General features: G+C 44.3%; 2 protein-coding genes across 2 annotated transcripts; one reads left to right on the top strand and one right to left on the bottom strand.

Moving 5' to 3' along the window:
- Positions 1 to 20,043: 20,043 nt before the first annotated feature.
- Positions 20,044 to 41,348, top strand: LOC311127663 (LHFPL tetraspan subfamily member 2a protein). Its single transcript, XM_084159523.1, has 3 exons — positions 20,044 to 20,122; positions 28,628 to 29,720; positions 41,002 to 41,348. The coding sequence occupies exons 2-3, from the start codon at positions 29,300 to 29,302 to the stop codon at positions 41,256 to 41,258; spliced, it is 678 nt and encodes a 225-aa protein (XP_084015649.1). The 5' UTR covers positions 20,044 to 20,122; positions 28,628 to 29,299; the 3' UTR covers positions 41,259 to 41,348.
- An 18,117-nt stretch (positions 41,349 to 59,465) lies between these two features.
- On the bottom strand, positions 59,466 to 68,595 carry LOC311127825 (uncharacterized protein). Its single transcript, XM_084159705.1, has 7 exons — positions 68,388 to 68,595; positions 67,310 to 67,660; positions 62,518 to 62,592; positions 61,619 to 62,233; positions 61,397 to 61,465; positions 60,938 to 61,012; positions 59,466 to 60,848 (listed from the first exon to the last, which is right to left on the bottom strand). Exons 2-7 carry the CDS (start codon positions 67,554 to 67,556, stop codon positions 59,563 to 59,565), a joined length of 2,367 nt encoding a protein of 788 aa, XP_084015831.1. The 5' UTR covers positions 67,557 to 67,660; positions 68,388 to 68,595; the 3' UTR covers positions 59,466 to 59,562.
- Positions 68,596 to 72,089: the final 3,494 nt, after the last annotated feature.

Raw genomic sequence — 72,089 nt, 5'->3', positions numbered from 1 at the left:
AGCTCTCCCTCGTCCTCCATTTGGCAAATCTGACCATAATTATATCCTCCTGATTCCTGCTTACAAGCAAAAACTAAAGCAGGAAGCACCAGTGACTCGGTCAATAAAAAAGTGGTCAGATGAAGCAGATGCTAAGCTACAGGACTGTGTTGCTAGCACAGACTGGAATATGTTCTGGGATACTTCCGATGGCATTGAGGAGTACACCACATCAGTCACTGGCTTCATCAATAAGTGCATCGATGACGTAGTCCCCACAGTGACTGTACGTACATACCCAACCAGAAGCCATGGATTACAGGCAACATCCGCACTGAGCTAAAGGGTAGAGCTGCCGCTTTCAAGGAGTGGGACTCTTACCCAGAAGCTTATATGAAATCCCGCTATGCCCTCCGACGAACCATCAAACAGGCAAAGCGTCAATACAGGACTAAGATCGAATCGTACTACACCGGCTCTGACGCTCGTCGGATGTGGCAGGGCTTGCTATTACAGACTACAAAGGGAAGCACAGCCGTGAGCTGCCCAGTGACACGAGCCTACCAGACGAGCTAAATTACTTCTATGCTCGCTTCGAGGCAAGTAACACTGAAACATGCATGAGAGCATAAGCTATTCCGGAGGACTGTGTGATCACACTGTCCGTAGCCGATGTGAGTAAGACCTTTAAACAGGTCAACATTCACAAGGCTGCAGGGCCAGACGGATTACCAGGACGTGTACTCCGAGCATGCGCTGACCAACTGGCAGGTGTCTTCACTGACATTTTCAAACTCTCCCTGTCTGAGTATGTAATACCAACATGTTTCAAGCAGACCACCATAGTCCCTGTGCCCAAGAACACTAAGGTAACCTGCCTAAATGACTACCGACCCGTAGCACTCACGTCTGTAGCCATGAAGTGCTTTGAAAGGCTGGTCATGGCTCACATCAACACCATTATATTATTCCAGAAACCCTAGACCCACTTCAATATGCATATCGCCCCAACAGATCCACAGATGATGCAATCTCTATTGCACTCCACACTGCCCTTTCACACCTGGACAAAAGGAACACCTATGTGAGAATGCTATTCATTGACTACATCTCAGCGTTCAACACCACAGTGCCCTCAAAGCTCATCACTAAGCTAAGGACCCTGGGACTAAACACCTCCCTCTGCAACTGAATCCTGGACTTCCTGACGGGCCACCCCCAGGTGGTAAGAGTAGGTAACAACACATCCGCCACACTGATCCAAAACACGGGGGCCCCTCAGGGGTGCGTGCTCAGTCCCCTCCTGTACTCCCTGTTCACTCATGACTTTATGGCCAACACCATCATTAAGTTTGCCGATGACACAACAGTGGTAGACCTGATCACCGACAACAACGAGACAGCCTATAGGGAGGAGGTCAGAGACCTGGCCGTGTTGTGCCAGGACAACAACCTCTCCCTCAACGTGATCAAGACAAAGGAGATGATTGTGGACTACAGGAAAAAGAAGAGGACCGAGCACGCCCCCATTCTCATCGACGGGGCTGTAGTGGAGCAGGTTGAGAGCTTCAAGTTCCTTGGTGTCCACGTCACCAACAAACTAACATGGTCCAAGCACACCAAGACAGTCGTGAAGAGGGCACAACAAAACCTATTCCCCCTAAGGAGACTGAAAAGATTTGGCATGGGTCCTCAGATCCTCAAAAGGTTCTACAGCTGCACCATCGAGAGCATCCTGACTGGTTGCATCACTGCCTGGTATGGCAACTGCTCGGCCTCCGACCGCAAGGCATTACAGAGGGTAGTGCGTACGGCCCAGTACATCACTGGGGCCAAGCTTCCTGCCATCGAGAACCTCTATACCTGGCGGTGTCAGAGGAAGGCCCTAAAAATTGTCAAAGACTCCAGCCACACTAGTCATAGACTGTTCTCTCTGCTACAGCACGGGAAGCGGTACCGGAGCGCCAAGTCTAGGTCCAAGAGGCTTCGAAACAGCTTCTACCCCCAAGCCATATGACTCCTGAACATCTAATCAAATGGCTCATTCTTATTGTTATTATTACTATTATTATTATTATTATTATTATTATTATGATCATCAATATAATAATAGGTAATGTCATTATCATTAGTAGGCTTAGTATAGCAGCCTTGTATAACCACCATCGAGCTGTAGGCCTAAGAGCGCATCCTGTTTAGTCTTAATACCGTACAGTAGCGGTGTGTGGGTAAAATCGTTGGAGAAGCCAAGCCCCCCCCCCCCCCAAAAAAGCCATACTACAACCTATGTGTTGTGATAATTGTGTTGTTTGCTCTATAACTTGTTCATTCATATGCCTTGTGACCGTGATATATAGGCCTAAAGGCAGAGACAATAAGAATAAGAAATGGAAGAAGTGGAAGAAGTTTGGAACCACCAAGACTCTTCCTAGAGCTGGCTGCTATATGATATGTTCATTATTTGAACTGGCTATCCAGCTAACATAACATTAGCTAGCTAGCTAACAAGCTATAAACGAACCAAACCGTTGTTTAGAAAGTTGCTTTTAGTTACCAGGTTTGCTAGATTGGCATATATTACATTCATTTTTAAACAGGTGGGTCTATTGGTGTTAAAATACAACAGTTATGCTATTTTGGACCACCAGGCTCCTGATGTCATGCAGCCTGTAGTTTTTGTGTTTATTATTTTTCATAACGACAACGACAAGTTTGATGTTCATGATGTCACTGCGACAACTGTCGATAGACGTAGTATAAACCAGCCTTTAGTCTTGAAATCTTTAGTTGTTTAGTACATGGCCTCACATGTTAATCCTTAAAGAGATGGTTGGGGCTAAGGCTTAAGAGGGTGTGAACGATACTGAATGGATGTAGACAAAGAAGAGCTCTCCAATAGGTGTACCAAAACATTCAAGGTCAATTTTCTCAAAAGTGGGGTTACAAGTTAATCAACAACTGTAAGTTGCTCTGGATAAGAGCGTCTGTTAAATGACTAAAATGTAAATGTTTCTCAACTGTAGTGTATGATATACCATTTTCTAGCTCTGAGTCTCTACCTTTGTCCAATGTAAAACATTTATCAAATTTTGCTACATAAGACCGAATCGAGCAGGTCCGTCACATTTTTATGTCTCTGTGTCCAGTATGAAAGAAGTTAGAGGTAGTTTCGCAAGCCAATGCTAACTAGCGTTAGCGCAATGACTGCTATCAGATACCCAAAGACTTCCAGTCATTGCGATAAGTAAATAAACATTCTTCACAGTTTACTTTGCAACACAAATACAAATAATATTATTTAATAACAAATGTGTTTTCTCACGCATTGGATAGTGGTCACTTTCTACAGTTCTGAAACACATCAGTGCGCTGTTGAATTGGCACCTTTTCCTAGACCATGTTGCTATGAGCATAATAGCAAAGTTAACCAGCATATCGGTGTTGAGAACAATGTGGCGGAGGCAGACGGACAACCATCTCTGCAGCACTCCACAAATAAGGCCTTTATGGCCAGACGGAAGCCACTCTTCAGTAAAAGGCACATGACAGCCCACTTGGAGTTTGCCAAAAGGCACCTAAAGGACACAGACCATGAGAAACAAGATTATCTGGTCTGATGAAACCAAGATTGAACTCTTTTGCCTGAATGCCAAGCGTCACGTCTGGAGGAAACCTGGCACCATCTCTACGGTGAAGCATGGTGGTGGCAGCATCATGCTGTGGGAATGTTTTTCAGCGGCAGGGACTGGGAGACTAGTCAGGATTAAGGGAAAGATGAACGGAGCAAAGTACAGAGAGATCCTTGATGAAAACCTGCTCCAGAGCGCTCAGGGCCTCAGACTGGGGCGAAAGTTCACCTTCCAACAGGACAACAACCCTAAGCACACAGCCAAGACAACGCAGGAGTAGCTTCGGGACAAGTCTCTGAATGTCCTTGAGTGGCCCAGCCAGAGCCCGTTCTTGAACCCGATCGAACATCTCTGGAGAGACAGCAACGCTCCCCATCCAACCTGACAGAGCTTGAGAGGATCTGCAGAGGGGAATGGGAGAAACTCCCCAAATACAGGTGTGCCTTAGCTTGTAGTGTCATACCCAAGAAGACTCAAGGCTGTAATCGCTGCCAAAGGTGCTTCAACAAAGTACTGAGTAAAGGGTCTGAATACTTATGTAAATGTGATATTTCAGTTTTCTTTTAGTATATATTTGCACAATTTTCTAATAACTTATTTTTGCTTTGGAATTATGGGTATTGTGTGTAGATTGATGAGGAAAATCCATTTTAGAATAAGGCTGTAACGTAACAAAATGAGGAAAATGTCAAGGGGTCTGAATACTTTCCGAATGCACTGTAATATGCAAGCAGCGCTTGCTCCATACCTTCTTTGTCTTTATCTCCAGTATTTTCCACAACTTGTCAAATTTATTCCACATATCTGACTTCCCCTTTACCTCCTGTGCAAACAGTAAACATTCCCCCGTTTCGAGTTTATTTGTCACGTCCTCTGCATCCATTTTGCTGTCACATGTGTTACTGTGTTCAGAGTTTGTTATATCCAATTTATTGATGTGATTATGATATGCTATAGGTCATGCCCTATTGGTCACGTGCATGCAATGCATACATGTGTCACGTAAAGAGAGCAGGGGTTGAGGGAATAGGGAATGTTTTCCCTAAACGAATTAGAGATTTCAGTAACATAACTTTTCCGTCAGAAATGGCTGTAATTATGTTGCAGCTTCAGCAACACGGACAGCGCGATACACACTGTTAATGTTCTGTGGTGGTCGCTGCAGCAGGGAGGAGAGAGAGACAACGGATGCTAGCCAAACAGTCCCTCGCTGTCATTTTTTTAACATAGTGCAGCAAGTCTGTGCCAGGCGCGGCACAATCAAATCAATTGCGGTCAGACTCCTTCTAGTCATTTGTGTGTCTTAATTATTTCATCAAACAGTTCGCTTAAAGCGTCAGACAAGCTCAGTGGATATACTTGATTTGATTAAAACACATAGGATGTGTCTATATATGAAAAATACACGTTTTAACATTTTGACCAATCGATTGGTCGAAAGAACAGACGACTCTTGGTCGAGATCTTTTTTAGTCGGGGACAGCCCTAATGCACACACACACATACACACACACACAATGGAAAACTGGAACGCCTTTAGAGCGGACGTGTGAAGTGTGTGTGTGTACACCCTGCCAAACCCACCCTGAGTTGCTGAACGTCATAACTGTATCAGCCCAGCTGACTGGACATAAAACATTACAATATGATGATAATAACATGATGTCTCCCACTCTTCTTGGCATACAGGACTGACAATGGTAAGTGGGTGTTCTAGAAGCCCAGGGCCCAACAGGTGTCATGTGATCCACCTGACATCTGGTGTTCTACGTGTTCTGAGAAGCCCTGAGTGCTCTCTGACGACAATCTATTGATAACCTTGATAACCCAGAGGGAAAGGAGATCTGATTGGCTGAGAGCTGTTATCACCAGAGCAGCTGGATCACAAAAAATAACTATAGACTATACTGTGATCAAGATGTGGTTGTCCCACTGGCTATCCTAAATTGAATGCACCAATTTGTAAGTCGCTCTGGATAAGAGCGTCTGCTAAATGACTTAAATGTAAATGTAAAAAACATTTATTTATGGGTCGTTCCATTTCCTCAGGAAGCTGAGATCATAATATACTGTAGCCAATGAGATGTTTATTGCAGGGTATTGATTATAGAACTGGCCATTAAGTAAAGTGATATTCCATTCTATAGCTGATGGCAAAATACAGAAGTGTTCTCTTAAATCAGACGTTAGGCGGAGGTTATTGAACCAGCCCTTAACAGTTGATTGATTGGTAGTGTGTTCTAAAACATACAGTTGAAGTCGGAAGTTTACATAGACCTTAGCCAAATACATTTAAACTCTGTTTTTCACAATTCCTGACATTTAATCCTAGTAAAAATTCCCTGTCTTAGGTCAGTTAGGATCACCACTTTATTTTAAGAATGTGAAATGTAGTGGAGAGAATGATTTATTTCAGCTTTTATTCCTTTCATCACATTCCCAGTGGGTCAGAAGTTTACATACACTCAATTAGTATTTGGTAGCGTTGCGTTTAAATTGTTTAACTTGGGTCAAACGTTTCGGGTAGCCTTCCACAAGCTTCCCACAATAAGTTGGGTGAATTTTGGCCCATTCGGAGTCAGGTTTGTATGCCTCCTTGCTCACACACGCTTTTTCAGTTCTGCCCACAAATGTTCTATAGGATTGAGGTCAGGGCTTTGTGATGGTCACTCCAACACCTTGACTTTGTTGTCCTTAAGCCATTTTGCCACAACTTTGGAAGTATGCTTGCGGTCATTGTCCATTTGGAAGACCCATTTGCGACCAAGCTTTAACTTCCTGACTGATGTCTTGAGATGTTGCTTCAATATATCCACATAATTTTCCTTCCTCATGATGCCATCTATTTTGTGAAGTGCACAAGTCCCTCCTGCAGCAAAGCACCCCACACAGCATGATGCTGCCACCCCCGTGCTTCACGGTTGGGATGGTGTTCTTCGGCTTGCAAGCTGCCACCTTTTTCCTCCAAACATAACGATGGTCATTATGGCCAAATGGTTCTATTTTTGTTTCATCAGACCAGAGGACATTTCTCCAAAAAGTACGATCTTTGTCCCCATGGGCAGTTGCAAACCGTAGTCTGGCTTTTTTATGGTGGTTTCAGGTTATGTCGATATAGGACAAATTTTACTGTGGATATAGATACTTTTGTACCTGTTTCCTCCAGCATCTTCACAAGGTCCTTTGCTGTTGTTCTAGGATTGATTTGCACTTTTCGCACCAAAGTACGTTCATCTCTAGGAGACAGAACGCGTCTCCTTCCTGAGTAGTATGACGGCTGCGCGGTCCCATGGTGTTTATACTTGCGTACTATTGTTTGTACAGATGAACGTGGTACCTTCAGGCGTTTGGAAATTGCTCCCAAGGATGAACCAGACTTGTGGAGGTCTACAATTTTTTTTCTGAGGTCTTGGCTGATTTCTTATGATTTTCCCATGATGTCAAGCAAAGAGGCACTGAGTTTGAAGGTAGGCCTTGAAATAAATCCACAGGTACACCTCCAATTGACTCAAATGATGTCAATTAGCCTATCAGAAGCTTCTAAAGCCATGACATCATTTTCTGGAATTTCCCAAGCTGTTTAAAGGCACAGTCAACTTAGTGTATGTAAACTTCTGACCCACTGGAATTGTGATACAGTGAATTATAAGTGAAATAATCTGTCTGTAAACAATTGTTGGAAAAATTACTTGTGTCATGCACAAAGTAGATGTCCTAACCGATTTGCCAAAACTATAGTTCGTTAACAAGAATTGTGTGGAGTGGGAGAAAAATGAGTTTTAATGACTCCAACCTAAGTGTATGTAAACTTCCAACTTCAGCTGTATGTCTTCACATTCAGAGAGTGGAGGAAGCTGTTAATACAGCTAGCTATTCATCCCCCTGTTTCACCACCAACTTGAAAAAGCTAACGGAAACACTGTGTTAGTGAAGATATACATCTCCCTGGATTTTTAAATAATGTTTTACTCTATGCATCTGGAACTAAGGTGTGTGAACAACCTAAAAGTGCAGAGCAACCCTTGAAACAACCCCAAGGATTCTTCCTTCTAATCTAGTCCTTCTCCCCCCAACAGTAGAGTTAATGCTGTAAATCGTTTAGGCCTAAATCCATGTGACTGTGTTCCTCCTGAGAACACACACACAGTCCACAAACTTCCTGTGCATAACCTTACACTAATGTTTCTAGCATAACCTATATTACGCAATCTTGCTGCTGATTAGGGTAAATAAGGGATTCAGAGTGCAGATGGAGATTTTATTAGACAGTACGTGCTGTTGAACAGTTTCCCTATCTCTCCAGGTGACATGGCTCCCTCTTAAAACTTCTGCTCAGACTCCTCAGGTTGCGTGGAAAATACCATAAGATTTAGTCCGGGAGCCAAAACTGACAGAGCTCCTGACTGGTTAACCAGTGGTCTCTCTAGAGATTATGTGGTTTTATGATTTAAGCAGGTTGTTCACTGGTGTTTGTGTGTGTGTGTGCATGCATGTATGTGTTTGTGTGTTACTCTCTATAATACATCATCTCTGTTGCCTCTACAGGTCCTGAAGAGAAGACTTGTGTAACCAGGCTTGAAGGGGACCGTTTGTCTCTGACTCTTCCTCAAGAATCCACACAAAAGGTTAGTACATTCAGTATACACAGCATGGTCAAAAATATACAGAACAGTAGATCTGAAAGAATTCCAAAATAGATTTATTGACCTCACTGAGAACTTCATTCTGAAACTTAACTTGCATAACCTGCCACGTGCTGCTTTTCCATTGTATTTATAAAAATCAGATTAGGATAAATAATAATACCTGTTGCATAATAATACCTGACTGTGTAGCTAACCTTGTCCTTTCAAACAAAGATATAGTTTCCTGTCTTTGTTGGTATTGTATTGGGTTCCTGGCACCTGTCTTGACCTGGTGCAATGACAGTCTTGTCCCTAAGGTCCTGTTGTCCTACTGTAAGCAGGTGTCAGCTGATATGACCCACTGGATTTTGAACCCAAGTTGTCTGAGTGCCACAAGACTGTGATAGTCCTCTGAGCTAAACCTGAGGCATTAGTTTGGGGGTCTTCAGGTCTCAGGTAAGGTTACTCACCACGTAAGCGCTACATATGATAGGGGATCATAACCCCAGTACTCAGGCCAAAATCTGTGCCAAAACTAGTGTAGTGCAGGGTAAACCGTTTATGCCCCTTTTTTATTTTGCGCAAGCATTTACACACCTATGCCGAAAAATGCATTGAAAGTATAGGAAATGTTACTTTATTCACTGTGAATGGCGATCAGCGTTTACCCACCTATTTTATTACCACTACATCACTGGCCAAAACATATTGTAGCCTCATGCACTCCAGTCCTTGGGGACTTGTAGTATACAGTACTACTGTGCTTTTCTGTGCTTTAGTGGATGATACTGTAGCGATAGCTGGTTGAACTACTATAGCCCCCATAGACCCAAACATAATGACACCTCCAAACCCCAGCAACATCCTCCTAACCCCTCATCCTCTCACCAAGTTCATGAAGGACCAGTCCAGTCTATTTATTATGTGGAACTGGCAGGATTGGGGGGGGGGGACAATGTTTTTCCAATATGGAGGGAAAACCATGGTGTAAGTGATACTGCTCTGACCTGCCTGACTGGCTGGACCACTGAGAAGGTCATCTGAAAAGGGGAAACCTCTGAAACAATAAACACAATAATCACCGTTGACTGTCACTGGCCTGGACAGAGAGGAGAGAGGAGAGGAGAGGAGAGGAGAGGAGAGGAGAGGAGAGGAGAGGAGAGGAGAGGAGAGGAGAGGAGAGGAGAGGAGAGGAGAGGAGAGGAGAGGAGAGGAGAGGAGAGGAGAGGAGAGGAGAGGAGAGGAGAGGAGAGGAGAGGAGAGGAGAGGAGAGGAGAGGAGAGGGAGGTTTCAGAGGGTGTCAGGGGTTCACTTCCTGTTATCTGGAGCCTGATTTGGTGCTGACATCCTGTCTCTCTGTGTACAGGATCAGAGATACAGCCTGTAGGTTTCTATAGGGGAGGAATGTTATCACTCAGGTTCAAAAGGTTGTTATCTTTTTAGTCTTAGTTATTATCTGGGAGATTTTTAGCGATGACATCGATGTGGGTTCTTCAGTGGTTCACCTCAGGAGCACCACAGAAACAGTTTTTATGTATTTGGTGTGTGTGTCTGAGTGTGTGTGTGTGTTTATGTATCTTGGCATATAATCTTCCACAGAGGTAGTTGTTTATATGAGTACCTGTCACTGGTGGATCACTCATGTGTAGTATTAGAGGAGTAGGTAGAGGACTTCCCGAGTGGCGCAGCGGTCTAAGGCACTGCATCGCAGTGTGGAAGGAAGTTCGGGGTTCAATCCCAGGCTGTGTCACAACTGGCCGGGAGTCACATAGGGCGGTGCACAATTGGCCCAGGGTCGTCCGGGTTAGGGGAGGGTTTAGCCAGGGGGACTTTACTTGGCTCATCGTGCTCTAGCGACTCCTTGTGGCAGGCCGGGCGCCTGAAGGATGACTTCGGTCGTCGGTTGAACTGTGTTTCCTCCGACACATTGGTGCGGCTGGCTTCCGGATTAAGCGGGCGGTTGTTAAGGAGCGTGGTTTGGCGGGCCATGTTTCGGAGGACGCATGACTCGACCTTCGCCTCTCCCGAACCCGTTGGGGAGTTGCAGCGATGAGACAAGATCATAATTGGATATGATGGAATTGGGGAGAAAAAGGGGGGTAAAACACAACAACAACAACAAAAAATACTAAAAGAGGAGTAGGTAGAAGTTGATCCTCATGTGTACAGTAGGTAGACGTTGATCCTCATGTATACAGTAGGTAGAAGTTGATCCTCATGTGTACAGTAGGTAGAAGTTGATCCTCATGTATACAGTAGGTAGAAGTTGATCCTCATGTGTACAGTAGGTAGAAGTTGATCCTCATGTATACAGTAGGTAGAAGTTGATCCTCATGTGTACAGTAGGTAGAAGTTGATCCTCATGTATACAGTAGGTAGAAGTTGAGCCTCATGTATACAGTAGGTAGAAGTTGATCCTCATGTGTACAGTAGGTAGAAGTTGATCCTCGTGTAGTATTAGAGGTCACAATGGAGAGGACTATGTTCTGGTGTAGTGTGACATGGACGGGACAGGTGTGTGTGTGTGTGTGTGTGTGTGTGTGTGTGTGTGTGTGTGTGTGTGTGTCAGACACTAGAATGAGAGCAGTAGAGGTATTCACCCTAGGGTGTGACTGTAACACTGTTCTCTTTGTCTCCAGGTGACAACCCTGTCACATCTAACTTACCCCCGAAACCAGCCAGACAATACCTACACACGGCTACATCTCTCACTTTCTCACCTTCTCTTTCTCTTTCTCTCTTCAGTTTCCCCTTTTCTTTCTAGCTCCCTCCTCATCTTTCTACATCTTTAGCTGTGAGCGGGAAGGGTTGCTGGGATCAGAGGTGATATCCCTTGATACTCTAATTATTATAGGAAAGCTGAGATTCTTAGCCAGTGTACTCCCCCATACCTCTGGAGTGCTTACTGTTGATTGGAACAGAGTATCAGGTTTTCCTGGGAGTGCACACACACACACACGCACAGTCTCAGGTCCGCCCTGAGGGCCGTTGGTCTAAAGCATTCAGCCAGGTTTCCAGCTAGCAGGAAGTCTATAGTGTTCTGTACTGGGGAGCTCAGTGGGAGGGTTGGTTACCCTCAGTTTGTTTGGATTAAACTGCTGTCACCCCCTGGTCAGGACACAACCCCTCCAGAACAATACTAATCTACCCTGACTCCCTGTAGGGAAAACAAGCATTCACAGAGGGTTTGGACTTTCCTTTCCCTCTTCCATTCCGCAGTCATGTGAAGGGCTAAGGTGGGGCTGAAATGGTTAAGTATAATGGGACCAGTGTTAAGGCCTACAGGTCAGTGGGAAATGGGGTTTTAAGAATAGTTTTCTGATCTCTGCTGGTCATTGTGAGAGCTGCTGTATACTGCTGAGGATGTTATCTGGGTTTGTTTGGTTGCTTTTTTCCACTTCTTTAGTGTGTGTGTGTTCGTGCAAGTGTCTGTGTGTGTCTCCTATAATCCTCTCCAATGAGAATCAGAATCACCTTTATTCACCAAGTACATTTTCACATACTCAGAGTTGTACTTGGTGATATGGTGCTGCTAGTGATAGACAACATTTAGATACAGAATACAGACAGCGGAGTTTAAACAACGTTTCCATATATTATATACAACTAGGTAGAGTGAGCATAGAGCTATAAGAGAATGAGCAGATATACAAATGTACAGTGGGTATACGGTTGATATACAGTGGGTATACAGTTGATATACAGTGGGTATACGGTTGATATACAGTGGGTATACGGTTGATATACAGTGGGTATACGGTTGATATACAGTGGATGTACACATTTACAGTATCAGTATGAATATATCTAAATGCAGAAAGATGAACAGAGTGCAATGCGGTATAGTGCAGTTATTTTGTGTACAGTTCAGAGATGGCTTGATGCGGTGTGCAGCATAGAGTGCATAGTCCTTTAGTCTCTATGGGCCAGATGGCTGGTTGGTGAGGGCCACAGCCCAGGGAGGTTTTGGTCATGAGTGACCTGAACCGCCTGCCAGAGCTGAATATCTGGAGGTGGGGGTGACCGGGTGGGAGGGGTCGGCGATGATCTTTCCAGCACTCTTCCTTGCCCTGGAGTTGTGCAGGACCTCGTTGGAGGGCAGGTGGCAGCCGATGACCCTCTCTGCAGACCGGACAGTGCGTTGCACTTTACCCTTGCAGCAGGCAGACGCAGACCCAAACCAGACTGTGATGGAGGAGGTGAGGATGGACTCAACGATTGATGCGTAAACCCGGATCAGGATTGACTGGGACATTTTGAGTTTTTTCACCTGCCGCAAGTAGGACATCCACTGGTGTGCCTTCTTGGTGACCACTGGGATGTTGTCCACCAACTTGAGGTTGTGGGTTGTTAGAGGTGCAGTCATTGGTGTAGAGTGAGTAGAGTAGAGGTGAGAACATGCATCCTTGCAGCGCTCCGGTGTCTGAGGGATAAAGAGTCCGAAAGGTGTTTTCCCAGCTTCACGTGTTGCGTCCTGTTGGTCAGGAAGTCAGTGATCCACTGACAGATGGAGCTGGGCATGTTCAGCTGGTAGAGTTTGTCTTGTAGCAGTTCTGGGATGATGATATTGAATGCAGAGCTAAAGTCCACAAACAATATCCTTGCATATGTCTTTGGGTTATCGAGGTGAGGATGTAGTGTAAGCCCATGTTTACAGCGTCGCCCCCCTCAAACGATCCAGTATCCCTGCACATTGTAAATATGGTACTGGAACTGACCCTGTATATAGTGTACTTTATTGTGTTCATATTTCTAGATCTCGTTTGTTTTTGTTCTACCTTGTTATTTTTTGTATTACATTGTTATTGATTACTGCATTGTTGGGGTTAGAGCTTGCAAGAAAGGCATTTCACTGCACTTATGCATGTGACATTAAAACTTGAAACTTGCTGGTTGGCCACACTCTTTGACAACGCCAGACTCCAATATGTCAGATGGTCTTTGTTTTCCGACAGACTCTTAACCTCCGAGGCGCTGGGCTCGACAGGCTGGCAGTGTTACTGTCAATATAAGAAGACACACACACACTCCCGGACCACCCTCCAAGTCTCTTTCCTGTACTAGGCTTGAGGTTTGAGGCCCAACACCCTTACCCTCACAAAATTCAAACATATATACACGAGGGAGGAAAGAGGGGGAGGAAGAGAAAAGGAAAGGTGTTGAGACCGCTGTGACGGGTGGATCCCACCGCTGCCCCTCAGCTGAGAAAACACCTGGGAGAGTTGAGCTCCCCCTCTCTTTCTCTCCCTCTATCTCCTGTTCTTTCCTCCTCTCTTTCCTCTGTTTCCCACGGTCTGAAGCAGCTCAGAGACTCCCTCACCTTCAACACAGCACTGTATTTATGACTCCTCAGCCCTTAGTACATTAACAGATACACCCATGATACTGTATCTGCTCCTAACAGTGCTAGACATTCACTACACTCAGCCCAGGACACCAACTATCTTAGGTGCTAATGGAGTTGCCGACTGCTGAAGTTGAAGTTGTGCTTTTGCCTGTTTAGTTTGTCTTGTCAGTCCAGTAGTTTTAAATTCCAACAGGAATGAGAGGCCTATTAGGCTTGCTGAAGACAGGGAACCTAAAAGGTGCTGAATAGGTGGACGGATGGATAGATGGATGGTTTATTGTTCAACGGAAGTTTGTTTTATCCTTCTGATGGCTTTTCAAGGCTGTCGTTATGTAAAGCAAGTATGTCTACTAGTGAAGGAATCATTCAGGTAGGCCTAAAGGCTTTATGACAGACATGGCTCTGCAGGATAACATTCAGTTATCTAACTTCTCCATAAGCTCCTCTCGTAGTCCCTTCTTCATGACTGAAAGACCTTTCCAGATATTTACTGTTCTAGCTCTGGCCTTTTCCTATCAGTGTTTCACTATGGGGGATTTGGACTAAAATCCTCATCCTTGAAATCATGAAATAAGAGGACATGACCGATCCCTGCAGACTGGGCTGTAGGTTGTATTATACATTAAACTCAGTGGACACACACCTATCCCCAGAGCAGGGTTTTGTTAGCTGGTAATAGCTGGCTTTTGGCCGTTAAAAAAATAGAAGAGAAAAAAAATCCCATTGCGAAATAATGCTTTTGACTGGTCATGCTTATCGGTCTATGGTTAATTCGCATAATTTAGTGGAATTACAGCACAGCATACAGATACAGAGCCTTTGAGCAGAAAATCTGTCAGACATCACTTTTATAAGCCCAATCATTGCGCAACAATTCTATTAAAAATTGTATTAAAAATGTTTTTTGGGCCACGATTAAAAAGAGCTACTATTTTTATTTCTCAACTGGTAATTGAAGCATGCTTCCCATTCACCATTCAAATGCATAGGCAACGGAAGGAAGGCTTCATCAACGTGTCACACATCCCTTTGCAATGAGCTGGAGGCAGTATGCATTGTGAAAATATAGCTACTTAATTGTTTGAAACCTGAAAGTTTTACTAAATATTATGAGGCATGTTTTACCTTGCTTCAAAGTAGCCTAGGCAAAAGCCTACAATTTTATAAAGACTTCCATATGCCATTGAAACCAGTAGCCTATTTCTCTCATGTTCTATTGGTTTTCAACTTTCTTTCATTTTCCGCAAGCCAAATGCACATTCGCGCGTAGCCTACTGCCTTGTGTGCATTGCTGCGCAAATAATGTCAAGAAATAATAGTTTTGCAACATTTTAAGCTAAACGTTCTGATCTGTTGCATCAGATACATTGCTTTAAAATATACACTACCGTTAAAAAGTTTGGGGTCTTATAGAAATGTCCTTGTTTTTGAAAGAAAAGCAATTTTTTAGTCCATTTAAAATAACATCAAATTGATCAGAAATACAGTGTAGACATTGTTATTGGCTATTGTATACATAGGCGTACAGAGGCCCATTATCAGCAACCATCAGTCCTGTGTTCCAATGGCACGTTGTGTTTGCTAATACAAGTTTATCATTTTAAAAGGCTAATTGATCAATAGAAAACCCTTTTGAAATTATGTTAGCACAGCTGAAAATTGTTGTGCTGATTAATGAAGCAATAAAACTGGCCTTCTTGAGACTAGTTGAGTATCTGGAGCATCAGCAATTATGGGTTCGATTACAGGCTCAAATTGGCCAGAAACAAATAACTTTCTTCTGAAACTCATCAGGCTATTCTTGTTCTGAGAAATGAAGGCTATTCCATGCGAGAAATTGCCAAGAACTGAAGATCTCGTACAACGCTGTGTACTACTCCCTTCACAGAACAGAGCAAACTGGCTCTAACCAGAATAGAAAGAGGAGTGGGAGTCCCCGGTGCACAACTGAGCAAGAGGACCAATACATTAGAGTGTCTAGTTTGAGAAACAGACACCTCACAGGTCCTCAACTGGCAGCTTCATTAAATAGGGGCATATTTGTACAGGGTAAAAGGGATCTTGAAGAAGGAAGGCTATCACTCCATTTTGCAACGCCATGCCATACAATGTGGACCACGCTTGATTGGTGCCAATTTCCTCCTACAACAGGACAATGACCCAAAGCACAGCTCCAAACTATGCAATAACTATTTAAGGAAGAAGCAGTCAGCTGGTATTCTGTCTATAATGGAGTGGCCAGCACAGTCACCGGATCTCAACCCTATTGAGCTGTTGTGGGAGCAGCTTGACCGTAAGAAGTGCCCATCAAGCCAATCCAACTTGTGGGAGGTGCTTCAGGAAGCATGGGGTGAGATCTCTTCAGATTACCTCAACAAATTGACAACTAGAATGCCAAAGGTCTGCAAGGCTGTAATTGCTGCAAATGGAGGATTCTTTGACGAAAGCACAGTTTGAAGGACACATTTATTATTTCTATTAAAAATCAATATTTCTAACCTTGTCAATGACTACATTCCCTATGCATTTTGCTATATTTCCTATTCAAACTCATTTCATGTATGTTTTCATGGAAAACAAGGAAATTACTAATTGACCCCAAACTTTTGAACGGTAGTGTATATATTATGTAGCCTAGGCTTACTGGTTGTATGAATTTGGGATCTATCTTACCACAGCTGTCCCAGAGTCTGTTTGGTTTATTTCTTTCATCGACAAGCTGACCAATAGAATAGGTAAACCTATCTACTATGGGGTAGAGTAGATTGACATAGGCTCATAGGCTGCGCATCCATAAGTGTAGGGGAAGCTTTCCCTAAGTAAATTGAACTAAATTGCTAAAGTTATATAGCCTAATTAGCCTGCTCCTGTCTATACAGAAATAAATACAATCATTCAAAATAGACTACTAAAGCATGATTTGGCCACAGAGGATCATTAGCTTGTGGATTGTTTTAAATCACATTGCCTGCAGTCGGCAAATACCAAATAGATTATTGTTGAGTTGCGTCTGTCAGTGAAAAGTAGAGAGGCCCAGCCAGGCATATCGCAATATTTCAAAATGAAATTGCGGGAAAACATTGTTTGGAAAGCAAATCGCTTTGACAATGAAAAAACTTGAATCTGTCTTTTAGTTATCAAAATCCTCAACTTAATTGAGCGAACAACAGTAGGGCTATAGCTTATATGTATTAAAGAAGATTCTGCTGTCTACAGTCATATAAAGTGTAGTAGAATTGCATGAAATGTGTTTTTCCTATGCAAAGAAAGAAGAAACCTATCTGAAATAGCCTATTGTCCAGGCCTCTATCCATGCATTGAACAGTCTTTTTTGCGAACAGGGATTGAGTTATATTGTTAGCCTAAATTATGACTATCCAATCTACTCATCACATTACGAATAGTAGACTATCTTACATAAGTCTGCAAATGTGATAATGCATGGAATGCTTTATTATAAAGATGCATTTTTATGGTGAAAATGTGCTTCCCCAAACTTGAAACTAACGCACAGCATATGCAAACGCTAGTGATATTGCTTGTTGGCTGAGGAAAAGTAAATATGGACAGTTATTCTAACATCTTTAAAGTGCGCGGTAAGGACACACGTCATTGCATCCTTGACTTGCATGTTCTGTTAAGATGAATTACCATAATCTAAATGGGATTTCTGTCATTCTGAGCACCCTGGGTGGACACCCTAATCAGGTTATACACCAAATGCATATGGGTCCAGTAAATGTCTCAAATGTCCTGTAAATTGAAATGCTGCTGGTCAAATGTCCGGCGCCACATTTTCATAACGGAAACCTTGCCCAGAGCATCTTTAACATCTGTGTGTGTGTGTGTGTGTGTGTGTGTGTGTGTGTGTGTGTGTGTGTGTGTGTACGTGCATGCACATCTTTACCATATTACTCATCCATCTGTGTGTAGACTCAGATATGCAGGCGTGGCCTTGGAATGGCCAGATGGCTATTTGTCTCTCCCCAGAGTATGGTCCAAGTGTGTGTGTGTGTGTGTGCGTGCATGTGTGTGTGTGTGTGTAATCGTCAAGGTCTGATTGCATGTAGAGGATGCCAGTGGATCCATGTATCATTGTACAGTATATTCGGCTACTTTGGGCCCCAATAGTCCTCAACTGCTAACATACAGGACTGTATGCTATCCTGTATAGGCTGCTTCTATAAGTGTTGGAGATATCACCACTGGTCCAGGCCTCAGTGTTGTGGCCCCCCAGGAGTACCAGTGTAATAGAATAGTCTCAGAGTAGAGTGGATTGTCATTAGTATTACTTTTCCTGACTGGAAACTCCATAGACTCCATATCAGAGTCTTTCCATCTTCTTTCCATCTGTCCATCTTTCCATATTCTGTCCATCAGTTTCCACTGGGATTTTATGTGGGGTGGACTCTGGATAACCTCACTACGCTGGCTGGAGACTGAGGTGATGTAGAACACTCACGCATACACACACACACACACACACACACACACACACACACACACACACACACACATAGGCACTACACTGATCTAAAACACACGTGGACGTGTATAAACTGCATGGAGTCATATGTGAAGCACGTCCGGAGATCTGGCTTGTCGGGGGTCCAAGGAGAGGGTTGGGAAATCCTGGTCTACATTGACTGCTTCCTTTATTTGTCTCACTATATTGCTATATAGGCATTCACGGTAGCTGTTTTTCATCTGAACCTTGATTCCAGGGAGCAAAGTAAGCAAACTGCATTGATCTGGTCAGCCTGTTGTCTAGCAACCTGTTTTCTCTTATTTCTTTATCTTTCCTAAGAGCTCATCCCTTCTTTCCTAGTCTGCTTAGATCTATGTGATACTATTGATTGGTCTGTATCAGGGAAGACAAACGACCCGCCCTCTGTGGCCTAGTGTGTGTGTGTGTGTGTGTGTGTGTGTGTGTGTGTGTGTGTGTGTGTGTGTGTGTGTGTGTGTGTGTGTGTGTGTGTGTGTGTGTGTGTGTGTGTGAAGCCATGTTTAGGGTAAGGGTATTTCTGTTCTGTCTCCTCTGATCTTTCCAGTCTTTGATGTGAAGGCCTGCTCAGTGTCTCAGACCCACAATCTGCCAAGAGGAATCACCCTTAGAGCACCAAGTGGCTCTGTCATACACACTCCATCTGTAAAATGATACACTGTGTCAGACGTGTGTGTGCGTGTGTGTGTGTGTGTGTGTGTCTGTCTGTGTCAGGCTCATCTCACCCCAACCAAATCACACCAGGCTTTCCACACAAGTCACACGGACAGAAAACTATCCTGAAAGCTATAGGGTTGACGTAGCTGCAGCAACATTTGATGGACATTTTAACGTCAGCAAGCTAATAAAAATGAGCAGAGGAGAAAGTTGAAAAGGCTTTTAGAATGAGCTCTTTTCTGCTGAGAACAGCAATAAAACCAGATCAGCATCAGTGTGCTACTTTAGACTGAGACAATGCTGCATGGCCTTTAAAACAGACCATTCACCTTTCTTTAGCACACACACACGCACACACACACCCACACACACATAGTAGATAGAGGTCTGTAGTATTTATAGAGGCAAGGTAAAAGAGGAGTCTATATTGGGCTGGAGATGAAAGCAGATGGATTATAGTAGCAGACATTGTGAACTGTTCTGTGGCTCTGCTATCTCAAGTAGATCAATGCATGGTTTCTCTAACACCCTTCTACGCTCCACTCTGAAATAAGCTCTTATCCATCAGTATTTTCATGTGTTGGGTCAAAAACAATCTCCAGAAGCTTTAGGTGGATCAGAAGAACCGCTGACCTAACCCCAACCTTAGGAAAGACGCCCCTATTAAACTGGCCAATAGGAAAGGCTTTGGTCGTGTGTGTGGGTTCTCAGCTGTCTTCCTGTTTAGCAAATGTACTTCCTGTGTTCATATGGAACTAATTTCTTCCACTGTGACAGAGAACAGAGCAGCTTTCACTTTGATGTCCACCCATTGGAACATCAGGCTGGCTGAAAGGGGGCTCCGATCACTAACACACAAAACATTGTCAGTCCATCCATCCTTCAGTCCGGCCACCCGTCTGCCCGTGAGTCAGTCAGTCCGGGCTGTCATTCAGTCTGTCTCTCTGCCCGTCCGTCCACCAGAGTTATGTTACTGGAGGCCATAAGGTGATGTAACCTGGAAGTGTCCAGGACCGTATATTGCTTATTAGCGGCAGCAGCTTGGCTAGCAGTCTGCGCATGTGTACGAGAGAGATAGTAGGCAGGACACACACACACACCACAGCGTGTGGCCCTGTGCAGCTGGCTGCAGCGTTTGTGGTTTTAACCCAGATTCTGGGCTGAGCTATGGTCACCATGTGGACCCTCTCAGGGGTGTGACCTCGGCATCTGTCTGACCAATCAGTGCAGGCTGTGAGTCCAGGGGGAGGGGTTAGGGGAAGAGCTACAGACTGGGGTCTCAGTGAGAGTTAGTTAGCGGTTGGGTGTGTGTGGAGACCAGTGGTAGAACCACCAAGACATACAGCAGAGCTGCGCTGCAGGAGGAGAATATGGCAAACAGGTTGGATCATTTTGTTTTTCTCTTCTTCTCTATGGTTTTGCGTTAGTTGTGCTACTCTTTCATGACAGAATATAAGAATATGACCTGTTGTAAGGTTTACATTGATTAATTTAGCCAGTGAGAGTGCTCAACGCTCACCACTCTACCTCATAGTGTTTAGAAGACAGTTTCAAGTGTTATTTTTCCTGATTGGAAATGTTTCCCAGGCCTAACAAAGGGGGTGACTAACGCTAGAGGATGTAAATATTATGTTCCTATTATTAATCATAATGTAACTCCAGTGCTGAGCAGGTTACACAGTAGCACTGGGAAAGGATGGCACTCTCAATGTGGAAATGTTGAGCACTACAATAATTTGTCACACAGCACTGACACTACTACTATTGTTAAGAGTCATTTTATACTTAATACTGGACGACAAGGCTGTGTGTGTGTTTACTGTTTGTGTGTGTACTGTGTGTGCATGTGTGTGTCCTCTGATCTTGTGTTTACTCCAGAGGTGAAGAGGGTCTCTTCCTCATCCTGACTCATGCTGATGACTCAGTCAAACACTAAGTTGTTTTCCAGTTGTCCTGTAGAAGTAGGCCATGGGAATGTTGTTTTGTTATATTGTAATGCTTTATGTGTTTGAAGAGGCAACATGTGAAGAGTTTCATTCCAAAACGCTATGTATCCATTTTCAGAAATGAGCTTTTATTGTTTAAAGAAATTATGAAAGAGATTGGTGTGTTTTTTCACTATCTAATCATGACATGAGGTTGTTCAAAGACAGACATGTTTTTGTTTAAAATCTATCACTTGATGGTTTCATTTCAGAGGAATAAGTAGTACTGCTAGGTTTTACACAGTGAAATGTAACAAAAAAAATTTTTGGGGTGACATCAATATTAAAATATTTAAAAATAATAACAATTCAATACAGTAATATGAGATCAGTATGTAAAACATTTAATTTTTACATTTTAGTCATTTAGCAGATGCTTTTATCCAGAGCGACTTACAGTAAGTGCATTCATCTTAAAATACAGTGAGGGAAAAAAGTATTTGATCCCCTGCTGATTTTGTACGTTTGCCCACTGACAAAGAAATGATCAGTCTATAATTTGAATGGTAGGTTTATTTGAACAGTGAGAGACAGAATAACAACAACAAAATCCAGAAAAACACATGTCAAAAATTTTATAAATTGATTTGCATTTTAATGAGGGAAATAAGTATTTGACCCCCTCTCAATCAGAAAGATTTCTGGCTCCCAGGTGTCTTTTATACAGGTAACGAGCTGAGATTAGGAGCACACTCTTAAAGGGAGTGCTCCTAATCTCAGCTTGTTACCTGTATAAAAGACACCTGTCCACAGAAGCAATCAATCAATCAGATTCCAAACTCTCCACCATGGCCAAGACCAAAGAGCTCTCCAAGGATGTCAGGGACAAGATTGTAGACCTACACAAGGCTGGAATGGGCTACAAGACCATCGCCAAGCAGCTTGGTGAGAAGGTGACAACAGTTGGTGCGATTATTCACAAATGGAAGAAACAAAAAAGAACTGTCAATCTCCCTCGGCCTGGGGCTCCATGCAAGATCTCACCTCGTGGAATTGCAATGATCATGAGAACGGTGAGAAATAAGCCCAGAACTACACGGGAGGATCTTGTCAATGATCTCAAGGCAGCTGGGACCATAGTCACCAAAAAAACAATTGGGAACACACTACGCCGTGAAGGACTGAAATCCTGCAGCGCCCGCATGTATATGTGCTCAAGAAAGCACATATACATGCCCGTCTGAAGGTTGCCAATGAACATCTGAATGATTCAGAGGAGAACTGGGTGAAAGTGTTATGGTCAGATGAGACCAAAATTGAGCTCTTTGACATCAACTCAACTCGCCGTGTTTGGAGGAGGAGGAATGCTGCCTATGACCCCAAGAACACCATCCCCATCGTCAAACATGGAGGTGGAAACATTATGCTTTGGGGGTGTTTTTCTGCTAAGGGGACAGGACAACTTCACCGCATCAAAGGGACGATGGACGGGGCTATGTACTGTCAAATCTTGGGTGAGAACCTCCTTCCCTCAGCCAGGGCATTGAAAATGGGTCGTGGATGGGTATTCCAGCATGACAATGACCCAAAACACACGGCCAAGGCAACAAAGGAGTGGCTCAAGAAGAAGCACATTAAGGTCCTGGAGTGGCCTAGCCAGTCTCCAGACCTTAATCCCATAGAAAATCTGTGGAAGGAGCTGAAGGTTTGAGTTGCCAAACGTCAGCCTCGAAACCTTAATGACTTGGAGAAGATCTGCAAAGAGGAGTGGGACAAAATCCCTCCTGAGATGTGTGCAAACCTGGTGGCCAACTACAAGAAACGTCTGACCTCTGTGATTGCCAACAAGGGTTTTGCCACCAAGTACCAAGTCATGTTTTGCAGAGGGGTCAAATACTTATTTCCCTCATTAAATTGCAAATCAATTTATAAAATTTTTGACATGCGTTCTTCTGGATTTTTTTGTTGTTATTCTGTCTCTCACTGTTCAAATAAACCTACCATTAAAATTATAGACGGATCATTTCTTTGTCAGTGGGCAAACGTACAAAATCAGCAGGGGATCAAATACTTTTTTCCCTCACTGTAGCTAGGTAAGACAACCACATATTACAGTCAAATATACAGGATATGAACATTCCATTCCAGCTAAACAATGGATGTATAGCATTTGACAAACAAACACATTTTCATTCACATCTAAAATCTATGAATAAAAAATCTGAGACTTGTAATATTTTACACACACAAGAAGGTACCCATAAGCAATCATTTCTGATGATATAGCGTTTTGGAAATAAACTCTGCATATGTTTCTTAAGTTGGTTTGCAATAAATACAATAGCAGCTGAAAGGGGTTTTCAGGACAGGTTTCAAGAGTGACTTTGAAAGTAAGTTAGGGGAAACCTCTACCAACGTCTAGAAACTTCCATACTGTTGTTCCCCTGCCTGTCCTGAGTGGATGGACAAATGACTTCATTTGGTTCTTCCTAATGAAAACCTGATGTGTAGATCTAACTGCACAGTATAGGCATTCCTCCATAGCCTCAGTGTATATGGGTGTTTGACCTACAGTTACCCCCAGTGAGGGGGAGAGAGAGGAGAGAGGAAGAGAGAGATTGAGAGACCAACATGCACCACCCACCACTAACCACCTCGTCACCGACGTTTACCGTATCCGTGGTATTTCCATAGATACACAGATAGTTTCCTGTCAATGGTAGTGTGCTAAGGGACCTGCTATTGAGACTGCATATCACTGTGTGACTCAGACATATGTGTCCTTTGTAGTGCAGATGAAATGTAGCAAAGTGTTTGTGAACTAATGGGGGTGGTAATTGGTATACACACACGCACACAGACACACCTTAGGGTTTTTAAGTCTAGGGTCACAGGTTCACTCTTATTAGGTGTGTGTGTGTGTGTGTGTGTGTGTAATATGATCCCTAAATACTCCTATCCTACCTCTGCCTTCTGTGAGCGGGTAATAGACATCATAAATCCAGTCATAGCCTAACATGTTTATGGTCTGGTCTGCCGTGCTTCACAAAGTGCTGGGAAAGTTCTGCTCATGGTAACTAACCACTTGAAGCTCTGCCTGTTTAGTTGTCTGTCTGGTCTATCTCTAGGGGGAATATTGAAGTAGGCCATGTCCTAATATTACCTCAGAATAAAGTATACACAATCTTATCACACACTAGCAAATATGTTGACTGTAAGCAAATATTACAGTTTTATCTTAGTTACAGATACTCCCCTTCTCTCTCTCTCTCTCTCTCTCTCTCTCTCTCTCTCTCTCTCTCTCTCTCTCTCTCTCTCTCTCTCTCTCTCTCTCACTCTCTCACTCTCTCTTTCTTTCTCTCCCCGCCAAACACACACACACTTTGCAAACCCCTGCCAGTTGGGGTCAAAGGCCAAGTGGCCTAAGCTTCAAAGTGGTCAGTTGACCCGGCTCTCTGTACCTTCCTCCAGCTGCTTTAGGTTGTTTCAGCTTTCTATGTGTTTTCAAACAACACCTGTGTGTGTGTGTGTGTGTGTGTGTGTGTGTGTGTGTGTGTGTGTGTGTGTGTGTTGAATTGGAGTCTGTGAAACATCACTGGTGTCAGAAGAACATCTACAGGGATCTACATCATGGGTGGGTGTCCCAGTCCCGGAGTTGGAGTTACTTGAATGGTTGTTCTGCATCAAGACAGTGACTGATCCATAAGCTTGGCAGTTCTTCAACGGTCCAGTTGACATCTTTGGGACTGTGTGTGTGTGTTTAGTTAATAAAGACATTTGTGATTCATAAAAGTAATTCTGATCCTATCCTACTCCACAGGGACGGCTGTCTGCACCTGTTTTTATGACCTCACTAGACTTGGACACACACCACACGATAGACACACCACACGACACACAAACACACATTCACATACACTCGCTAGCCGCCCACAGATCTGGGTCATTCTGTCTCTCTGGTGGAAGGAAAGAGAGGGGAAAGAAATTAGGGAGGAAAGCCAGGGGTTGTTGATATTTCAACAGGATAACAGAGGTCAAAGTGTCAGTAATGCTGTCACTGTATCATCTCCCTATACACACACATCATTAATTAAACACACACACACACGCTGACCCTCCCTAGAAGGAGTGTGACCTCATAGCAGAGTCGACTTTAACTATTATCCCTCTCCATGGTGACCGGGGGGCCATGTGACAGGAATGACCCCCAGGAGGTTCAGATCGTGGGCGGCACACGTCACTATTGGCCCCCTGCTCTGCTCCAGGCTGCTCCAGGCGCCCCTCACTCCTCGCCCTGCTCCCCAGACTGGAAGACTGGCCCCATGCCCTTCTAGCCTAGACTGTCCCACACCACCCCTCCCTCCCTACCAGACTCCACACACTGTCCAGGCTTAGGGATTCCCATGAGCTGGAGAGGGAGGGAGAGAGGGAGGGAGGGTGGTGGTTCTGAGAATAAATGGAAAAAAGGTCTGTGTAAGTGACCATCTCTCCAGTCACAATGATCTACAATACCAAACACAGTATTACTATTCACTGCTGTGCTCATGAGTCTGAACTCATGACTGGAGATGTTAGATGGAAAACGCAGCACTAGTTAAAGTGAGCCTGCTGAGAAGATGGAACCTATGTTTCAGCACACTCAGGACTGTGTTTCAGCACACTCAGGACTGTGTTTCAGCACACTCAGGACTGTGTTTCAGCACACTCAGGACTGTGTTTCAGCACACTCAGGACTGTGTTTCAGCACACTCAGGACTATTTCAGCACACTGAGGACTGTGTTTCAGCACACTCAGGACTGTGTTTCAGCACACTGAGATAATACAGGATCCAGATAGAGAATTTTAATACAAAAGGTTTTCACGTCCCTCTAGGTATGTGTGATAAGTGTGTGTGTGTGTGTCTGTGTGTGTGACACTTTAAAAGTTCCATACACATAAACTCATCATGAACTCAGCTCTGCTCTAGGTCCATGTTGATTATTCCCAACATTCCCATCTTCACTCCTGGGAAAGGTCCGGAATGTCACCTGTGAGAATCCACTCAGCTGACACGTTAGTTAACACAGCCATATAGAGAGATAGGGGGGGGTGGAGAGAGAGAGAGAGAGAGTAAGAGAGAGATAGAGAGAGGGATAGAGAGAGAGAAGGAGATGGAGAGAGAGCGAGAGAGAGAGAGAGAGAGAGAGAGAGAGAAAGAGAGAGTAAGAGAGGGATGGAGAGAGGGATAGAGAGAGAGAGAGATGGAGAGAGAGAGAGAGAGAGAGAGAGAGAGAGATGGCTAGAGAGAGCGAGAAAAGGAGATGAGAGAGAGAGTAAGAGAGAGATGGAGAGAGGGATAGAGAGAGGGACAGAGGGAGATGGAGAGAGGGATAGAGAGAGAGAAGCAGATGGAAAAGAGAGAGAGAGAGAGAGAGAGAGAGAGAGAGAGAGAGAGAGAGAGAGAGAGAGAGAGAGAGAGAGAGTAAGAGAGAGATGGAGAGAGTGATAGAGAGAGAGAGAGAGAGAGAGAGAGAGAGAGAGAGAGAGAGAGAGAGAGAGAGAGAGAGAGAGAGAGAGAGAGAGAGAGAGAGAGATAAAAGGAGATGGAGAGAGAGAGAAAGAGAGATGAGAGAGGGCTAGAGAGAAAGAGAGAGAGATGGAGAGAGGGATAGAGAGAAAGAGAGAGAGAGAGAGAGAGAGAGAGAGAGAGAGAGAGAGAGAGAGAGAGAGAGAGAGAGAGAGAGAGAGAGAACGAAAGAGTAAGAGAGAGATGGAGAGAGGGAGGGAATGGTAGAAACATGTATTTCCTGTAGACCCAGATACTTCATTCAGATCTAGAGGCCCACTGAGAGAGGCGACCTCAGCCTGACCTGAGAATGAAGTCATCAACAAGTGACTGCCTAGTTGATGATCTCATCAACCGTCGCCTGGTTATGCTGTTTAATACAGCTTGTGGTTTAAAACCTAATAACTTTTACATGGCAGTAATTTATTGCTGCATTAATGTTCTGTATCAAGAGCTCCTAGCCTTGCTATGTTTTATTACATTAATGCCGTGGTTCACATGGACTGTTAAGCTGCCTTATGGTAGCTTATGGTAGAGCGTCTTTGTGCCAAGTTGTCAATTAAATTAAATGTGTTTTCAGGTAAACTGAGGGTTAGATAAAGAAGACAAATGTTTGTGAAAAGGTCTTTTGAAGTAAAGCCCATGGGTTTGGGTATATTATTTCCTCCTGTAGCTAAAATATTTTATGAATGATGTTCTTGCCATGGGTTATCTCTCCGAGCCCTGTCGTTTTACAGTATTTATTGTTTATTAGTTTAGAAGGCCATGTTGCTTTCTGTATTGTCTAGAGATAGTGTGTGGGTTGGCCGAGTTGTGAGATGATGCCATGGGTTGTTATCCCACAGCCTTCTAGTGATAGTGATGATAGTGAATGGTGTGATGTTAGATGGAGACATTCAGACCGTCAGTAGGTTATCTATTCAACTCTCCAGCAAGCAACAGAGTCAGTGAGATGACAGTGTTGTTGTGAGATGGATAGGGTTACCCCTCCCCCAGTACTGATGGTGTTTATGACATGTTCATGTCACTGGGGTTATCTATCTTTAGGAGGTATGTAACAGTAGTGTTTGTGGAATAGCTGTGATGTGATGGTGACACTGGGGTTCTGTGAGTTCTGTAGTGGTGGTGTTTATTAAATGGCCATGTCAGCAGGGTTATCTCAGCCAGGCTGACCCTAGGTCAGTTATGTGTTAGCTCCATGGTGGTTGGACAGCCAGGCTGCTATCAGCCCTACATCAGTGGCGTGGGCATTTTCATCTGAGATTGTTTGTTTTTCCCTCTGTCTGTGTCCGTTTGTCAAAGGATCCCTCATTCCCTCTTTCCACATCTCTCTCCTCTCTTCGCTTCATCTCCCCTTCTCCCCTCCACATCCCACCCAGCTCCCCCTGGGACAGACACTACACAGAGACCAGTGTTGGACCCAGAGGACCTCCTCACACACAGACGCACGCACGCACACTCACACACAGTACACACACACAGTACACACACACACACACCGATGGGAAGAGGAAGGAGGAGGAGCTGACCCTGTCAGTTAGGGAGCTCTGCAGGGGAAACCAAAACAGAGAGTAGAGCAGAGTAGCCAGGCTCCTCCAGGCTCTCAGACATAAACACACTCAGAGAGGAGGCCTTCAAACCAACACTGACACACATCTACACATCTGACTGACCAGGCCTGCCCTCTCTCTCTCTCCCTCCTCCTCTGTCCTCCTCTCTTCCTCTCCCATCCCTCTCTTCCTCTCCAGGCCTGGCTTTATGTAAACATTACAAGAGGTTGTTGGTTCGTTTTAGACAACCCCTCTCTCTGTCTGCAGCCATGTTGTCATAAGGCTCTCCCTGTCTATACGTTTCATCCACCATTACTCCCATTCACCATGGCTGTGCTATGCCACTTACTTTTAGTGTATGGTTGGTTGTTTTAAACTGCTGTGTTGGTCAATGACCCAGTTTCTTTGCTGATTAAAGTGAAATGGTGCCTGAGTTGGGAGGTGGAAAACACTGCTTCTGAAACATTTGATTCCAACACTGCTAATCCGTCTTTCGGATGGGACGTTAAACGGGGGTCCTGACTCTCTGTGGTCACTAAAGATCCCATGGCACTTATCGTAAGAGTAGGGGTGTTAACCCCAGTGTCCTGGCTAAATTCCCAATCTGGCCCACATACCATCATGGCCACCTAATCATCCCCAGCTTCCAATTGGCTCATTCATCCCCCCTCCTCCCCCTCTGTAACTATTCCCTAGGTCATTACTGTAAATGAGAATGTGTTCTCAGTCAACTTACCTGGTAAAATAAGTGCATCATGTAACTGAGTGTTCTACCATGGTCTGCCCTTTCAACTGCCATAAATAACACACTCACTTTCTTTTCCCTTCTCCGCCCTCCCTCCTCTCTTTCTCTCTCTCTCTCAAGGTGTGTAGTTGGTGAGAAGCCAGCTGGCTGGCCTTGGAGACACTCCTTCACTACGATGTAGAGTCCAGAAGAGAGAGAACGAGAGAGAGAGAGAAAGACTAAAGAGAGAGAGAGAGAGAGAGAGAGGGTGTGTGAAAAACAGACACTCCGGCTGGAAGATTCTACACTCTACGCACAAGACAGAAAGAGAGAGAGAAACAGAAAGCGAGTGAGTAAGACATTGCGGGAAGGACGGAAAGAAAGAGAGGGAGACAAACCAGAAAGAAGGAAGAGGAACAACACCAGGGGGAGATAAGAAAGAGAGAGAGAGAGAGAGAGAGAGAGAGAGAGAGAGAGAGAGAGAGAGAGAGAGAGAGAGAGAGAGAGAGAGAGCGAGAGAGAGAGAGAGAGAGAGAGAGAGACTTTCAATCATTGACCTCAGGCCCTGCCTCCAAACCAACCTCTCCCTCCCTCCTTCTCCTCCCTCCTTTCCCTGCACTGGAACTGTTTACCCTCTTTCACACCTCTGTTACAACAGGACCCCATCATTCACTCTCTCCCTTCACCCTTTCCCCTCTTCCTGAAGACCCTGTGGACTTGAACCTTCACTTTGACCCCACCTGTGTAACCACTGGACGGGAAAAGGAACATTACCAGGAACACTTCAGAACCACTCCAAACATCATCATCACCATGTGCCACGTGATCGTGACCTGTCGCTCCATGCTGTGGACTCTACTCAGCATCGTGGCCGCCTTCGGCGAGCTCATCGCCTTCATGAGCACCGATTGGCTGGTGGGCTTCCCCCGGACTCCGGACGCCGTCTTCGGCCCTCATGGTGCCACGGCGGCTGGCGAGGCCTACCGGCCCACCCTGGGCATCTACGGCCGCTGCATCAAGCTGCCCCACCTGCGGCGCGGCGTGCTGTGTGGGCCGTACGCCGTGCACTTTGGGGAGATCGCCAGCGGGTTCTGGCAGGCAGCATCCATCTTCCTGGCGGCGGGGATCCTGCTACTGTGTGCCGTGGCCTTCATCTCTGTCTTTACCATGTGCTTCCAGAGCATCATGAAGAAGAGCATCTTCAACGTGTGTGGACTGCTGCAGGCCATCGCAGGTGAGACTGAAAGAGGTTGCTGCTTGCAGTATTGCATTGCCTGTTGATTGGTTGTAGTTTTGTCTGGGCTGTTCAGTAGTTAGACACAGTTAACTGACTGTTAAACACCTGGAATAGAGAGGGGCTTGTGGAGGGGTGTGTTCCGTTTGAACAGCCAACATTCAAACCCATCCATCTAACCTTTGGTGCTGCTGTCCACCTCTTCAGAGTTTAAACCTTTACTAACTAGAGCAATCAGACCCCACTGACCACACACAAACACATGCACGTGTACACACACACATACATACATACACACAGGCCCCCGAGAGTGCATTAACTCTTTCTCCCAGCGTCCTCTCTGTGTGTTCGAGGTGATCATTAACCCTATAGGTCAAGGGTCAGGGAACCATGGCAGCCTTCAGCAACAAGGGCCCAAATATTTGTCCTCTTGAGTCAGCTGGGGATGATGTCATGTGACCTGTGTGGTGTGTGCGCGTGAATGTGTATCTGTGTATGACTCTCAAGCCGCTTTGACCTGCTGTGGTGAATTATGGAGGGAGGAGGCGGTCATTGGAGAGAGTGAGGTTATTCCGCCTGAATCTCTCTCTCAGAGCTCTCATCCCTCTCTCCTCTCCTCCCCTGTACTCGTTCCATAGACTCTGTCAGGAGTAGGTCAGAAACTAGTTGCCCTACAGACACTGATCTACTGTAAGATTAGTTTGATGCGTTTTCACATTAGTCGTTAAAGTTCGAATCTGGCGACTGCTACACTGGTGGACAGTTACCACAATGTAATTGAGACCTAGTGAAAGTGACAGTCAGAGGATGTCCACAACTGGACTGATTAGAAGAACAGAACTGCTCATTAAGGGTCTGTGGGTCGTCGGGAGGAAGAGGATGAGAATAAGGAAGAGGAAAGGGGAAACCAGAAATAGCAGGGGGATGTTTCCTTAATGCCCTCAGCCTAGGGTTGAATGGCGGGAACCCAGTTACCGAGATTTACCGGGATTTACCGCCCAAAACCACTCCCTATTCCTGGGATAAATAACTGTGAGAAACCGGTAAATTATAATAAATTATTGATATGATGTCTAAATGTGGCTTCTCTACAACATCTGCATGATGAATCATCAACGCTCAGGGTGGGGACAGACAGCCCATCTCAGTATGGAGTGCAGTTCACATTGCATGTAGACCTATCATCTTATAATGGGAACTTTTTTCCTTGTGACAGGTACGGCTGCATTTGCTGCAGCATAGTCTATGCTACAGTAATATAAAGACTGACTGAATCTAATCTCCATCTGGCTTTCAGGGGACACCTTATTTTTTAATTGTAAAGATGTTGTTGTTTTTTTTGCAGCTGCAGAGTTTTAAAACAGCCTATCATTTGAATATTTTTGCTTTCAATCAGTGCACACGCGAGCAGTCTCTCGCAGTCTTTCTCCCTCTCCATCAACTCCATTCAAATTGCATCCAAAATAGATAATCCTGTTTTAGATTTATATGTAGCACTATATATAGATGTCCTGACCTACCTCTTTCAGGTAATACATTCTATGCAGTATTAGCTTTATATTTAGCTAATTAATGATGGGTTATGCATAATAAGATTCTAACTTATAGCCTCTGTCTCTTGCGCAATACGCACGCACCTGTGCTCTGCTGGCCTCTCTCCTTAGAAAACGCTCCTTAGCTCTTGGAGTCCCATTCAGGAAAAGCTAGACTAGAAAAGCTTGCTGGACATTATTTTTTTTTTGCATTTCTTATACCAATAGACTATTCGAATAGGGACCAAGCTCTTGTTTGCTGAATGTTAAATACAGCAGCCAATAGAACTCAAGGATAGTTTGAAAGAAGAGCGAACACTCAATGGCGGTAGGCTATAGCAGTTATTTATTCAGACCCATAACCATTCAATCTTTGTGAAGAGAAGAGAAAGCCTTCTGCATCTAATTCTAGTCCTATATTATTGAAGAATGTCATTAGAATGATGAAGATAAGGACAACACAACTTATTTCATTTAACTGTTATCTCCACTGTCCCACGGAGGACTGTAGCAACAATAGAGAGAGAACGAGGAGGTAGACTAATAACATTAAGGGAAATATTATGAAAGGTGTATATATGCGTCAGCCTACTAATAATACGAATAGGCCCTATTATATTTCAAAATTAAAATTAAATTAGCTAGCCTATACTTCTAACTTTGTAGGCTGCATGTGCTGCACCAGAATCGCATGTTCTCTCCCTGCCTTATCATGGTTTGAACGATGTGCGTAATTCCAGTCCCTATAATACAGTATAATACAATACAGTACAGTAATACAGTTCACACTCAAAAAGATCATATACAGTGGGGGGAAAAAGTATTTAGTCAGCCACCAATTGTGCAAGTTCTCCCACTTAAAAAGATGAGAGAGGCCTGTAATTTTCATCATAGGTACACGTCAACTATGACAGACAAAATGAGGGAAAAAAATCCAGATAATCACATTGTAGGATTTTTTATGAATTTATTTGCAAATTATGGTGGAAAATAAGTATTTGGTCAATAACAAAAGTTTCTCAATACTTTGTTATATACCCTTTGTTGGCAATGACACAGGTCAAACGTTTTCTGTAAGTCTTCACAAGGTTTTCACACACTGTTGCTGGTATTTTGGCCGATTCCTCCATGCAGATCTCCTCTAGAGCAGTGATGTTTTGGGGCTGTCGCTGGGCAACACGGACTTTCAACTCCCTCCAAAGATTTTCTATGGGGTTGAGATCTGGAGACTGGCTAGGCCACTCCAGGACCTTGAAATGCTTCTTACGAAGCCACTCCTTCGTTGCCCGGGCGGTGTGTTTGGGATCATTGTCATGCTGAAAGACCCAGCCACGTTTCATCTTCAATGCCCTTGCTGATGGAAGGAGGTTTTCACTCAAAATCTCACGATACATGGCCCCATTCATTCTTTCCTTTACACGGATCAGTCGTCCTGGTCCCTTTGCAGAAAAACAGCCCCAAAGCATGATGTTTCCACCCCCATGCTTCACAGTAGGTATGGTGTTCTTTGGATGCAACTCAGCATTCTTTGTCTTCCAAACACGACGAGTTGAGTTTTTACCAAAAAGTTCTATTTTGGTTTCATCTGACCATATGACATTCCCAATCCTCTTCTGGATCATCCAAATGCACTTTAGCAAACTTCAGACGGGCCTGGACATGTACTGGCTTAAGCAGGGGGACACGTCTGGCACTGCAGGATTTGAGTTCCTGGCGGCGTAGTGTGTTACTGATGGTAGGCTTTGTTACTTTGGTCCCAGCTCTCTGCAGGTCATTCACTAGGTTCCCCCGTGTGGTTCTGGCATTTTTGCTCACCGTTCTTGTGATCATTTTGACCCCACGGGGTGAGATCTTGCGTGGAGCCCCAGATCGAGGGAGATTATCAGTGGTCTTGTATGTCTTCCATTTCCTAATAATTGCTCCCACAGTTGATTTCTTCAAACCAAGCTGCTTACCTATTGCAGATTCAGTCTTCCCAGCTTGGTGCAGGTCTACAATTTTTTTTCTGGTGTCCTTTGACAGCTCTTTGGTCTTGGCCATAGTGGAGTTTGGAGTGTGACTGTTTGAGGTTGTGGACAGGTGTCTTTTATACTGATAATAAGTTCAAACAGGTGCCATTAATACAGGTAACGAGTGGAGGACAGAGGAGCCTCTTAAAGAAGAAGTTACAGGTCTGTGAGAGCCAGAAATCTTGCTTGTTTGTAGGTGACCAAATACTTATTTTCCACCATAATTTGCAAATAAATTCATTAAAAATCCTACAATGTGATTTTCTGGATTTTTTTTCCTCATTTTGTCTGTCATAGTTGACATGTACCTATGATGAAAATTACAGGCCTCTCTCATCTTTTTAAGTGGGAGAACTTGCACAATTGGTGGCTGACTAAATACTTTTTTTCCCCCACTGTAGCTAGCTACATCTATGGGCTTTTATGTTTTTCTCTCGTGCGTAATGTGCAGTAGCCTGTATCATATATGTATTGGATAATGGCACAATCATTCTGGCTTTTTTGTGCTTGGGCTCATTAAATGTCTTTAATGTAGGGCTCATAAAATGTATTTAATGTATGGCTCATCAGGCTCAAGTAGCATTAGGCTGTTGAATGACACTTCCGGTTTTTGGTTACCCGGGAGAAAAGTCATTTATTCTCATGATGGAACATTTGTAAAATACCAGGAAAATATTCAGCCCTACCTCAGCCCTCAGCCCCTTGTCTGAACTGACTGGTCATTAACCATCTCCCTGACTACAGAAAGGGATAAAGACCAACACACACAGCAGCGACACCACACCAAGCAGTGGTCAGTGTTGGTATTTTTCCTCCACCTCCACATGTGTCCTAGACGAGAGGGATGGAAAAGTCTGTAGTTTCTCCGCCAGGCAGAGTTCTGAGATATCACCATATCACTTTGTCATCTCTCTCCCCCTCTCTCTCCCTCTCTCCATCTCTTCCTCTCTCCTTTCTGCCAGTTTGACTTTCCTCCAATCAACATTTCCACTAAGTGTGCCGACCGACCGGAATGGTCCCGTAATGTGACCGTAACTGGGATCAGGTGGCAGATGTTTTGGGAACTGCTTGACCTCAGGGGAGAGATTGTGTTTCTGTAGCCAGCGGTGGTCACATCATCTCACTGGAGTCATCAGAGTGGTCCTGATTCTATTAACCACATTTATACACACTAATGTCATATTGGGAAGGTTTTATCTCTAAAATGAATCAATTGGAGATGTAATGTAACTAGCCAAGTGTTTAAGGCCAGACCAAGGTGGGTTTTTTCTTCAGAAAGGCAGTTAGCGACAAGAAGACTAACAAACAGCAGGTAGTTAAACCGTCTCCAGGTCTACAGCTGGGAGTGTCATAATATCATTTTACTGCCGCCATAAACTCTCCCTCCCAGCTCCAACCAACCAGCCAGCCAACCAGACGACAAGCCAAATTCAGCCATGATGAGTCATAGGACTGTCACACAGATGGCTTTTGACCTGGGCGCTAGCTGTGGGTTAATGGCAGATGGGAATGTGACAGTGATCCAGTAAACAGAAAAGGAAATGCAATAATGATACAGCGTGAATATGACTGTTACAGGACTGATTGACAGATGAGAATGACTGTATTGGAACAGTCTGATCATGATGAATAGTCTAGGTCTGGATGTTACTATTGTTGAGCAAACAGAGAAAGCAGAAGTACAATACCGGGTCGGGACGGGTGTTACTGGAAATGTATCTGATTACCGAAGCAAAGGTATGAGATGTTGGTCAATCACAACCAGTGTCGACAATAGAGGTATGTGGGTGAGAGATAAAGGGAGAGCGATATATTGAGAGATGGCGAGATAGAGTGTTTACAACCGTAGTGTGGATGTATAAGAAATAAAGGCATAGAAAGAGAGAATGAGGGGGAGAATGAGTGAGAAAGAGAGAGAGAGAGAAAGAAAGAGAGAGAGTGAGAGTCGGGTGAAAGGAAGTGTGTTGTAGATAAGGCTGATAGATATGAATGGAAAGTCCGGTCCATGGTCACGGTGCATATTACTGTAATCCTGAATCAGGCCTGTAGGACTTCCTACCAACAGAACAGTACCAGAACAGAATGACTGCGTGGAAGGAATCAGGATATAATATAGGTCCCTATTATTCCCTGTTCTTCTATTACACTACAGTCCTCCATGGGACAGTGGAGATAAACAGAGAGGAACAATACAGTTTTACACTACAGTCCTCCGTGGGACAGTGGAGATAAACAGATAGGAACAATACAGTTTTACACTACAGTCATCCGTGGGACAGTGGAGATAAACAGAGAGGAACAATACAGTTTTACACTACAGTCCTCCGTGGGACAGTGGAGCTAAACAGAGAGGAACAATACAGTTTTACACTACAGTCCTCCGTGGGACAGTGGAGCTAAACAGAGAGGAACAATACAGTTTTACACTACAGTCCTCCGTGGGACAGTGGAGATAAACAGAGAGGAACAATACCGTTTTACACTACAGTCCTCCGTGGGACAGTGGAGATAAACAGAGAGGAACAATACAGTTTTACACTACAGTCCTCCGTGGGACAGTGGAGCTAAACAGAGAGGAACAATACAGTTTTACACTACAGTCCTCCGTGAGACAGTGGAGATAAATTGAGAGGAACAATACAGTTTTACACTACAGTCCTCCGTGGGACAGTGGAGCTAAACAGAGAGGAACAATACAGTTTTACACTACAGTCCTCCGTGGGACAGTGGAGCTAAACAGAGAGGAACAATACAGTTTTACACTACAGTCCTCCGTGGGACAGTGGAGATAAACAGAGAGGAACAATACAGTTTTACACTACAGTCCTCCGTGGGACAGTGGAGCTAAACAGAGAGGAACAATACAGTTTTACACTACAGTCCTCCGTGGGACAGTGGAGCCAAATAGAGCGGAACACAAACCTCCCCCAGGTTTCCCATAGAAACAACATGTCCTCTCTGTCTCACCCACTCTCTAACTGTTGAAACCATTCTCTTAACTCTATAGGGCAGAGGTGGCCAACCCTCCTGCAGAGATACTGGGAATGCAGGCTTTTGCTCCGGCCCTGCTCTAACACACCTGATTTGTTCAGAGGAGCAGCGGAAGCGTAAAGTCAGTTTAGTTGTTGATGAGAGTGTCTTTAGAAGCCAGCAGACCTAGACCGAGACTCTCTTGGCTTACGGTCCTACCTGACAATCATAGCAGTCTGGACGTTTCCAGTGAGAGACCTCCTCCGCTCTCTCCCTCTTCGCTTTTTCCATCACACTCTATTATGTGAGCCACCACCTTGATTCGGTCCTATGTAGCAAAATTTGAAATTGTGTTTTTTACACTGGATAAAGGTAGAGACTCAGAGCTAGAATATGGTATATCATACGCTGCAGTTGAGGAACAATGGGAAAGTAATTCTGCTTTGAAAGTTGATAAACTCTTGAGAGAATGGCCCTTGAATGTTTTGGCACACCTACTGGAGAGCTCTTCTTTGTCTACACCCATTCAGCATCGTTCACACCCTCTTAAGCCTTAGCCCCACCCATCTCTTTAAGGATTCCCATGTGAGGCTATGTGCTAAACAGAGTGAGTAGTGTAGTAAACAACCAAAGATTTTCAAGACTTAAAGTGGTAAAAGCAGTAGCCTACAATAAGAAAACCTCCAGGTAAAAGTACACTTTATCGGGGCCTCCCAAGTGGCGCAGCGGTCTAAGGCACTGCATCGCAGTGCTTGAGGCATAACTACAGACCCAGGTTTGTTCCCAGGCTGTGTCACAACTGGCCGTGACAGGGAGTCCCATAGGGCGGCACACAATTCGCCCAGCATCGTCCGGGCTAGGGGAGGGTTTGGCCGGGGGGGCTTTACTTGGCTCATCGCGCTCTAGCGATTCCTTGTGGCGGGCCAGGCGCCTGCAGGCTGACTTCGGTCGTTAGTTGAACAGTGTTTCCTCCAAAATGTTGGTGCAGCTGGCTTCCAGGTTAAGTGGGCGGGTGTTAAGAAGCGCGGTTTGGCGGGTCATGTTTCGGAGGACGCATGACTCGATCTTCACCTCTCCCGAGCCCGTTGGGGAGTTGCAGCGATGAGACAAGATCGAAATTGGGGAGAAAAAGGGGGTAAAAAAAAAGAAAAGAAAAAAGTACACTTTATCTAGTCCTTGGCCTATATCCTAATCTGACTTTGGTGCAGGTCATGTTGTTCTTCACATTACTGTTTATGGTAAACACACATTATATATATAAAAAACAAATCTATGTTTATTTGTCACATGCACAGTATACAGAAGGTGTAAATGGTACAGTGAAATGGTTGCTTGTATATTTACATAGTAGCATGATCAAAAACAGAAAGTGTCCAGATATAAATATTTTATAAATATTTTATAATTATTATATGACGCTTACCTAAATTGATGGGTCATGTGAAATAAATGCTATAACCACCTCCCAGCCACATCTAGGTAAGTGGATGGGTCACTGTTGTCTAGACATGTACACATGTTCATGAAATACAATAGATGGCCATAATCACCCCCAGACACACCTGGCCAACTTGATGGGTCATGTAATCATCTGGCGAAGTGGAGTCTTTTGTTTAGACAAGTAGCTAGCTAGCTAGCTAAACAATGAACCAGCATAATCCCAACTCATACTACTACCAATACAAACTGATTGTCATAGCTGTAGTATGAATTTGCAGGTAGCTAAAGCTAACCAACTAGGTTCAATGTTAGCTAGCTAGCTAACATTAGGCTATAACTAGGAATGCAAATGTGTTTCTGATTCGAATAATATTACTACACAGATCATTCACGTAACGTTAACTAGCGAGCCAGCAAGCTAACGTTTGCTAGCTAGCTAACAGTACGCTTTAACTTGCAATGAAAACTACTTTCTGACAAAATTTGAAATGTATAATATCTGAAAATGTAGCTAGACTCTTACCCGTATACATGGATGAACGCTTCACGGCAGACTGGAACCATTTAACTCTGTTTTGTTTGTAGTTACATCTTGTTTGGCCAGCGTTGTGTCAAGTCACTCTGGTTCACACTGACCGTGGCGTGTGCATAAAGTAGCCCATCACAACTTTTTCCAACTGATCTGTCAATAGCGCCTGTTAAATTCAGGGCATTAATGTTGTTGAGAAAAGTAGCAAAACTTTTGTAGTTCTCAAATGGCTAATGTTATATCTTTCAAAAACGCTGTGGTAGAAAGGATTGTCAACACATACTGAGCAGCTCACGTTATAGACAGAAGCAAGCTACATGGCAGACCAATCCAAAGTCATCTCCCGGCATGTCCAGCCCACCCATTATCTCAGCCAATTATGGCTAGCGGGAAGGTTCCTGTCTTTTTCCGTGGCTAAACCAACTAGGCTCGTAATTTAACCATTTTATTCATATTTACAGATGGAGTACAAGTTTGTTATTAAGGCACATGAAAGTTCACATGTTCCAGAAGGCATTTCTGCCCAAAAACGCATTTTGATAAAAATTATTTTTAAAAAGACGTTCAAATTCCTCTCCTGTGAAGTAGTGACGTGCGAGATACGCCTAGCTTCCTGAAACTGGTCACATATGTGTGGAGAGGAAAGAAATATGTACCTCTGGCTCTTATAGTCTGTTGCGATACGTTTACACCATTTCCTGGAGCTGAGGGAAGGTGGATACCCAAATTGTCTGGGAACCATGGTCGGGGAGTGGAGGGGTACAGGCGGGGTAGAGGGGTTTTGACACAGAGAGGGGTGAAAGAGTATGCAGGGGTACCCCACCTAGAGATGTAGAGGAAGAGAGCACAGAAAGAGAGGAGGCTACGGAGACAGTTGGAGACGAATGGTTAATATACAGGCCAGGTTGCAGAAGGAGGCAAGCAGTTAATATTCACAGGATGCAGGATATTCAGTTGAAGTGGACTGGGATATTAGGTTAAGGGTCCAGTGGGTAGGGGGATTTCTTTAGAGGGGGTTGTATGTGTGTGTATGTGTGTGTGTGTGTGTGTGTGTGTGTGTGTGTGTGTATTGGGGGTGTTGTAGAATTGAAACCATACCTCCAGTCCATCACCAGAGCTGCTCTGACCGTTAAGGCAATGCAGTAACATGTGGAAAGAATTTATGACCTACTTTTCATTTCCGTGTTTAATACGATATTGGTCTGCTCTGAGGGAGAGACAGAGAGGGAGAAAGAGAGAGAGGGAGAAAGCTGGTGTCGGCATTGCACTCTTGTTTTTCATCTCCTGAAGGAGCAAGTGAGCAGGACAGGGGCAGAGGGAGGGAAGGAGGGAGGGAAGGAGGTTTAGAGTGCTGGTCTGGTGTAGAGGTGCAGGAGCTCTCTCTCTGTCTGTGTCTCCCTCTCGCTCTCTCTCTCTCTCTCTCTCTCTCTCTCTCTCTCTCTCTCTCTCTGTGTGTGTCTCTGTCTCTCTGTCTGTCTGTCTCTCTCGGTGTCTCTGTCTCTCTGTGTCTCTCTCTCTCTCTCTCGTAATATGTGCCTGTAGACATATTGTAGTTCCAGAGCTCCCAGTCTAGACTCTAGTGGACATCCAGTACTACTATTGTAGTTCCAGAGCTCCCAGTCTAGACTCTAGTGGACATCCAGTACTACTATTGTTGTTACAGAGCTCCCAGTCTAGACTCTAGTGGACATCCAGTACTACTATTGTAGTTCCACTAACGGAGCTCCCAGTCGTCTAGTAGTAGACTTCGAATATTGTAGTTTCAGAGCATCTCCTGGTGTGTGTCAAAGCCTGAACTAGAAATAGGGTCACTGCCTTTTCCTATTATGTCATTGTTGAGTATGGTGATGGTGGAAGAAGTATTCTGGGCCTGTACAAGGATACAGTGGTATTGAACACAGACTACATGCATTGTCTCCACTTCACTGGGTCATATTAGGGATTGGGTGAAGGTTTCTCTTGCTACTACTGAGCAGGCCTCTATTAGTCTCTCCTCTAGGTTCTGCTGTTGTACAGGGGTGTTGAAACAGAATCCATGTGCTGTTAGAAGTGGAATATTGTACAGTGCAGGGGTGTTGGAACATAATCGGTGTGGTGTTAGAAGTGGAATATTGTACAGTGCAGGGGTGTTGGAAGTGGGTCCCAGACCCACAGAAGTGGCTTCATCCTTCAGCAGAGAGAGACACAGGAAGCTGAGACACAGGATTAGTCGGTTAGTTCAGTGATGGGGGTGGGGGGGGTCGAACCCCTCTGGCTACCTTTTCCTGTTGTTTAGCTGTTGTAACCCCAGGTCACACATTTTGCGATACCCCCAGGGATCCAGAGCTGACAGCAGGGTCGTATTGTGCCATAACCCCAGAGTCGTATTGTGCCTTAACCCCCGGGTTGCATTGTGCTGTAACCTCAGGGTCGTGACGTGGGGACACGTTTGGGGAAAGACAGGTATCAAGCCTTTTTGCGGCAATGAGAGTTGACACTGGCCAGGTGAATTGTTGGAATGAAACAGAGTAGGAGTCCCATTTGAAAAGAGATGGCAAAGGAAATCATTTTAGCCAGTATAATATTTTTGACCAACGGGAAATTAGAATGCAAACGTGTTATTGAAACAGGAAATGTTTTGATACCAGAGAATGTCCTGTGGATGGACTTTAGAGAATGTGTTGTCATTATTCCACTATTTTTTTAAGCTACCTTTCAAACACACATTTCAATCAGTCACACATAATAACTGTTGATTTGTTTGCTGCGTGTAGGTCTATTATGAACTAACAGTGCCTTTCTCTCCACTCTCTCTGGCCCAGGTCTGTTTCTGATCCTGGGTCTGATGCTGTACCCTGCAGGCTGGGGTTCAGACAAGGTGCAGCTGTACTGTGGTCAGGACGCGGCTCCCTACCAGGCGGGGCTGTGCACCATGGGCTGGGCCTTCTACACAGCCATGGGAGGCACCGTGCTCACCTTCATCTGCGCTGTGTTCTCAGCCCAGGCCGAGATCGCCACGTCCTCAGACAAGGTGCAGGAGGAGATCGAGGAGGGCAAGAGCCTCATCTGCCTGCTCTAAGATCGACCAGGAGGGGAGTAGGAGAGGGGGAGGAGAAGGAGAGGAATGTCAAGTCCCACACCCCTCTTATCCACTCTGGGGCCCAGCTGTCAATCAAACGAAAGCCCCCATGTTGTTTACCACTAAGACTGACTCTCTGACCTTTGACCTTAGACCCTGTAGTGTTGTTATTGTTCATGTGGGAGAAATCTACAGTGCCAAGCTTTTCACAAACCTGTGTTTCAATGTATTTCCTCTCTCCGCCACCAGAGGTGCTGTCTGTCTGTGTTCTGTGTGTTATTATTTCTAATGTGTGCCAGTACCAGCTACCCTGACACCAGTATGTGTGTATTGTAAATAAGTGTGTATATACTGTACATAGTGATGATGATGATGATGATGATGATGATGATGATCTGAGAATGGTGGTCCTCTCAGCTCTGTTCAGACTGTTTTAAATGATGTCACTCTTGCCTTGAATGCTGGTGTGATGATGACACCACCTAAAGACCAGCCTACCTGGTGCTAATCTTCTGGTGTACCTTCAATGCTAGGTAGAAGTTGCCCCTAACTACAGATCTACTATCACATTTCCCAACCCCAAATCATAACCTGAACCATGAGAGGGATAAAATAATATCAGATCCCGGACCCGCGGTTAGAGGTAACTTCTACCAGTTCCAACTTAAGCCAGGTGTGAGTAACTCTACAAGGGAACCACTACTCAGTCAAGTAAACTACTCGCAGACATGGCCTTAGTTTAGCATGGAATCATGATGTCCTTAAAGCTTATAGAATGTACTGTCAATTGAAATGACCAATGTATGTCTTCTTGGACCCTTGAAATGTATTGATGGGACGGACACCTACACCAGCCATGGTTACACACGGACTGCATGAGCTAGCTAATAGAGAGCTGCGTTTTGTTTGTGTGTGTGTGTGTTTGTTATTGTGTGTGAGAGACTGTGCTTGCCTCCTTTTGCAAATATTGAGGGGATTTTGCCTGGACCCCACCTCTGATGACCCTTGCCTGGTCTCTTTGAGGTCCTCCTGTGGACAAAGACTTGGTCAACGATACACACAAGTATTCCTATTACTGTATAGTGCCTTGCAAAAGTATTCATCCCCCTTGGAGTTTTTCCTATTTTGTTGCATTACAACCTGTAAACAAACTAGTCCAAATTGGTGAAGTGAAATTAAAACATTTCACTTCACCAATTCTAACAAATAAATAACGGAAAAGTGGTGTGTGCATATGTATTCACCCCCTTTGCTATGAAGCCCCTAAATAAGATCTGGTGCAACCAATTACCTTCAGAAGTCACATAATTAGTTAAATAAAGTCCACCTGTGTGCAATCTAAGTGTCACATGATCTGTCACATGATCTCAGTATATATACACCTGTTCTGAAAGGCCCCAGAGTCTACAACACCACTAAGCAAGGGGCACCACCAAGCAAGCGGTACCATGAAGACCAAGGAGCTCTCCAAACAAGTCAGGGACAAAGTTGTGGAGAAGTACAGATCAGGGTTGGGTTGTAAAAAAATAGCCGAAACTTTGAACATCCCATGGAGCACCATTAAATCCATTATTAAAAAATGGAAAGAATATGGCACCACAACAAACCTGCCAAGAGAGGGCTGCCCACCAAAACTCACGGACCAGGCAAGGAGGGCATTAATCAGAGAGGCAACAAAGAGACCAAAGACAACCCTGAAGGAGCTGGAAAGCTCCACAGTGGAGATTGGAGTATCTGTCCATAGGACCACTTTAAGCCGAACACTCCACAGAGCTGGGCATTACGGAAGAGTGGCCAGAAAAAAGCCATTGCTTAAAGAAAAAAATAAGCAAACACATTTGGTGTTCGCCAAAAGGTATGTGGGAGAATCCCCAAACAAATGGAAGAAGGTACTCTGGTCAGATGAGACTAAAATTGAGCTTTTTGGCCATCAAGGAAAATGTCTGGCGCAAACCCAACACCTCTCATCACCCCAAGAACACCATCCCCACAGTGAAGCATGGTGGTGGCAGCATCATGCTGTGGGGATGTTTTTCATTGGCAGGGACTGGGAAACTGGTCAGAATTGAAGGAATGATGGATGGCGCTAAATACAGGGAAAATCTTGAGGGAAACCTGTTTCAGTCTTCCAGAGATTTGAGACTGGGATGGAGGTTCACCTTCCAGCAGGACAATGACCCTAAGCATACTGATAAAGCAACACTCGAGTGGTTTAGGGTAGGTTCACCTTCCAGCAGGACAATGACCCTAAGCATACTGATAAAGCAACACTCAAGTGGTTTAAGGGGAAACAGTTAAATGCCTTGGAACACCAGAACTCAATCAAATTGAGAATCTGTGGTATGACTTAAATATTGCTGTACACCAGCGGAACCCATCCAACTTGAAGGAGCTGGAGCAGTTTTGCCTTGAAGAATGGGCAAAAATCCCAGTGGCTAGATGTGCCAAGCTTATAGAGACATACCCCAAGAGACTTGCAGCTGTAATTGCTGCAAAAGGTGGCTCTACAAAGTATTGACTTTGGGGGGGGGGGGGGGTGAATAGTTATGCATGCTGAAGTTTTCTGTTTTTTTTTGTCTTATTTCTTGTTTGTTTCACCAAAGAAAATATTTTGCATCTTCAAAGTGGTAGGCATGTTGTGTAAATCAAATGATACAAACCCCGCAAAAAATCCATTTTAATTCCAGGTTGTAAGGCAACAAAATAGGAAAAATGCCAAGGGGGGTGAATACTTTCGCAAGCCACTGTATTCCTATTAATGTCTTGTTTCAGGAAGGACTCCTATTCCTGCCACACCAAGGGAGGACCGGTATTCCTACAACACCAGCCACAGTGCTGGAGAGAAACTGTTGAGACTTGTGTTGAAACTGTTGAGACTTGACTATCACAGCTCCCCAGTCTGTCTCCCTGCCAAACCAATAAAAACAGAAAGAAAAAGACAAGATGATCTGGTCTGAGTTTTTCTCAAGCAACATTCATCTCTGTGGGGCTCTATGTAATGTGGGGGAGGATGGGTGAGGGAGAGGGATATAGAGGGGGATGGAGGGAGGGAGGGAATGAAGTGTGAGACCTTGGTTTCGGGTGGAGGGTGTTGTGGGGTGAAGTTGCAGGTGAGTGTATGATAAAACATTTTGTGTGTGCCGGAGGGGATGGCTGCCGTTTTACGGGCTCCTAACCAACTGTGCTATTTTGTGTGTTTTTTTGCTTTGTTTGTAACTTATTTTGTACATAATGTTGCTGCTACAGTCTCTTATGACCGAAAAGAGCTTCTGGATATCAGAACAGCAATTACTCACCTCGAACTGGATGAAGATTTTTTGCTTTAATGAGTCAGAGTTTAATGAATTTGTCAATAACAGCTGGTGCGCGATGTGTAATATTAAGGAAGTCTCGAGGTATTGCTCGCCTGAGGTAGAGTACCTCATGATAAGCTGTAGACCACACTATCTACCAGGAGAGTTTTCATCTATATTCTTCGTAGCTGTCTATTTACCACCACAAACCGATGCTGGCACTAAGACCCCACTCAATGAGCTGTATAAGGCCATAAGCAAACAAGAAAATGCTCATCCAGAAGCGGCGCTCCTAGTGGCCGGGGACATTAATGCAGGCAAATTTAAATCAATTTTACCTAATTTCTACCAGCATGTCACATGTGCAACCAGTGGGAAAAAAACTCTTGACCACCTTTTATCCACACACAGAGACGCATACAAAGCTCTCCTTCGCCCTCGTACCAGTGACTCCCTCAATACGGAAGTGGTCAAATGACGCAGATGCTACGCTACAGGACTGTTTTGCTAGCACAGACTGGAATATGTTCCGGGATTCATCCAATGGCATTGAGGAGTATAGCACCTCAGTCACCGGCTTCATCAATAAGTGCATCGACAACATCGTCCCCACAGTGACCGTACGTACATATCCCAACCAGAAGCCATGGATTACAGGCAACATCCGCGTTAAAGGCTAGAGCTTCCGCTTTCAAGGAGCAGGACATTATCCGGACGCTTATAAGAAATCCCGCCATGCCCTCAGACAGGACTAACATTGAATCCTATTACACCAGCTCTGACGCTCGTCGGATGTGGCAGGGCTTGCAAACTATTACGGACTACAAAGGGAAACCCAGCCACGAGCTGCCCAGTGACGCGAGCCTACCAGACGAGCTAAATGCCTTTTATGCTCGCTTTGAGGCAAGCAACACTGAAGCATGCATGAGAGCACCAGCTGTGATCACTCTCTCCGTAGCCGATGTGAGCAAGACCTTTAAACAGTTCAACATTCACAAGGCCGCAGGGCCAGACAGATTACCAGGGCGTGTACTCAGAGCATGCGTGGACCAACTGGCCAGTGTCTTCACTGATATTTTTCAACCTCTCCCTGACCGGGTCTGTAATACCTACATGTTTCAAGCAGACCACCATAGTCCCTGTGCCCAAGAAAGCAAAGGTAACCTGCCTAAATGACTACCGCCCCCTAGCACTCACGTCGGTAGCCATGAAGTGCTTTGAAAGGCTGGTCATGGCTCACATCAACACCATCATCCCGGAAACCCTAGACCCACTCCAATTCGCATACCGCCCCAACAGATCCACAGATGACGCAATCTCAATCGCACTCCACACTGCCCTTTCCCACCTGGACAAAAGGAACACCTATGTGAGAATGCTGTTCATTGACTACAGCTCAGTGTTCAACACCATAGTGCCCACAAAGCTCATCACCATAGTGCCCACAAGCACGACTCCAACACCATCATTAAGTTTGCTGACGACACAACAGTGGTAGGCCTGATCACCGACAACGATGAGACAGCCTATAGGGAGGATGTCAGAGACCTGGCAGTGTGGTGCCAGGACAACAACCTCTTCCTCAACGTGGGCAAGACAAAGGAGCTGATCGTGGACTACAGGAAAAGGAGGGCCATCTTTTGTTTTTAGTAGATTACCACATGTATGTGAATTTCATCTGCTAATAACAGTTTTATTTTCTTATCTACCAAGGTGCATGGTGTACTGTACCTCGGCAGACCCGGGTGGACAGGCAGAGCGGCCGGATGACCCATGGTTGTCGCAGTGGACCACTCACATTGCTTTCACCAGAGGATGAAAATTATTTGGTGCAGTACTGTATCTACTGCGCCTGCCATGGGTTCCCCTTCACCAGACAGAGGCTGATGAAATACGTCAACAAAATATGCCGGTATCTGGTGTTCTATGTGTTTATGTATGTAGAATGCGGGACTGACTGTTCTCAATGTGTGTGATGTAAATGTGTATGTGTAAGGTGATGCCAAAATAAACATTTTCATCCTGGATGGACAATTTATATTCTATTCTAGGTTTCGGCAACCAAGGGAGACAATCCCACCACTGGGGAAGAGGTGGTGGGAAATGTTCAGGAGGAGGCACAAGAACTTGAGCATGAGGAGGCCAGACACCCTGGATAGGGGGAGAGCTGAGTGTGCCACCCATCCTTCAATGGACACCTTCTTCACTTCTTATGAGAAGCACTTGGAGGAGAGTGGGTTGAGGGAGAAACCCAGACAAATCTATAACTGCGATGAGTCTGGGTTTCATAGTGACCACAGCAGGCACAATGTCCTGGCTCCCGGGGTGCAAAACACATGCAGGCTCCATGGACCAAGGAGCACATCACAGTGCTGGCCTGCTTCAACGCAGCTGGGGAGGACGTCCCCCCAATTATCATCTACCCCAAGTGTTTTTCCCGGGATCTACACACTGGGAGCCCCCCCCCCACCCCCAAGCATTGTATGGACAGTCAAACAGTGGCTACATTGACAGGGACCTGTTCAGGAAGTGGTTTCAGCACTTCATTACAGTAAACATGCAGTGAAGGAGCGCCCTCTCCTTCTCTTCTTCGATGGGCACAAGAGCCACATGGACCCGGAGGTGCTCACGGCGGCACTAAGGGAAGGGGTTATACTTCTTTCTCTTCCCCCACACTGCACCCAGGTCCTGCAGCCACTGGTCATGCAGCCACTTTGGCCCTTTAAAGGTTGCGTTCTCCAAGGTAGCTGGAGGCCTCAGCCATTTTGACCACTCCTGGTAAACAAATCAGTATTCTGCTACCCGTACCAGCGTTGCAAGGACATGCGCTATGTGGTGGAAGGGTTTAAGAAGTGTGGCCTCTTCCCTTTTGACCCTTCACCCATTGAGGGTCCCCAGTGTGAGACACCTGTAGAAGCCACCGGAGCCCCCAGCTGCAGAAGAAGGCCATGTGCCTGCTCTCCCGGCCACACCATCGTCAGGCCCTCAACCCTACCACTACTAACACCAGCTCCTCCAAGCCATCGTCTGCGGTTTCATCCACCACCACCACGATAAACATCAGCCCCACTGTCTGTCACCTCTGAAGCGGCCTCCTCTGGACCAACTGCCTCCTGAGTCTCCCCTGGTCACACCACCACAGCAGCCTCATCTGGTGTCCCTGCCCCCTGCAATTCGAATACAGCCAACTCCACAGGTAAACACGTTAAATTATGAAAAAATTACAGTTTCTTATGTGTTTTATAAAACTGCTTTGTTTAACACATTCATTGTTATCTCTTTACATATCTACAGTCCATAGTACCAGCTCACAAGGCATGTCCACCTCCTCCAAAACTTCTGCAGCTTCCTCAAGAGGTATTGATGTAAAAATAGGTTGAAAATTGTTTCATGAAACATGCTCTGTCTAACACTACTTTTTCTTTCAACTGCAGCACAGAAAAGGAAGAGAACAGCTCCACCGGCCACCTCTGTCACGTGACCCATGGCACCACCCTCAGGCACTTCATAATCTGTTTGTTTTTCTCTCTCTCAGTTGTGTCAATTACTATTGTTGCTGTAGTACTTCTTCTACATTTCCAAACCATGTTACGTTTTTTTTGTTGATCAAATAAAAGAAGAAGACACCACCTGCTGTGCTCGCTGTGGGGAGCTTGATCCGCCTGCAAGCTCCCCGCAGGAGTGTGAATCTGAGGTGCCATGGGCGTGCTGTGACTTCTGCCAGCACTGGTTCCACTGCAGGTGTGTGCAGTGGGATCCAGAGGTTGCGGTGGAGCTGGATTGTTATTGTGATTTCTATGACAATATAGGGATGGAGGTCAAGATTTACTGAAATGTTTTGTTTGTTTTCATATGCAATTATTTATTTAAAAAATATATATATTACATGTCTAAAATATACAGTACCAGTCAAAAGTTTGGACACCTACTCGTTCCAGGGTTTTTCTTTATTTTTACTATTTTCTACATTGTAGAATAATAGTGAAGACATCAAAACTATGAAATCTGTCCTTTGGTCTGATGAGTCCAAATTGGAGATTATTGGTTCCAACCGCAGTGTCTTTGTGAGACGTAGAGTAGGTGAACGGATGATCTCTGCATGTGTGGTTCCCACCGTGAAGCATGGAGGAGGAGGTGTGATGGTGTGGGGGTGCTTTGCTGGTGACACTGTCTGTGATTTATTTAGAATTCAAGGCACACTTAACCAGCATGGCTACCACAGCATTCTGCAACGATACGCCATCCCATCTGGTTTGCGCTTAGTGGGATTATCATTTGTTTTTCAACAGGACAATGACCCAAAACACACCTCCAGGCTGTGTAAGGGCTATTTGACCAAGGAGAGTGATGGAGTGCTGCATCAGATGACCTGGCCCGACCTCAAGCCAATTGAGATTGTTTGGGATGAGTTGGACCGCAAAGTGAAGGAAAAGCAGCCAACAAGTGCTCAGCATATGTGGGAACTCCTTCAAGACTGTTGGAAAAGCATTCCTCATGAAGCTGGTTGAGAGAATGCCAAGAGTGTGCAAAGCTGTCATCAAGACAAAGTGTGGCTACTTTGAAGAATCTAAAATCTAAAATATATTTTTTATTTGTTTACCACTTTTTTGGTTACTACATGATTCCATATGTGATATTTCATAGTTTTGATGTCTTCACTATTATTCTGCAATGTAGAAAATAGTAAAAATAAATAAAAACCCTTGAATGAGTAGGTGTGTCCAAACTTTTGACTGGTACTGTATATTTTAGACATATATTTTTTAAATAAATAATTGCATATGAAAACAAACAAAACATTTTGTGTATTTCTTCCCTTACTTTCCAAGTGCATCTCTGCCACACACACTCCAACAGTGTTTTCATTGTTTATGTTAATGCACATCACTGAAATCTAAGTTTTATTTGATGTAAATTATTCATACTCATTTATAATTTAGTATTAAACTATCTACTTTCTCAAAACATACGATTAATCTTTAAAACAAATTCCGAGACATTATATGGTTGCAACACTGAAAAATATGTTGGGGAAGAAACATTTTTAAGAGTCCACAGTAGGGCACACTGGGCTAAGCAATGGAAAGTTGAAGTCCATTTTTTTCAACCGGAAGGTTAGCCAACTTGTCAACTATCTAGTAAACACTTCAGAGATTAGGTTGGTGTCTCTTTTTTGAACAAAATTAAACGGATATATATTGTAATTGAACAAAATAGGAAGGTGGCCAATAACTGGGGACCGTATGCTGATGATACGGGACGTATTTTTTAGCTAAACCACTAATCAAAAAGCTGATAATAGTAGTATTTCCACTGAAATGTCAAACATACTAATTGCTAACCCGTTAGCTAAAATTTTTACGACCCCAATAATCATGAAACATTGACAGCTTGATCACAGGATAACACTGTTGAAGGTAATATATATCTTAAACACTGTTGAATATGCCAATAATACGGGTTCCACACTAGTAAAAAAAACTAGTATACACTATAGTAATTACTGTAGTATTTTTGCGGACTGTCTTACACTATTATTCACTGTAGTATTTACTATAGTGTTTTAGTTTTATTATCTTTTACATAAAAGTGGGGGCTTTCTCCTTGAGGAAATACAAAAAGAGCAAATGAGAATGGTGCTGAGATGTATAGCGGACGTTTTACGGGCTCCTGACCAATTATACTATTTTGTGTGTTTTTTGGCACTAATCTAACTTTTTTTGTACATGATGTTTCCACCATCGTTTCCTATGACCGAAAAGAGCTTCTGGACATCAGAACAGTGATCACTAACCTGGATTTGGATGAAGATGTTCTACTTCAATGACTCAGCCACGCAGGACATACAGCTCACCCGGGACCAGGCCCTAATCCCTGACATTCTGAAGAGGAAAAGATGGAGATATGAGACGTGCCTAACAGACGAGCTAAATGCCTTCTATGCTCGCTTCGAGACAAGCAACACTGAACCATGCAAGTGAGCACCAGCTGTTCTGGACGACCGTGTAATCACGCTCTCTGTAGCCGATGTGAGTAAGACCTTTAAACAGGTTAACATTCACAAGGCTGTGGGGCCAGACGGATTACCAGTACTCGCTAACCAGGTGGCAATATTCTTCACTGACATTTTGGCACTAAACAGTCTCCCATATACAGTCGTGGTCAAAAGTTTTGAGAATGACACAAGTATTGGTCTTCACAAAGTTCGCTGCTTCAGTGTTATGAGATATTTTTGTCAGATGTTACTATGGTATACTGAAGTATAATTACAAGCATTCCATAAATGTCAAAGGCTTTTATTGACAATTACATTAAGTTTATGCAAAGAGTCAATATTTGCAGTGTTGACCCTTCTTTTTCAAGAACTCTGCAATCCGCCCTGGCATGCTGTCAATTAACTTCTGGGCCACATCCTGACTGATGGCAGCCCATTCTTGCATAATCAATGCTTGGAGTTTGTCCGAATTTGTGGGTTTTTGTTTGTCCACCCGCCTCTTGAGGATCGACCACAAGTTCTCAATTAAGGTCAATGGGATTTCCTGGCCATGGACCAAACATTTCGATGTTTTGTTCCCCGAGCCACTTAGTTATCACTTTTGCATTATGGCAAGGTGCTCCATCATGCTGGAAAAGGCATTGGTCGTCACCAAACTGTTCTTGGATGGTTGGGAGAAGTTGCTCTCGGAGGATGTGTTGGTACCATTCTTTATTCATGGCTGTGTTCTTAGGCAAAATTGTGAGTCCACTCCCTTGGCTGAGAAGCAACCCCACACATGAATGATCTCAGGATGCTTTACTGTTGGCATGACACAGGACTGATTGTACCGCTCACCTTGTCTTCTCTGGACAAGGTGTTTTCCTGATGCCCCAAACAATCGGAAAGGGGATTCATCAGAGAAAATGACTTTACCCCAGTCCTCAGCAGTCCAATCCCTGTACCTTTTGCAGAATATCAGTCTGTCCCTGATGTTTTTCCTGGAGAGAAGTGGCTTCTTTGCTGCCCATTCTTGACACCAGGCCATCCTCCAAAAGTCTTCGCCTCACTGTGCGTGCAGATGCACTCCCACCTGCCTGCTGCCATTCCTGAGCAAGCTCTGCACTGGTGGTGCCCCGATCCTGCAGCTGAATCAACTTTAGGAGACGGTCCTGGCACTTGCTGGACTTTCTTGGGCGCCCTGACGCCTTCTTCACAACAATTGAACCTCTCTCCTTGAAGTTCTTGATGATCTGATAAATGGTTGATTTAGGTGCAATCTTACTAGCAGCAATATCCTTGCCTGTGCCTTTTTGTGCAAAGCAATGATGACGGCACGTGTTTCCTTGCAGGTAACCATGGTTAACAGAGGAAGAACAATGATTTCAAGCACCCCCTCCTTTTAAAGCTTACAGTCTGTTATTCTAACTCAAATCAGCATGACAGAGTGATCTCCAGCCTTGTCCTCGTCAACACTCTCAGCTGTGTTAACGAGAGAATCACTGACATGATGGCAGCTGGTCCTTTTGTGGCAGGGCTGAAATGCAGTTGAAATGTTTTTTGGGGATTAAGTTCATTTTCATGGCAAAGAGGGACTTTGCAATTAATTGCAATTCATCTGATCACTCTTCATGACATTCTGGAGTATATGCAAATTGCCATCATCAAAACTGAGGCAGCAGACTGACGTATTTGTGTCATTCTCAAAACTTTTGACCACGACTGTATACTGTAGGTCAGTAGGTGAGGTTTAGGACTAGGAGGATTAGAAATGGCCCTGACCATCGAATCAGGCCTTCTAAGTCCTGAGCCCTATACTATGTACCTGGTTTGAGGACTTAGCAACGTAACTATGGTCAACTTTGAGTTCAACTCGGCATAACCGGCACCACGAAAGTGGCTCACCCTTTAGCCACCAAATTCTCTATGGCAACAAATCCTTCAGAACTAACCTGCTCCGTGGCAGGCTAACTCAGGGCTTACTCCATTTATCCTGAATGAAGTGTCTGAGTTGCGAGTTGAGTACCTATAAAATCAGATTCCCTCAAATGTTTTTTTGTGTTAAAAAATTGTGATGTTAAAATACCTATGACAGTACACGTTTAGTAATGACAGAATGCATTTCAAACTTCAGGCACAGTAAAACTTTTGTGTGACTTCATAAAATGATTTTATTGATAGGAGTGGGAAAAAAGGTGCTTGTGCATTGATAAGCACACCAAAGCAGTCCAAGGAAGGCATTAACGAACGTGGCTCTGACTCGCCCATGGATTGATGTTGCAGCATTGTCTCAGTTAAGAGTTTGGCATTCGACTAGTCATGTGCGACATGCACGCGCAGTTAAACCTGCTAGAGTGAGCAGCAGGAGGACGAGCAATATCCACCCTTGTAATACGGATGAAGCACTAGCTGGAATGTGAAGCTAATTTAAACTGGCTAGTTTAAGAAAAGCCTGAGTAGATCTAGCTTGCAGCGTAGTATACCCCTACGGAGAATCACAGACAGAGATAGGAAATACAGAAGGCCACACACACACAAACACAAAAATCTCTTCCTGGATTGGATTATTTTCTGACACAAGACCTGTTTGCCCAATTGGTCCTGATGGAAGAACCGTGAAAGAGGAGCTGTGTGTGTGTGCGATTATATAAATATAAATTAAATGAATTATCCTAACTTGTTTTCATTGGGAAGGCAGATAAAGCGTTTTTATCAAAAGCAATCACTTTAGCATGTGAAAACACATCATCTTACTCGTTACTCCACAGAATCTTACTTGTTACTCCACGTGCTTAACTAACGTCACTTTCGTTTTCAGCTGACTTTGCCGTCAGCCAGAACCGGCCACCCGGCTCATGCCCAGGAGGCAGCACGGTTCTAAAACAAATGCAATAACTTTTTAACCAAGTGCAAACTACACTAACCAGAGTGCACAGGCCAGCTTAATCATATCCCCTCATTGGTTCAAAATGGCGCAAATAATCACTGTGAGGGGGAACTGGAATCCTGCATGAAGTTTGCCATGAGGCCATCTTTGTCCCTCTGTCTTTTTGCTCCTTTCGATCTCTTCAACTCTTTGTCCCCGGTATCCATAGTATCAGTCAATCACAAAGACGTCTAAAACTTTGGTTGAAGGATCAATGTAGTAGTGTCACAATCCATTAGAACCTGATCAACCACCGTTCAGTCCTCCTCCAGATCCTTTGGTTTTTACTGACCTCTGCTGGCCATCAACTAGTACTGCAGCTTTGAAAACCCTTCCAGAAAATATCATTCAGAACAAAGGATGTAGTCGAGTTGACTTCAGAATAAAAATTATTTTGTTAATACAATAAATATACCAAACTGAAACTATTCAACATGCGACTTGAAGGAGAGACAAGAAAGCTTATGTACATTACAATTCAATTCAGGACACCAGTCGACCAGTCGTCAAACTTTACAAAATATACAAACATCCATTAAAGTCTGCTTTCTTTTTTAAATAACTTCAATTTACTCCATTGTCAGGGATGAGCAAGACCAATTTCATATTTATTCTCAGTGTTTTCTATTATATACTTGATACATATATTAAAAAGTATGAGTTAAAGCCACAGTCCATCTCAAAAATCACAGTCCATCTCAAAACCTGGTAGAGCACTGCGCTTGCAATGCCAGGGTTGTGGGTTCAATTCCCATGGGGGGCCAGTATGAAAAATGTATGCACTCACTAACTGTAAGTCGCTCTGGATAAGAGCGTCTGCTAAATGGCTAAAATATAAAACACACACAGTTCACATCACTTAGTTCCACCTACTGACATTTCACAGTTAATGCTTTTTTTCATTGTGTTCAAGCCAATAAATTATGAACAGGAACATTTAGGTGCCATTTGTTCAGATTTTCAAAAGAGGAAGAACAACTCGAAGTACAGTGCATTCGGAAAGTATTCAGACCCCTTGACTTTTTCCACATTGTTACGTTGCAGCCTTATTCTAAAATTGATTAAATAGTTTTTTTCCCTCATCAATCTACACACAATAACCCATAATGACAAAGCAAAAACAGCGTTTTAGAAATGTTTGCAAATGTATTAAACATAAAAACTGAAATACCACATTTACATAGATCGGGTTCAAGTCCGGGCTCTGGCTTGGCCACTCAAGGACCTTCAGAGACTTGTCCCGAAGCCACTCCTGCATTGTCTTGGCTGTGTGCTTAGGCATGTTGTCCTGTTGGAAGGTGAACCTTCGCCTCAGTCTGAGGTCCTGAGCGCTCTGGAGCAGGTTTTCATGAAGGATCTCTCTTTGCTCCATTCATCTTTCCCTCGATCCTGACTAGTCTCCCAGTCCCTGCCGCTGAAAAACATCCCCACAGCATCATGTCGTGGGGATGTTTTTCAGCGGCAGGGACTGGGAGACTAGTCAGGATCGAGGGAAAGATGAATGGAGCAAAGAGAGATCCTTCATGAAAACCTGCTCCAGAGCGCTCAGGACCTCAGACTGAGGCTCAGACGTGCTACTTGGTATTCAGGCCAAAGAGCTCAATCTTGGTTTCATTGTACCAGAGAATCTTGTTTCTCATGGTCTGAGAGTCCTTTAGGTGCCTTTTGGCAAACTCCAAGCAGGCTGTCATGTGCCTTTTACTGAGGAGTGGCTTCCGTGTGGCCACTCTACCATAAAGGCCTGATTGGTGGAGTGCTGCAGAGATAGTTGTCCTTCTGGAATGTTCTCCCATCTCCACAGAGGAACTCTGGAGCTTTGGCCAGGCGGCCAGCTCTAGGAAGGGTCTTAGTGGTTCCAAACTTCTTCCATTTAAGAATGATGGAGGCCACTGTGTTCTTGGGGACCTTCAATGATGCAGAAATTTTTTTGGTACCCTTCCCCAGATCTGTGCCTCGACACAATCCTGTCTCTGAGCTCTACGGACAATTCCTTCGACCTCATGGCTTGGTTTTTGCTCTGACATGCACTGTCAACTGTGGGACCTTATATAGACAGGTGTGTGCCTTTCCAAATCATGTCCAATCAATTGAATTTACCACAGGTGGACTCCAATCAAATTGTAGAAACATCTCAAGGAAGATCAATGGAAACAAGATGCACCTGAGCTCAATTTTGAGTCTCATAGCAAAGGGTCTGAATACTTATGTAAATAAGGTATTTCTGTTTTTTATTTTTAATACATTTGCCAAAATCTCTAAAAACCTGTTTTCGCTTTGTCATTATTGGGTATTGTGTGTAGATTGATGAGGGGATTGAAAACATTTTTTTTTTAGAACAAGGCTGTAATGTAACAAAATGTGGAAAAGGTTCTGAATACTTTCTGAATGCACTGTAGCTCAGTACACACACACATGTTCTCTCTCTCTCTCACACACACACAGACACACACTTTCACAGGCATACACTCATAATCAAGACGTTCAAACAAACCACCAAGAGAGATGAATGACTAGTCTAAAAGGAATAGCAGAAAGGTATAAAATGGAGGAAAAACTAAAGCAGAAAAACAACAGGTATCCTGCAACAACAGAAAGAAAGTGAGGAAGATGTCAGCCTGTCTCTGCCTCTGCCCACATTAGTGTTCAACTGAACAACCAGCTATACTTGTTAAGACGTCACTTTGACTGACAACACACACATCAACGATATTACAGAATACATGCACACGCACACACCCCTCTCTAACAGCCTCAACCCCTCTTCATGTCACACTCAAAGGCTGAATGTCACAGGTAGGTTCACAGTTGCCAGCAGCATACCACCCTGCATCCCACTGCTGGCTTGCCTCTGAAGCTAAGCAGCGTTGGTCTTGGTCAGTCTGTGGATGGGAGACCAGATGCTGCTGGAAGTTGTGTTGGAGAGCCAGTAGGAGGCACTCTTTTCTCTAGTCAAAAAAAGATCCCAGGGCAGTGATTGAGGACATTCCTCTGTGTAGGGTGCTGTCTTTTGGATGGGATGTTAAACAGGTTTCCTGACTTATTGCGGATGAAAAGTTAAATGTGTTTTCATCGCAACCGATAGGTTTGTCACAAAAACTGTTGCCTTAAATAGGAAATGTGCCTACTCTAGTCTTGGCACGTGGTCTCTAGATAACAGCTCGCAGTTAAGGTACAGGTAGGCTGTGTGGGTATAGTCTACATGATGAGATTATTATGGATAAGAGTGAGAATATTTGTATTTGTCAAATGGCATTCAAGCATCGATCATCATGTCACCAGAATAAGACCCTCAATATTTATTGGAAATGAGCATCAGATCACCGTCCAAGGCTATCGTCATCCTGTGAAGTTTATCATAATGTATTTAATCTGTAGCCTAATAAACTGTATGGTATCCCGAGTCGTAGTTGGAGAACCACGCACCATATCATCGCGTGACTCCAAATTTACTTCAATATGATGGTTATTATATCAATATATTTGTGCATAAAGGCGTTTCCACCGCCATTTGTTACATAATACATTTCACAGACACAAAAAGATCCCATCATATCGAACAAACAAATTATCTGTCAGCATTTATACAATTGTACCGAGACTTCCTGTTTCCATCACAGCTGTTGTGATTTATTTTATATGGTACCCACATAAAAACAATGGACGCACAAACTCAATTGAGGATTAACTTTGATCAAAGATCACATAATAAATGTTACTTTATCTTGCTGGTAATACCTGCCAGATTAACCCCATCAGCACTGAAACTCAGACCGGCAAACCTCTGTTAAATGACCCAGTTATCTAACCTTAAGGCTACCACCACACCCTTGTGCTTTCTCCAGTAGATGACAGATGGGTGCACACACGAAAAGGAATAGGCCTTTTTTACTTTTAAAAACATTAATTTACTGATATACATTTTAACAAAGTAACTTGGAAGTAATGTTTAAGTAAAAAGTGGCTTGCGAAAGTATTCAACCCCCTTGGCATTTTTCCTATTTTGTTGCCTTACAACCTGGAATTAAAATGGATTTTTTGAGGGGTTTGTATCATTTGATTTACACAACATGCCTACCACTTTGAAGATGCAAAATATTTGTTATTGTGAAACAAACAAGAAATAAGACAAAAAAAACAAAAAACTTGAGCATGCATAACTATTCACCCCCCCAAAGTCAATACTTTGTAGAGCCACCTTTTGCAGCAATTACAGCTGCAAGTCTCTTGGGGTATGTCTCTATAAGCTTGGCACATCTAGCCACTGGGATTTTTGCCCATTCTTCAAGGCAAAACTGCTCCAGCTCCTTCAAGTTGGATGGGTTCCGCTGGTGTACAGCAATCTTTAAGTCATACCACAGATTCTCAATTGGATTGAGGTCTGGGCTTTGACTAGGCCATTCCAAGACATTTAAATGTTTCCCCTTAAACCACTCAAGTGTTGCTTTAGCAGTATGCTTAGGGTCATTGTCCTGCTGGAAGGTGAACCTTCATCCCAGTCTCAAATCTCTGGAAGACTGAAACAGGTTTCCCTCAATAATTTCCCTGTATTTAGCACCATCCATCATTCCTTCAATTCTGACCAGTTTCCAAGTCCCTGCCGATGAAAAACATCCCCACAGCATGATGCTGCCACCACCATGCTTCACTGTGGGGATGGTGTTCTCGGGGTGATGAGTGATGTTGGGTTTGCCCCAGACATAGCGTTTTCCTTGATGGCCAAAATGCTCAATTTTAGTCTCATCTGACCAGAGTACCTTCTTCCATATGTTTGGGGAGTCTCCCACATGCCTTTTGGCGAAAACCAAACGTGTTTGCTTATTTTTTTCTTTAAGCAATGGCTTTTTTCTGGCCACTCTTCCGTAAAGCCCAGCTCTGTGGAGTGTACGGCTTAAAGTTGTCCTATGGACAGATACTCCAATCTCCGCTGTGGAGCTTTGCAGCTCCTTCAGGGTTCTCTTTGATCTCTTTGTTGCCTCTCTGATTAATGCCCTCCTTTCCTGGTCCGTGAGTTTTGGTGGGCGGCCCTCTCTTGGCAGGTTTGTTGTGGTGCCATATTCTTTCAATTTTTTAATAATGGATTTAATGGTGCAACGTGGGATGTTCAAAGTTTCAGATATTTTTTTATAACCCAACCCTGATCTGTACTTCTCCACAACTTTGTCCCTGACCTGTTTGGAGAGCTCCTTGGTCTTCATGGTACCGCTTGCTTGGTGGTGCCCCTTGCTTAGTGGTATTGCAGACTCTGGGGCCTTTCAGAACAGGTGTATATATACTGAGATCATGTGACAGATCATGTGACACTTAGATTGCACACAGGTGGACTTTATTTAACTAATTATGTGACTTCTGAAGGTAATTGGTTGCACCAGATCTTATTTCGGGGCTTCATAGCAAAGGGGGTGAATACATATGCACGCACCACTTTTCTGTTATTTTTCTGTTATTTATTTTTTAAACAAGTTATTTTTTTCATTTCACTTCACCAATTTGCACTATTTTGTGTATGTCCATTACATGAAATCCAAATAAAAATCCATTTAAATTACAGGTTGTAAGGCAACAAAATAGGAAAAACGCCAAGGGGGATGAATACTTTTGCAAGGCACTGTATGTAATGAAATGAATAACTCATTAATCATACACTGTAGAGATAGTGTTGGAGGAGGGCCACTATTGAACAGAGAGAGAACCACACTGTATTTACCCCGCAATAGGTCCTGTTCTTAATCAGTCACATTGTATAGACATCTACTGTATGTTTCATGTTGGGTAAATACAGTGTAGTTCTCTCTCTGTTCAATAGTGGCCCTCCTCCAACACTGAGTAAAAGTCTAATTTAGATCTTTAGTTCTCAGTCTCTGACTCCCCCAGGTCCCCTCCAGCAGCTCCTCCTGCACCCTCCACTCTGTGTGAAGTTACTCATCTACGTTGGTTTGGAATCCCGGTTTAAGTCTCATCAAGATCTGTACAGACCCTGCCCATTCCTTCTCTAGATACTGTAGACAGAACCAGACATTATTCTGACCTGTATTCCCCATGGTCACTATGACACACCACGGTACAGTGGACAGTAGATCTAAACTGGTTTTAGACATGGACTGTGATGGTGAATCATATCAGATTGTGGAGAACCCAACTTGATGAGTTTTTCCTGACCCAGCCCAACACTCCACTCAGTGCCCTCTGACCTCTCCCCTCTCCTACCAGTCTCTCCTCCAACACTGAGTGAGCTTCACTGACCTCTTTCAAGTTATGTCTCAGTCTCTCCATTTCTCCATCCTTCTCCTCCATCTGTCTAACCTTCTCCCCAAACTGTCTGCTTAACTCCCTCTCCATCTTTGTCTGTGAGATCATGATGCTCCTCTGTAACTCAGGTAGGACTATCTTCATCAGGTTTCTGTCTGCTTCAACTCTGACCTCTCCTTCATAGTTTCCCCTCATCTCCTCAATCTCCTGCCCGTGTCTCTCCTCCATCTCCTTCCTATCTCTCTTCTCTCTAAATCTCTGTAGCTCTCTCTCCAGCTCTCTTTTCTTCTCCTCATCCCTTTCTTCTTCCTTCGGTCTCTCCAGTTCAGTTATTCGTTCTCTGAGTATCCTGATATCTCTCTTGAGCTTCTGGATTACGCCATCTTTCTTCAACAGAGAGTCCTGCAGCTCCTTCTCAAGCCTCTCTCTCATCTCTCTCTCCTCCCTCTGTTTCCTCTCCAGTCTCTCCATCTGGATCTTTCCCTCCATCTCTCTGACCTGGGTCTCTGCCTCCTGGTAGGTCTGACTGCTGTAGAATCTCTCTCTGTTTCCTGCCACCATCTCCTCTACCTGCTCCAGCAGCTCTGGGACCTGAGTGCCATGGGGCCTGTCCTTAATGTTGAGGACGTGGTACCTGCTCCCACATTTCTCTACAAGTTGCTGGAGGTCCTGACTCCCTGCTTGGAGAAACTCCTCAATGCTCTGCTCTTTCAGGCCATCAGCATGGATGAATAGAATCACAGTGTGTCCCCAACAACCCTCCCCAAACATCTCCTCCATTCTCTCCAGCACCCCTCTCTCCTCCCCATTAGAGGGCTCCACTGATATGACCAGAAGGAAGGCGTTGGGTCCCGGGGCAGACATACGGACACAGAGCCCCACATCCTGTCTAATCTCCTCCAGAGAGAGTCCAGGACAGAACCAGTCTGGAGTGTCCACCAGCACCAGCCGTCTCCCACACACTTCCCCCTCTCTCCTCTTACTCCTCTGGGTCACTGCAGAGGGGCTGGCCTGGGCCCCAAACTCCTCTCTGCCCAGGATGGTGTTTCCTGCTGCACTCCTCCCAGCCCCAGTCCTCCCCAGCAGCACCAGTCTCAGCTCAGACACACTTGGAGACACTGGGGAGTCTGGACTGCTGCTCTCTCTTCCCACTGCAACACAACACACACCACCGCTCAACACACTTCCTCTCTGGAGGTTAGACCACTAGAACACAGTGTAATCATCATCAGTAACTCACTCTGTAGAGGTTCTTTCATGCTGTGTCTCTTCTTGATGAGGAGAGTGGTGTCTGTATCTGAAGTCTCTCCTCCCACTGTAACAAAATACAAACCATTAAGACATGTGTGGGACAATTACATTTAGAAATCAAAATCATGAGTAAAAAAACCAGGCAGCATGACTAGAACAATATGTAGAACAGTGTATGAACATGTAAATTAAACTAGTTTAATTAATGTTGGCATTAGTGATGGTCAGACTGCATCAGTTAGTCACTTTCTGGAGGATGCCCCTCCATACTGTTTCTTCTCCTGAATGGGAATGAAGGGCCTTTAACTGATGCCTCTCCACAACACAACAATAATAATATACAGTCTATAAAACACAACATATCATATAAGTATATCCTGTAATCATTTCATAAAAGTATATTAGAAGTTGTTACAAAAAAGGACCAGTGTGTCTGTCTCTCACTCACCAGTCATCTGGGCTGAGGTCTCTCTTCTCAGTCTCTCTACCTCAGTCTTCACATCACATATCTGTTGAGCTGAAATGATAAAGGACATTACAAACATGATTGGGAAATGCCAAACAACTTTAAAAATGGCAGTTAAGGTAAATTATTATGGACATTCTTCTGTGACATGAGCCTTGTCGGAATTGTGATACATTTGATAACTGAATTGCTTTCCCATCTCACCAAGTTGTGTATTGTCTTTCCTGACATTCTCCAGTAGTTTATCTCTCTCTTCTAGTTGTTTCTCTTTGTCTTTTAGTTGCTTGTTGCTATCCTGTAACTGTTTCTCTCTCTGTTGTAGTTGTTTGTCTTGCTCTTGCAGTCGTTTGTTTATCTCTTCTAGTTCCTTGTCTTTCTCTCCCAGTTTGTGGTTCCTGTCCTCTAGTTTACTGTCTCTATCCTGCAGTAGGACTCTGAAGTTCTCTACTTGGCTATTCTTGTCCTGCAGGTCCTTCCCCAGTGCCTCCAGTTGTCTCTTACTCTTCTCCACCTCGGCAGTGTCCTCCAGTAGTCTCTCTTTCTCTCTCACTTGCTGGGTCATATCCTCCAGTTGTGTATCTTTCTCCTGGAGGTGTTTGATGTTCTCATTCAGTTGCTTTGTGGTTTTCTCCAGTCTGCTCTCTGTGTCCTTCAGTTCTTTATTCCTCTCCTCCAGTGTTGAGTCCTTGTCTTTTAGCTTCTCTTCAGATTCCCTCAATGTCTTCCTCATCTCCTCTAGTTGTTTTTCTTTGTCTTCAAGTACAATATGTACCGCTGGTAGTCTGGATATCTCTTTTAATTCTTTTTCCATCTTCAACTCTGAGGGAGAACAATTAGCATATTTGATTGATTGGTTATATAATTGATTGATTGATTGACTGGTTAATTCGTTCATGCATTTATTCATTCATTCAGAAGTATACCAAGAAGACACCTTATGATTTGATGGAGGTGATACAAAAAATGTTTTTCTACAGTCAACAGTTATCTGAGTTGAACCAATCATATATTGACTATTTGAAACATTACCAAATGAATTAGTCTGAAAAACTGAATGACATCAATCATGTTCCCTGAACCAATCCTCTCTTATCCATACTTACCAAGCTCACCAGATGACGCTTCCCTCGTCTGCTTCTCCTTCTGGGTCTCAATTTGTAAATACTCTGAACCTGAATCTATGGTGTAAAACAGAGAGGTGAGTTCTGTGTGGTAGACTACATCACCTGAATACAGGACAAACAGGACCAATCAGATTTCTCCAGTTACTCAAACCTCTCTCTCATGTGGAGAGTGTGGACACCAATGAGATCTGGTTAGTTCCATTAATATCATGTTCTTATTGGCCCATTTCTGGTAATGAATTCAATTAACATTTCTTTAGCATGACCAACATTGGGTTCTATTGCAGATATACAATATTGTGGGAGGAGGCAGGGCTAGGTAAAAGCAGGTGGATGTCAATAAGCAAAACAGACAAATAAGTAATTACTCACCTAAATGCCATCCTCCTGATCATCCATTATCCCAGATGGACAGTCATGAATAATGATAATGTAAAACAGAATGTATTAGTTATTATCATTACCTTCAAATCACTACAGATGTATGATATTAATTTGATCACTCTTTTGTTGTAGTGTATTTGAGTTTTTAAACGTTTTCTGAAGTTTGTCATTTCCACTTTGAAATTAATTATTTTCCTGCTGTAGCAAACTGGCTCAAATTAAGATCCTACATCTGTATCTGTCACATTATCCAATCAAATGCCATAGTGATGTGATATGCATCAGAGGGGTATGAGTGTGCATCACATTCATTACTAATGAGAATCAAGGGATGTGACCAGTAATGTTGGAATGGTTAAAATGCTTTAGGACAGGGATGGGCAACTTTGATGGGGATGGGGGCCACAAAAAACCTGAACTCATCATGAGGGGCCGTAGTTGCTTGCGGGTCTGCGTACCCACATCCATAGCTGGCCGCTAGACTAATTTACCAATCTAAAAATGTTTTGCTGACATGGGCTAATTATGTTACTATCAGTGACTGACATAACAAGAGAAAAACTGCTGATGCACAACCACATTTCGAAATTGCACCTTATGTATTCTGCTATTCTAACTCGCAACAATTGAGACCCCGATTGAGTTCCCCCCCACCCCAAAAAAATGTATTGATCCGGGGGCCTTCAAAAGCGGGGGCCGCGGGATGCCAGTTTCCCATCCCTGCTTTAGGACATCAAGCTCAAAGTGATTGTAATATGCATTATAACTATACTGAACAAAAATATAAACGCTACATTAAACAATTTCAAAGATTTTACTGAGTTACAGTTCATATAAGGAAATCAGTCAATTGAAATAAATTCATTAGGCCCTAATCTATGGATTTCACATGACTGGGCAGGGGTGTAGCCATGGGTGGGCCTGGGACACCGACTTGGTAGCCAGGCCCACCCACTGGGGAGCCAGGCCCAGCAAATCAGAATGCGTTTTTCCCCACAAAAGGGCTTTATTACAGACAGAAATACTCCTCAGCAGCACCCCCCCACAATCCGGCATGGTTACACGTGGTCTGCGATTGTGCGGCCGGTTGGAGGTACTGCCAAATTCTCTAAAACAACGTTGGAGGCAGCTTATAGTTGAGAAATTAACATTCAACTCTGGCAACAGCTCTGGTGGACATTCCATGCCAATTGCACACTCCCTCAAAACTTGAGACATCTGCGGCATTGTGTTGTGTGACAAAATTGCACATTTTAAGTGGCTTTTTATTGTGCCCAGCACAAGGTGCACCTGTGTAATTGTGACACTCTGGCTCCGGGACTTTTATATTTGAGCCAGGGTGTATTTGTTTTGTTGGGTTTTGGTTTGGTTATGTTGGGTTTTGGGTGTATTTCTATGTTTGCAGTTCTGTGGGGTTTATGTCTAGGTTTGGTCAATGACTCCCAATCGGAGGTAACGAGTGTCAGCTGTCGGCTCGTTATCTCTGATTGGGAGCCATATTTAATCTGATTGTTTTCCTGTGGGAATTGTGGGTTTTTGTTCCAGGTTCAGTATTTTGTCATTGTTGGACTTCACTATCGTCTTTTGTTTTGTAGTTACGTGCTTTCTTTATTAAAGTCATCATGTTCACTCAACGCGCTGCGTATTGGTCTGCTCCCTTTATAGACGATCGTGACAGAAAAACCCACCATAAAAGGACCAAGCAGCGTGTCAAGCGGCAACAGGATATATGGACGCCTATCAAGGATTCATGGACATGGGAGGAGATACTGGATGGAAAGGGTCCTTGGGCACAACCGGGAGAATATCGCCGCCCTCGTGAAGAGCTGGAGGCAGCTAAAGCCGAGAGGAGGTGGTATGAGGAGGCAGCACGGAGTCGAGGCTGGAAGCCCGTGGGTACTACCCAAAAATTTCTTGGGGGGGGGCTTAAAGGGAGTGTGGCGAAGTCAGGTAGGAGACCTGCGCCTACTCCCTGGACTTACCGTGGAGAGCGAGAGTACGGGCAGACACCGTGTTACGCAGTAGAGCGCATGGTGTCTCCTGTACGCAGGCATAGCCCGGTTCGGTACATTCCAGCTCCACGTATCGGCCGGGCTAGATTGAGCGTTGAGCCGGATGTCATGAAGCCGGCCCAACGCATCAGGCCACCAGTGCGTCTCCTCGGGCCGGCTTACATGGCACCAGCCTTACGCATGGTGTCCCCGGTTCGCCTACATAGCCCGGTGCGGGTTATTCCTCCTTCCCGTACTGGTCGGGCGACGGGGAGTATACAACCAGGTAAGGTTGGGCAGGCTCAGTGCTCAAGGGAGCCAGTACGCCTGCACGGTCCGGTATTTCCGGCGCCACCTCCCCGCTCCAGCCCAGTACCACCAGTGCCTACACCACGCACCAAGCCTCCTGTGTGTCCCCAGAGTCCTGTGCGCCCTGTTGCTGCTCCCCGCACTAGCCCTGAGATGCGTGTCCTCAGCCCGGGACCACCAGTTCCGGCACCACGCACCAGGCCTATAGTGCGTCTCGGCCGGCCAGAGTCTGCCGTCTGCCCAACGGCGCCTGAACTGCCCGTCTGCCCAACGGCGCCTGAACTGCCCGTCTGCCAAACGGCGCTTGAACTGCCCGTCTGCCCAACGGCGCCTGAACTGCCTGTCTGCCCAACGCCGTCTGAACTGTCCGTCTGCCAAGCGCTGCATAAGCCGCCCGTCTGCCATGAGCCTTCAGAGCCGTCCGCCAGACCGGAGCCGCTAAAGCCTTCCGCCAGACAGGATCAGCCAGAGCCTTCCGCCAGACAGGATCAGCCAGAGCCTTCCGCCAGACAGGATCAGCCAGAGCCTTCCGCCAGACAGGATCGGCCAGAGCCTTCCGCCAGACAGGATCAGCCAGAGCCTTCCGCCAGACAGGATCAGCCAGAGCCTTCCGCCAGACAGGATCAGCCAGAGCCTTCCGCCAGACAGGATCAGCCAGAGCCTTCAGCCAGCCATGAGCAGCCAGATCCGTCGGCCAGCCATGAGCAGCCAGATCCGTCGGCCAGCCATGAGCAGCCAGATCCGTCGGCCAGCCATGAGCAGCCAGATCCGTCAGCCAGCCATGAGCAGCCAGATCCGTCAGCCAGCCATGAGCAGCCAGATCCGTCGGCCAGCCATGAGCAGCCAGATCCGTCGGCCAGCCATGAGCAGCCAGATCCGTCGGCCAGCCATGAGCAGCCAGATCCGTCAGCCAGCCATGAGCAGCCAGATCCGTCAGCCAGCCATGAGCAGCCAGATCCTTCAGCCAGCCATGAGCCGTCCAGCCAGGATCCGCCAGAGCCGTCCAGCCAGGATCCGCCAGAGCCAGCCAGCCAGGATCCGCCATTGAGTCCGGTGCTGTCCCTTAGCCCGGTGCTGCCCCTTATCCTGGTGCTGCCCCTTAGTCCGGTACTGCCCCTTAGTCCGGTGCTGCCCCTTAGTCCGGTGCTGCCCGTTAGTCCGGTGCCGCCCCTTAATCCAGTGGGGTTTAGTTGGGGGGTGGTCATATGGAGGAGGCTACGGAAGCGGATAGTGACTAAGGTGGGGTGGGGACCACGACCAGGGCCAGAGCCGCCACCGTGGACAGACGCCCACCCAGACCCTCCCATAGACTGTATGCTGGTGCGCCCGGAGTTCGCACCTTTAGGGGGGGGTACTGTGACACTCTGGCTCCGGGACTTTTATATTTGAGCCAGGGTGTATTTGTTTTGTTTGGTTATGTTGGGTTTTGGGTGTATTTCTATGTTTGCAGTTCTGTGGGGTTTATGTCTAGGTTTGGTCAATGACTCCCAATCGGAGGTAACGAGTGTCAGCTGTCGGCTCGTTATCTCTGATTGGGAGCCATATTTAATCTGATTGTTTTCCTGTGGGAATTGTGGGTTTTTGTTCCAGGTTCAGTATTTTGTCACTGTTGGACTTCACTATCGTCTTTTGTTTTGTAGTTACGTGCTTTCTTTATTAAAGTCATCATGTTCACTCAACGCGCTGCGTATTGGTCTGCTCCCTTTATAGACGATCGTGACAGTAATGATCATGCTGTTTACATTTACACATTTTAGTCATTTAGCAGACGCTCTTATCCAGAGCAACTTACAGTAGTGAGTGCATACATTTTCATTCGTACTGGTCCCCCATGGGAATCGAACCCACAACCCTGGCATTGGAAGTACCATGCTCTACCAACTGAGCCTCCTGAAACATGGGACCAACACTTTATATGTTGCGTTTATATTTTAGTTCAGTGTAGTTCATATTCAGAATGAATCTAGTCTATTCATTGTAACTCCTACTATGAACTCCTATCTACATGAGAAAGTATAAGGGAAAGAGACTGGTTGTTATTGTTGTTGTTTAGGTGTTTATAAACATGTACTGGAGTTATAGAGCACTTACTGTACCTTCAGTGTCCCATAAATACACTGCAGCCTCCTCCTTCTGTTCTCCATGGATGACCTGACAGACGTAGACTGCTTCATCTGGCCTCCCCCTGTAGTCTCGCAGCCTCAGAGACACGTTGTTTCTCTCCAGCTCCTGGGTCATCAGACTCAGTCTGCCCTCATAGTCACCCCTCTCTGTCACCTGGCCATTCTTATACAGGTAAATACACTCTGTCCACCTAAACCACCTGATCGTCATGGCAACAGAACTGGTCTCAGGTGAGAGGTGACAGGGGAGGGTGACATCATCTCCGGGACCACCCACCACATAGATCTTATCAGTGGTGGTGAGTTTAAACTCATCTGTTCAGAAAGAGAGAAAATATTTCTGGCTTAATGACATCATCTGTGTAAGGTACACAAATACTATCAGTACACCTATATATTTTTTTTAAATAGACATAAAATGACAGGGACAATGTTACCCTCTAAAATAAAACAAACAATCCCAGGCAGACATATTTATCTGACTCAAATGATAAATATAGCATAGCAGAATGTGAATACTACTATGTGAATTAAAAGGAGATGTTTGCATAGCTGCAGGAAGTAGTTTGGTGGTGGGGGTGCTGCAATTGTTTATTGTATTTTTTTCAGGGGGTGCTGCAGCACCCCTACTTCCCGCAGCTATGGATGTTTGGCGGGAGAAGTCACCATGGCGCAGTAGAGCTGTTTCTCAGACACAAACTCAGCTACAACTCCTCATCTTCCAAACACACTACATCCAATGACATTTCTACACAAAGAGAAGTCTCAAACTCATTTCACTTTACATAACTGGTTTAGTATTGTTGTCAAAGATATGTGTAAGAAAATCTAATAATGAATTATAAAATGATGACTTACTATGAACTCTGGCCATTTTCCTTGCAATAAAAAGAGAAAACATTTATATTTACATCATTCCACCAGCTATTCATCAGATACTTTATTTACTTTTTCTCAAGCACAAGATACAAAAAAAATTTTTCTCCATTCCTAATAGTTTTAAAACAGGAGTGTTGTGTCTAGTTTGGAAAGTGAAATATACTGAGATCTCCTCTTACCTTTACTCGTCTTCACGTCATCCACTTCAGATTCAAAACGTTTGATTTAAATCCATAACAATGCCCCCATATTCACAAAAATTGTTCTACGATACAAATACATGTGATATACAACTATCTACACAACGTTTTTACACAACACTTGCACTTCAGGCCTGTACCACCCAGTGAAAAACACTTTCACTTTCTATTAACCTTGCAGTAACTCCCCTCTCGCGAGTTGGCAACACTGCCCTCTTCTTTCCTAATGTTCTTATTTGCGTCGTTCTCTCTGCTTGTCTCACTATTCATAAAAACATACTGTACGGTCCGTGTATCGTCCGTTCAATGGTTATTCCATTCAAATAAGGAAATTAACAACGGGAAATGGCTAATGTATTGTGTTTGGTTTCAGAATTTTCTGAACGAAAATCGGATATCAACTCGTTTTATCGTTTATTGTGTCCAAATTGTGCATCGAGTTATTCGACTAACAGAAAACAAATAATGACTAAATGTATCCCATTTTTATTTTTTATTTTTGTTCATACCTGGAAGTACACGGCCCATAATAGAACATTCACCGCGCATAGCAGGGTGTTTGTTTAATTACAGTCTGGGTGGGTTGAGCTGCAGTGTCGGCAGCACAGATAAAGGATTAGACATTTGTGTGACAGGAAAATAAAAAATAGTAATGTTAGCTAAGATGCTTAACTTATCACGAAGTTAGCATACCAATTGGACGAACTCAACAAAAACTGAACAAAGTTGTCTTGCACTACCTGGCTAGCTAGCATTAGCCGGCTAACGTTACTGCTGACCATCTAGCAAGTTGGCTAACTGACTAACGTTAGCTAGCAGGCTGGCTAGCCCTATCTGGCTAGTGGCTATATTCATGCTAGCTAGTATAAGTAGTAGCTAGTGGAAGTAAGCTAGTCCTTCAACCTGCTACAAGATGAAGCAGCCCGGCCAGAGGTGATTTTCCTACATTACTTTCTGTAACTTCAGTCTGGCTGATGCTGGTGCTTGTTGAATGAGTAGGCTAATAATGAACTGCATACTCTGTAAACGGTTACCTATCTGGCCCTTTACCTATAGCTATTTCTTACACATTCAATACAACAATATCCAGTTAAGCTACAGTCAATGCTGATATTGTGTGTGTGAAAAAATGGATGCACTCACTAACTGTAAGTCGCTCTGGATAAGAGCGTCTGCTAAAAGACTAAAATGTAAATGTGTGAAATGCCCTTCATTTGCATTGCAAATGTCCTTTGATGGATGCTACATATGACTGGTTGAGATCAACAGTACAACTGTGAGAGTGGGAATGTAATGACATACAGTATTGTTATAATCCAGCAGATGGCAGTAATTACCCTTCAAAAACTGAGTAGCCCAAATGAGTAGGGGCAGAGAGCATGGTGCAGGAGGTTTAGGCTTGAGATCCAAAGGCCTTAAATTCACACAAAGTGTGTCTATAAACCAAATCAAGCAGCTTGAGTGCCATTATTCAGTGTTGAAGTCATTAAACCCGCACCCACATTTTAAAAACTGTTTACCAGCTGTGCTCTGCTCACTATACTCTCAACCTAAAGTGCAACACATCCTCCTGTTTCATAAAAATAAATATGAACACAGCAGTTTACAAGCTACATGTAAAATATAAAACCAGAATTGGATGACATTCCCTTGGATATAATATATATATATACACCACCGTTCAAAAGTTTGGGGTCACTTAGAAATGTCCTTGTTTTGAAAGAACATAAAAAAATGTCCATTCAAATAACATCAAATTGATCAGAAATACAGTGTAGACATTGTTAATGTTGTAAATGGCTATATGGAATATCTACATAGGCGTACAGAGGCCCATTATCAGCAACCATCAGTCCTGTGTTCCAATGGCACATTGTCGCCTCTTCACTGTTGACGTTGAGACTGGTGTTTTGCGGGTACTATTTAATGAAGCTGCCAGTTGAGGACCTGTGAGGCATCTGTTTCTCAAACTAGACACTCCAATGTATTTGTCCTCTTTCTCAGTTGTGCACCGGGGCCTCCCACTCCTCTTTCTATTCTGGTTAGAGACAGTTTGCGCTGTTCTTTGAAGGGAGTAGTACACAGCGTTGTACGAGATCTTCAGTTTCTTGGCAATTTCTTGCATGGAATAGCCTTCATTTCTCAGAACAAGAATATACTGACGAGTTTCAGAAGAAAGTTATTTGTTTCTGGCCATTCTGAGCCTGTAATCGAACCCACAATTGCTGATGCTCCAGATACTCAACTAGTCTCAAGAAGGCCACTTTTATTGCTTCTTTAATCAGCACAACAGTTTTCAGCTGTGCTAACATAATTGCAAAAGGGTTTTCTAATGATGAATTAGCCTTTTAAAATGATAAACATGGATTAGCAAACACAACGTGCCATTGGAACACAGGACTGATGGTTGCTGATAATGGGCCTCTGTACGCCTACGTAGATATTCCATAAAAAATCAGCTGTTTCCAGCTAAAATAGTCATTTACAACATTAACAATGTCTACACTGTATTTCTGATCAATTCTATGTTCTTTTAATGGACAAAAAATTTGCTTTTCTTTTGAAAACAAGGACATTTCTAAGTGACCCCAAACCTTTGAACGGTAGTGTATATATTTTTTAACACTATAGGTCAGGAGAAAAAGTGACTTTGCCAACCAAATATAAGAGAGAGAGGTATATCTCTAAACCTGCGTTGGAGACACTTATGATGGAAGGAAATAGGAATTATCCATAAACACACGGACCTTTAAGCGCTTTAACCTGTAGTCTATATAATTGTGGATAGGCTCAATAACATGCAACTGATCACCACAAGCGTCAGTGCCTATGAGCTTAGACAACATAACCACTCGATTTTACAGGAAAGCATGAATGTAATTCGGTATTCCATTATAGATGCATTTAATCATGGGCAGGCAGCCGCGGTCTGGTGAAATACTTGTGTCATGCAATGATCTGGTCATCATGAGAACAGTTTCTAGTTTTGCCTATTTCAGGATCTGGACATTTCTGATGAGCCTATAAACTACATCATAATTAGGTATGATATAAAAACTGATCTCTGTCCACAGACCTACAGTATGAGCATATGACGTGTCCTTTGAAACTCTCCAATGCTCAACCGAGCGTTAATACCTGACGTGTCCGGTCTCTCCTGGACTGCGTCACCTTCAGTGACAGTCCCAGGGAAAAGTGTCTCATAGTTCGACAACCAAGTTGGTAATGCTATTAGGCTATGGTTTACAATGTTTATTTATACAAATATGTATGCCACTAGGCCTTTACAATGCAGGGGCACAGAGCGGCTTGCCATGTAGTCGGATTGGGGGCGTTGGATAAATGACTTCCCAGCGATTTTACAAGTTGGTATATTTGCAGTAGCCTACTCTTGATTGTCAGGGAAATGTTTCGTAGAAATACAGTGGGGGAAAAAAGTATTTAGTCAGCCACCAATTGTGCAAGTTCTCCCACTTAAAAAGATGAGAGAGGCCTGTAATTTTCATCATAGGTACACGTCAACTATGACAGACAAAATGAGAAAGAAAAAATCCAGAAAATCACATTGTAGGATTTTTTATGAATTTATTTGCAAATTATGGTGGAAAATAAGTATTTGGTCAATAACAAAAGTTTCTCAATACTTTGTTATATACCCTTTGTTG

The sequence above is a fragment of the Coregonus lavaretus genome, assembly GCF_964263955.1.
Source record: "Coregonus lavaretus genome assembly, chromosome: 4".
Classification (NCBI taxonomy): Eukaryota; Metazoa; Chordata; class Actinopteri; order Salmoniformes; family Salmonidae; genus Coregonus; species Coregonus lavaretus.
This window is presented reverse-complemented; position numbering and strand designations above follow the sequence as displayed.

What these genes read in the sequence shown, in the direction of transcription:
- LOC311127825 (XM_084159705.1), bottom strand. Translation starts at nt 67,556, where the DNA reads ATGACGATCAGGTGGTTTAGGTGGACAGAGTGTATTTACCTGTATAAG. An exon ending in AGCGTCATCTGGTGAGCTTG is followed by an intron (nt 62,234 to 62,517) that starts GTAAGTATGGAT and finishes GTTCTCCCTCAG; the next exon opens with AGTTGAAGATGGAAAAAGAA. An exon ending in GACCTCAGCCCAGATGACTG is followed by an intron (nt 61,013 to 61,396) that starts GTGAGTGAGAGA and finishes ATTTTGTTACAG; the next exon opens with TGGGAGGAGAGACTTCAGAT.
- LOC311127663 (XM_084159523.1), top strand. Translation starts at nt 29,300, where the DNA reads ATGTGCCACGTGATCGTGACCTGTCGCTCCATGCTGTGGACTCTACTC. An exon ending in ACTGCTGCAGGCCATCGCAG is followed by an intron (nt 29,721 to 41,001) that starts GTGAGACTGAAA and finishes TCTCTGGCCCAG; the next exon opens with GTCTGTTTCTGATCCTGGGT.